General features: G+C 41.0%; 1 non-coding gene and 1 pseudogene across 1 annotated transcript; both read right to left on the bottom strand.

Moving 5' to 3' along the window:
• Window positions 1–29,702: 29,702 nt before the first annotated feature.
• LOC136322331 (protein SET-like) lies at window positions 29,703–40,958 on the bottom strand (annotated as a pseudogene).
• Window positions 40,959–52,107: 11,149 nt separating this feature from the next.
• LOC136327743 (U12 minor spliceosomal RNA) lies at window positions 52,108–52,256 on the bottom strand. The gene has a single exon (XR_010729865.1). It is a non-coding gene; the product is annotated as a U12 minor spliceosomal RNA (small nuclear RNA).
• Window positions 52,257–72,089: the final 19,833 nt, after the last annotated feature.

Below are 72,089 nucleotides of genomic sequence, written 5' to 3'. Positions count from 1 at the left end.
GTGTAATTGTATGTGAAGTCTCTGTTTAATGTCAAATGTGTCTGTCTTCAAAGCTTGAATTAAGTTTTTGCATGCAAAAATTGGAAATGCCGGCTCTAATATTGTAAAACTAAAATATCATCCCTACAAATTTAAAAATTTAATTAGAACAAGTAAAGCACGCTCATTAAAATTTAAATAAAATGAAATGTAGATCCTAAAGACTTCCTAATTTGGCCAAACTGCTCCAAGCTAAATTTGCTGCAGCTGCAAAGCTTGAAGCAGGGTGGATTTGCTTAACAAAGGTGTTAATTTTTTTTTACTCTTTGAATTGCCTGTTGATTGATTGCATAGAAGTGTTTTGATGTGTGTGGGAATGTTGCTTGAAACTGCATTTGCTGTATTTTGTTGGAGGTTGGCATTGAGGTGGGTGGTTCTTGCAGTTTTTGAGGTCAAGGTGTTGTGGAGTGTACTCAACAAATGCTTAAGGGTCAATTGTAAATAATACAAAAAAAGGGGGGGAGTCATGTCCTGGAACTCGTGCAAATCTATTTACTTTGAAGAATTTTTTTTAATGCTGATGTACAGGAGAAAGCAAACCTCTTTCTTTTGCAAACTTCCACCCTCTTTTATTTGATGCAGCTAGTAACGCTGTTTTGTCTTTTTCTAAAGAGTTCCAGATATACAGAAAAAGTTTATATTGGCAGATGTGGACCATCAAAACCCTCAGCAAGATCGTATGAGCATGGCTTTGAAGGTCTGTAATGACCAAGAGGAAAACAAAAGACAGAAAAAACCCAAAAGAGATCAGGAAAAATACCAGCTCTTAGCATACACCCTTAAAGGCTCCAACACCCCAAAGGGGCCTCATAGTAATCATCAGGGCCCTGCTTCAAGAGTGGAAAGGAAATTCATTGAGCTAAAGCCTGCAAGGCTTCTCTGCCCCTACCAGGGACATACATTTGCTGTGGAAAAAAGGGGGCACTAGAAGGTAAGCTGCCCCTCACTCCTCTAAGGGGGGGTTCAGTCTCTTCCAGCCCTGCTCCAGCCACCTCTGACCTAATCTTTCCCAGCCTATTGGGACTTGCCACTGAAGGCTAAAGGTGCCTACGGCTCTTAGCCCCATCTCACATCACCGTGGATGGGCATAGGGTATTTCTTCCAAGTAGCAGGTAAACTGATTTCATTTCTTATGGACATGAGGGCCACTTACTATGCTTTGCCTGAATATTTGTATTTTTTATTCATCCCTCAAAGGTCTCTGTTGTGGGTGTTGATAGTCTTTATTTTCTGCTGCTATTTAATATATAGTGTTTCCTTTATTCCTTCTGCCCTAATGCCCCATGCCAATTTTAGGCTGGAAACTGCTCCTAATTTAGATAAATTTATCTCTGCCACCCGGCATAGTTTATCCCAAGGTGTGCTTCACCACACCATGGCTGCAGAACTCCAGGGAAAGGCACCCTGGGTTCATCTCTCCAGTTTAAAGAAAATGGAAGCTCCATCTCCATACATGCTATAGAGGGCTTTACCAGTCTATCTCAATCATTATCAGCTAGAAGCAGTGGTCATTGGGACTTGCACTGTAGCTGCAAAGTGTGGAAATGTGACCAGAACTCCAGTGCCTTATGGACTTTTCCTGAATGTGTGTGACTCCTGTTCCTTGGGACAGTTCTCAAACTAAAGTGGGTTTGGGTTACATTTAAAAATAATATAAAGCGATGATGGTGTCAACATGGACTTGGTGAAATTACATTATGTTAAGAACATTTAAGACTGTAAGAATTTTATTATAGATCCTGTTGTATTAGTTAAGACTTTGCTTGATAATCTAATCACATAATTGTATTAGGACACTTGTTAACTATAACATATACTATATGGTATCTGTTAGCATTGGCTATTTTAATTTTGTTGTTTATTTTATGGTTTTCCAGTCTGCCTCCAAATCAGAACATGGAAATTCAGATGAGTATGAATCACAGCACACAAATTGAAGTTTTAAAAAAATAGAAATAAAAGGGGGATATGTTGGGGACTGAATAAATAAACAGGGTGTTTTTGCAATCTGGACAGAGGTGCTGGGCCCAAACCCCACCTCATTTGCCTCGTTAACAAAGAGCTACACCTGATTCTCATTTGTCTCACCCATGTTCTCTGGAGGAGGCTGGAAGCTAGTTTCTTATTAGTGTAAAGTATATTTGGATGGTATGGTGGGGGTTGTCTTTGAGTTGCCTTGGAAACTTAATTGAATTGCTGATGGACCACATGTTTTCTATGAATAAAAGTGGATGTGTTTCTGGGAACAGGCGTGTATGGCTAAAAAACAGTAGAGACTGTTTGCCGTGGGGTCCTCCTGAATCCATCTGTGTGTGTGTGTGTGTGTGTATGTGTGTTTGTGTATATATCTTTAAGTCCCTATCATTTATTTCAATTCTATACATTTTCCCACTCGAGGACCCCGTAATAGACTCAATGTGGCTGGACCATGACAACATAGTGATAGAGGGAGCAATCCAACAGGAAGATATTACCATTATAAATATCTATGCACCTAATATAGGAGCACCTAAATACATAAAGCAGATTTTAATGGACATAAAGGATGAGATCAACAGCAATACTATAGTAGTAGGAAATTTTAATACCCTACTAACATCACTGGATAGATCCTCAAGAAAGAAAATTAACAAAGAAAGAGCAGACTTAAAGGACACACTAGGTCAACTGGATTTCATAGATATCTTCAGAACCTTTCACCCTAAAGCAGCAGAATATACATTCTTTTCAAGTGCTTATAGTACATTCTCTAGAATAGACCACATGTTAGGACCCAAAAATTTAAGAAGATTGAAATCATATCAAGCATCTTCTCTGATCACAATGGCATGAAACTAGAAATCAACTACAATAGAATAACTGAAAATCTCTCAAACACTTGGAAACTAAATAGCATGTTATTAAATGATGAATGGGTTAACAATGAGACCAATGAAGATATCAAAATTTTCCTTGAAACAAATGAAAACGAACATACAACAACTCAAAATTTATGGGACACTGCAAAAGCAGTCCTGAGAGGGAAGTTCATAGCATTACAGGCATACCTTAAGAAGCTAGAAAAAGCTTAAATAAACAATTTAACCCTGCATCTAAATGAACTAGAAAAAGAACAGCAAGTAAAACCCAGAGGAAGTAGAAGGAAGGAAATAATAAAGATCAGAGCAGAAATAAATGACATAGAGGCTAAAAAATCAATACAGAGGATTAATGAAACCAAGAGCTGGTTCTTTGAAAAGATAAACAAGATTGATGAACCTTTGACCAGACTCACCAAGAAAAAAAGAGAGTGGACTCAAATAAATAAAATTAGAAATGAAAGTGGAGAAGTAACAACTGACACCACAGAAATACAAAGGATTGTAATAAAATACTATGAAGATCTGTATGACAAAAAACTGAACAACCTAGGCAAAAAGGGTAGATTTCTAGAAACATATAATCTTCCAAAACTTAATCTGGAAGAATCAGAAAACCTAAGCAGACTGATACAACAAATGAAATTGAAACAGTTATCAAAAAACTCCCAGCAAATAAAAATCCTGGGCCAAATGTCTTCACAGGTGAATTTTACCAAATATTCAAAGAAGAATTAACTCCTATCCTTTTCAAGCTATTTCAAAAAATTTAAGAGGAGGGAAGACTTTCAAACTTCTTTTATGAGGCCAGCATAATACTGATTCCAAAACCAGGCAAAGACACTACAAAGAAAGAGAACTATAGAACAATATCCCTGATGAACTGAGATGCTAGAATTCTCAATTAGCAAACTGGATCCAGTCATACATGAAAAAAATCATACATCATGATTAGGTGGGATTTATTCTGGGGATACAAGGCTGGTACAATATTTGCAAATCAATCAATGTAATTTAACACATAAACAAATGAAAGGATAAAAATCTCATGATAATATCAATATATGCAGAAAAAGCATTTGATAAAATCCAGCACCCATTTATGATCAAAACTCTCAGCAAAGTGGGGATCATACCTCAACATGATAAATACCATCTATGATAAATCCAAAGCCAACATTCTAATCAATGGGCAAAAATTAAATGAAATCCCCTTCAGATTAGGAACAAGGCAGGGGTGCCCCTTTCACCACTCTTATTCAACATAGTTCTGGAATTCCTAGCCACAGCAATCAGACAAGAAGAAGAGATAAATGGTATCCAATTTGGAAAAGAAGAAGTAAAATATCATTATTTTCTGGTGATATAATATTGTACATAGAAAATCCTAAAGTCTCAGTCAAAAAACTACTGGACCTGATAAATGAATTCAGCAAGGTGGCAGGATATAAAATCAATATTCAGAAATCAGTAGCGTTTTTATACACCAACAATGAACTGTCTGAAAGAAAGAAATATTAATAAAACAATCCTCTTCTTATTGCCATAAAAAAATAAAATACCTAAGAGAAAATTTAACCAAAGAGGTTAAAGACTTGTACTCAGAAAATTATAAAACATTGATAAGGAAAATCAAGGAAGATACAAACAAGGGGAAGCTTATACTATGTTCATGGATAGAAAGAATAAACATTAAAATGTCTATAATACCCAAAGCAATCTATAAATTCAATGCAATTCCTATTAAAATACCAGTGACATACTTAAAAGATATAGAAAAAAATATTCCAAAAATTCATATGGAACTAGAAAAGAATAGGAATAGCCTCAGCCATCCTGAAAAAGAAGAATGATGTGGGGGGTATCACACTTTCTGATATCAAGTTATAATACAAAGCCATTGCACTCAAAACAGCTTGCTACTGGCATAAGAACAGGCATACAGATCAATGGAACAGAACAGAAAACCCAGAAATAAACCCATACCTATATGGACAATTGACATTTGACAAAGGAGGTAAGAGCATACAATGGAGTAAAAACAGTCTCTTTAACAAATGGTGTTGGAAAAATTGGACAGCTACCTGCAAAAACAATGAAACTGGATCACCAATTTATACCATTCACAAAAATAAACTCAAAATGGATAAAAGACTTAAATGTAAGTTGTGAAACCATAAATATTCTGGAAGAAAACAGGCAGTAAACTCTCCGATACCGCTTGTAGCAATATTTTTGCTGATTTATCTCCATGGGTAAGTGAAATAAAGGATAGATGAACAAATGGGACTGTATGAAACTAAAAAGCTTTTGTACAGCAAAAGACACCATGAACAAAATAAAAAGACAACCCACACAATGGGAGAATATATAATATAAATCTGATAAGGGGTTAATAACCAAAATTTATAAAGAACTTGTAAAACTCAACATCAGGAAAGTCAACAATCCAATCAAAAAATGGGCAAAAGAAATGAATAGACATTGCTCCAAAGAGGACATACAGATGGCCAATAGGCGTATGAGAAAATGTTTAACATCACTAATTATTAGGGTAATGCAAATTAAAACCACAATGAGATACCACCTCACACCAGTCAGAATGGTGCTCACTAACAAATCAACACACAAGTGCTGGTGAGGATGTGGAGAAAAGGAAACCCTCCCACACAGCTAGTGGGAATGCAGACTGCTGCAGCCACTGTGGAGAACAGTATGGAGATTCCTCAGCAAATTAAAAATGGAACTGCCCTTTGACCCAGCTATCCCAGTTTTAGGAATATATTCTAAGAATACCAAATCACTGATTCAAAAGAAGACATGCATTCCCATGTTTATTGCAGCATTGTTTACAATAGCCAAGATCTGGAAACAGCCCTGGTGTCTGTCAGTAGATGAGTGGATTAGAAAGTTGTAGTACATTCACACAATGGAATACTATGCAGCTGTGAGGAAGAAGAAAATCTTAACCTTTTGTGACAATATGGATGGACCTGGAAACTATCATGGTAAGTGAAATAAGCCAGGCAGAGAATAAAAAATATCATATGACCTCACTCATTTGAGGAATCCAATGAACAATGTCAACAATGAGGAATGGAACAGAGGCAGAGGCGGGATCCAATGGATCAGAGGGAAAGTGGTCAGAGGGAAAGTGAAAGAGAAGATGGGATCAGAGAAGGGAAAGAGATTAGCGAAAATATATATACATAACACAGCATTATAGAGAACAGGACAGCTAATCCTGGAGGGAAGGGGGAAGGCATTGGGGGGAGAAGGCAAAGGGGGGCAAGGAGAACATGGGGGTGCGGGGAGACTTATTCAGTGGGACACTTGAATTTATGTAAACAAAATAAATTAAAATCATAAATAAATTTTAAAATGTTAAAAATTGATTAAAATTCTGAATATGAAAGTGTTTGTTGATGTAAAGCATGGAATGAGAAAAGAGGAGACATAGGTACAGGTCTTGGAAAACTTCAGTCTTTAATGGCAAGGGAGGAGGAAGGATAAGACTTAAAGAGACAAGGAAATAACCAGAAAGAAGAAAAGGTAGAATGGCACTACAGAAGCCAAGGAAAGAGAACAAGTCACACCAGCCCTGACCAGCTAGCTCAGCTGATTAATGTATGGTCCCCATACGCCAAGGTTGCAGGTTGGATCCCTGCCTGGTCAGGGCACATACAAGAATTAACCAATGAATGCATAAATGGGTAAAACAACAAATTGATTTCTCTCTCTCTCTCTCTCTCCTTCTATTGCTGTTTCAAATCAATTTTTAAAAAAGATTTTTTAAAAAAAGAACAAGTCAGCCTGACCTGTGGTGGCGCAGTGGATAAAGCGTCGACCTGGAAATGCTGAGGTCGCTGGTTCGAAACCCTGGGCTTGCCTGGTCAAGGCACATATGGGAGTTGATGCTTCCAGCTCCTCCCCCCTATCTCTCTCTGTCTCTCTCTCTCTCCTCTCTAAAATGAATAAAAAAAAAAAAAAAAAAAAAGAACAAGTCACATGAGTAAAATTGTTCAGCCTTCTTTTTACTAAACCTTAAATGCTAGGTTCTTGAGTCTCAATGTGGATAGAAATGAGCACTGAACTCAGTAAAAGGTAAAGCCAGAGGAGGATTTAATGGCAGGTGCACAGGAAAGGCGCCCTGGACCCCAACTTCTGAAGGGCCCTGCAAAATTCCAACATTACACTTTTTTCTAATGACACCAAGTTTGGTTTCATATGTGCAATTTTAACATTAATAGTACATAATATTTTTTATTTATTTAAAAATGTAGTTAACATGTATTTTTATTTTCCCCGTCTCTCTCTTTTTTAAGGGAGGGCAATATTTTCTTCTGCGCCCGGGGCCTCAATCGACCTTAACCTACCTCTGGGTCAAGCAGATAGAGTTTATTGGAAAGAACTTGTGCACAAGGGAGTCAACCAAAAAAGAGAGGTTGAGCTTTCTGAAGGATTCTTGTGAATGGATTATACAGGGGCTTTGGGGTGGGTGTGGGGCTTGGTAATGAAGATAAGGTGGGTTGACCCTGATTGTCATCTGGTGGTGCTTGATCCCAAGGTAGTGACAAGATGTTTTCCATGATCAGTGGACCACCCAAAGGGCCTGTAAAATAATACTTGTGCAAACACTCTGATTACTTTCTAATTAACAAAACTATTTTGCAGAACATGATGTTAAGGAGAGATGTTATCATCATACATTCTTTCCTTTAAGGATGTGGTTAGGTTAATTTTAACTATGGAATTTTACTGAAAACAAGGAGTCATAGGCCTCTAAGATGGAGTTCTTTTGGTCAAGATGGAGTCCAGATGTTACCCCTAAACGGTCTCACTGTTTAAGATGAAATAAGAGTAAAATGGAAAACATCCTTTGGATTTGACAAGAAGGAGCTAATTGGCGACTTGAGCCTGAAAATACAAAGGACCCAAGTAACTGCAGAACCAGGTCAGAATGGTCCCATTCTGTTTAACAAGATACTAAGTTGCTTTTCAGAGACAACAGATCAAAACTGCATGTCATACAGCCAAAGCATGAACAAAGGGGAGAACTTTGACCTCCACCTTCACCCAGAAGCAAAGTCTTGCCCCTCCACCCTTTCCCCATCACAGAACCAAAGGACAAGAACATAACCAGAACTTGAACACCAGAACATTTTCAGAAGTGAAGGGTCCATTGTCCAGGAAGATCCAGTGCTGAAGCCCTTTATCATAAATGGCCAAGTTCCAAGTTCCTCCAATTAAAATTTGTCCAACCAGAACTTTGCATACCAGCCCAACCCCTTAAAAAGCCTTAACCTACTCTAGCAAGCAAGATGAATTTGAGGCACCATCAAGTCTCCTATTTTTCACTTGCTGCCTTCTGGATAAATAAATCTTTTCTTACTTCAAACTCTGACATTTTGAGTTTTGGCCTTTTGAAGCTTTAGGCACAAGAAATTGGGCTTGATAACACCAAGAACAGCAAAAAACAATCCTGAAAAAGAACAGTGGAAGGACTTTCACAACCTGATTTCCATACTTACTATATAACGAAAAAGAAATCTGGAATTGGTTTAAGGATAAACCAGTAATTGTCCCTAATCCATGTGTAATTTAATACTTTTCTCCATGCTAATTTAACCACATACAAATAAATATAAAGGTATTTACCTATTGTATATACTCCCTAGATTCCTGCTTTATTAAACAGGCCATAGCAATCTCTCTGGGTCATGGTAACAACTCTTAGGTCATTTTAAAATTTTTATTTTTATTTTTCTGAAGTGAGAAATGGGGAGGCAGAGAGACAGACTCCTGCATGCACCTGACCAGGATCCACCTGGCATGCCACTAGGGGGCAATGCTCTGCCCATCTGGGGCATTGTTCTGTTGCAACTGGAGCCATTCTAGCACCTGAGGTGTAGGCCATGGAGCCATCCTCAGCGCCCTGGCCAACTTTGCTCTAATGAAGCCTTGGCTGTGGGAAGGGAAGAGAGATAGAGAGAAAGGAGAGATGGAAGGATGGAGAAGCAGATGGGTGCTTCGCCTGTGTGCCCTGACGGGGAATCGAACCTGGAACATCCACACACCAGGCCAATGCTCTACCACTGAGCCAACCAGCCAGGGCCCAGCTCTTAATCATTTTTAATAATTAAAAAAAAATTCATCCTTATCCTTTTGAAATTAATTTTGTTTCCAATTTTAACCACTTGTGAACAATCCGTAAGTATGGAAAGGATTCCCAAGAGGTATATTGCTAAGGTAAATTGTAACTTCAACATAACACATATTGCCAGATTATTTCCTTTCCTTAACACCCAAAAAGTTAATCTTTCTTCATCATTGACAATGGGTTATCAACTTCTTAATCTATGTCATCTCATTTTCCTGTTTTTTATTTTATTTTATTTTATTGATTGATTTTTTTTTTTTTCTTTAGAAAGAGACAACAGGAGACAGAGAAAGAGAGAAACACTGATTCGTTGTTCCACTTCTTTATGCATTCATTGGTTGATTCTTATATCTGCCCTGACTGGGGATTGAACCCCCAACTTTGGCATATTGAGATGATGCTCTCACTATTTGAGTTATCCAGCAGGGCCCTTTATTCTTTTTTGTTGTCTATGGTATGAGCCTCTTGATTTGATTTGTTTTTACCACTCAGAATTCTCACAGATGAACTGGGCTCATAAGACCCAAGATTCTTTCCTGGCCTACTCATTTCTTGTTTGTTTTTGTTTTTGAACATGGGCTCAATCAATACTGTGGAGACAAACAACACGAAACATTAGAAGCTCTGGCAAAATTTAACCCATGATACTTTAGAACTTCAGTGGCCATTCTGGGAAATTTGGAATATAAATGAGATAATGAATTTGCTTCATACCTTAGGCTCAAATGGATGGAAGATACCAAATATTCAATCATCAGCATTTTAAGTGGACCTGAAGAGTCCTCTAAAAAAAAAAATTCTAAAATTATTGCCTAAGAAAAGACTAATAAAAAGTGTGGAGGATTTAAAATCCAATCTTAAAATTTCTTCTTTCTCTTCTGACCCAACTTTAGATTGATTTTTACTCCTGGGCCCCTGTGCTTGACTTCCTCCTTCCTCTTTTTCTGCTCATCCTCTTTCTCCTCTGCCTTTCTTAGGTCTTCTTCCCTTTCCTCCACTGTTCCTTCCTTAACATATCCCTCTCATTGGACAATATCCCTTCGTCATGTCTTACAACATAGGTGATGATGATGACCAAATTTTCTGGCCTTATAGCTTTATGCTTTGGTCAAGATCAAGCTTGTATAATCTAGTTAAAAAAAATTTTAAATCTCCTTAGGAAAAAGAAATTTTCTTGAAGACTTTATTATTTTAGAAATTTATAGTTTGGCCTGGCCTGTGGTGGCGCAGTGGATAAAGTGTCGACCTGGAAATGCTGAGGTCGCCGGTTCGAAACCCTGGGCTTGCCTGGTCAAGGCACATATGGGAGTTGATGCTTCCAGCTCCTCCCCCCCCTTCTCTCTTCTCTCTCACCTCTCTCTTTCTCTCCCTCTCCTCTCTAAAATGAATAAATAAATAAAAAAATTTAAAAAAAGAAATGTTAAAAAAAAAAAAAAAAAAAAAAAAAAAAAAAAGAAATTTATAGTTTGAACTCTCTAATCTCTATCAATTAGTTCATCCCTTTGGGGACCCAGAGATGGGGAAACTCTTATATAATGTGTGGATGTTTTGTCATGCTCTCCAGGTACAAAGACTTAAAGAATAGATTCCTTCCAAGTGATGACAGTATTAGCAAAGGGACATAACTTCTCAAAAGATAAACTCTACTTTTTTTTTTTTTTTTTTTTACAGTGACAAAGAGAGTCAGAGAAAGCAGAGAGAGGGATAGACAGGGACAGACAGACAGGAACGAAGAGATGAGAAGCATCAATCATTAGTTTTTCATTGCGCGTTGCAACACCTTAGTTGTTCATTGATTGCTTTCTCATATGCGCCTTAACTGCGGGCCTTCAGCAGACCGAGTGACCCCTCGCTTGAGCCAGGTACCTTGGGTCCAAGCTGGTGAGATTTTTGCTCAAACCAGATGAGCCCGCGCTCAAGCTGGTGACCTTGGGGTCTCGAACCTGGATCCTTGGCATCCCAGTCCAACGCTCTATTCACTGTGCCACTGCCTGGTCAGGCGATAAACTCTACTTTTATCAGACCAAAGTGCATTATGTTTGGCATGACATCATTATACAAATGGAAATTTCTCTCTTCAGAGATTAGAAGTTCTTGATGTCTTAACCTGGCTAATTACCAAAGCAATATTTAGATGAGTTTTTGAACTCATAGGATATTATAGATATTGGATTCATGATATTCTATACTGGCTGCCCTTTAAATAATCTTAACTAGTTGACACACCTGAGTCCTTGCCCTTAATAGACTCACTACACTTGGACTCCTTAATCGCCATAATCTTTTCTTTCTCTTTGAATATCAGGGCCAACTCTAGGGGTCTTAGCATTATGGACATCAGAGAACCATTGATTATTTCCCCTTATTTGACCCTGTTGGAAGAATACTCCAAAAACTTAAGTTTATCAATTTCAGATTTGGCAGTTAATCCAAAGAACTGACACATAGAATTGTCCAGATTCATTAAAGCTTCATTAACAGGGAGAAACTTATGTACATAGGCAAAGCAGCTGCTGCCAGTGGTTGGGGACCAGGAAGAATCCACATCCCTCCCAGAACAGAGTCCCGTTTTATTTATTTATTTATTTGTTTGTTTATTTATTTAGATTTTTATTTTTTTTAAAGAGCTTTAATTTATTGATTGAGATACGGAGAGAGAAAGAGAGAGAGAGAGAGAGAAGCATTAACTCATAGTTGTTTCACTTTGGTTGTTTATTGATTGCTTCTCATATGTGCCTTGACCAGGCAAGCCTGGGGTTTCAAACTGGCAACCTTAGCATTACAGATCAATGCTCTATTGATTGTGCCACCACAGGCCAGGCTATTTTAATTTTTTTAATGATCGATTTTAGAGAGAGGGAAAGGAGGACAGATTGAGAGAGAAAGAGAAAGAGAAACATCAATTTGTTTTTCCATTTATTTATTCATTCATTGGTTGATTCATGTATGTGCCCTGACGAGTGATCAACCTTGGCGTATCAGGACAACACGCTAACCAACTGAGCTACCTGGCCAGGGGTTCAGATTCCCTTTTAAAAGGGAGTCAATAGCCTGACCAGGCGGTGGCACAGTGGATAGAGCGTCGGACTGGGATGCCAAGGACCCAGGTTCGAGACCTCGAAGTCGCCAGCTTGAGCGCGGGCTCATCTGGTTTGAGCAAAAGCTCACCAGCTTGGACCCAAGGTCGCTGGCTCGAGCAAGGGGTTACTCGGTCTGCTGAAGGCCCGCGGTCAAGGCACATATGAGAAAGCAATCAATGAACAACTAAGGTGTCATGTTGCACAATGAAAAACTAATGATTGATGCTTCTCATCTCTCCGTTCCTGGCTATCTGTCCCTGTCTATCCCTCTCTCTGACTCTCTCTCTGTCTCTGTAAAAAAAATTAAAAAAAATAAAAAATAAAAATAAAAGGGAGTTAATAGCAAAACCATATGGTGGGTAGTCACATAGACCACCAGAAAGAACAATGCATTTCTAAGTTAAAAGATAACAGCAGGCATTTATTACATGATATACATTGCTTAACCTCCCTCCTGGGGCATGATGTTTGTCTTTGGGTGGCATTCTGGCTTTCTGGGAAGTCAGCCAAGTGTGAAGTTGTAGAGAGTCACAAGAATTCAAAAGTCACAGAGGATACAGCATTTCCCAGATGTCTTTGCTTCTGGAGCCGTATTTTATCTCCAAAGTGAGTTCCTCTACAGATCCCATAGCAAAAGCCTATGCATCTTGTTTTGGTGCAGTGTTCTAGTGACTTAACTTTAGGACATACACTTAACCTAATTGTCCCTGATGTTGTTCAGATCTTATTCTTAAGTGGTAATGCTTACTAATATTTTTCTCCCTCTAGATCTGTAAGGGTCAGAATATAGTAAATTAGTACATTTACTTTATATTTTTTCTTGACTTCTCCATGGTCTTCTTTTTGAAATGCCATGGGAAGCTTATCTTTCAGGCAGCCTCGGGGAGGCATCTGGGAGGAACACATAGATTAAAAAAGGAAACAGTATGAATTGCTCAGCCCTTGAGAGGAATGCAGAGATCAAGAAGAAAGCAGATAGTCTATTCTCTATCTCAAGAATGGTACATGCTGATCTGCCTTAGAAGGATAGCCCACCACCCCTTGCCTATGTGACTAACTGCATGGAATTTGCCCTTTGCACCATTACTAACAGCCCCTGAATAATAAAAAAGGAGTCATCAGACCAGAGTGTTAAGGCAGACTTTGGGTCTGAAGACACCTACTTTCTTGGGTTTGCTGGTAATTCAATTAAAGATGCTTCTATTCACTTCAGTCCTCATCTCTGTGTATTGGCTTCATAGCAATGGGCAGCATGAACTCCAGCTTTGTTCTGGTATTAGATTGACTTCCAAAAAAATCATCTCCATTCCCTCTGCACATATTTTATCCATTGCAGGACACTCTAGACCAGTGGTAGTCAACCTGGTTCCTACTGCCCACTAGTGGGCGTTCCAGTTTTCATGGTGGGCGGTAGTGGAGCAGCCAAAGTATAAATAAAAACATAGATTTAACTATAGTAAGTTGTTTTATAAAGATTTATTCTGCCAAACTTAGTGAAAATCTGACATAAAGTACTTGGTAAGTAATTATTATTATATGCTTTAACTTGCTGTAACTCTGCTTTATAAATTTTATAAAGTAAAGTTATTTCCCTATTTTATAAATCACCATTACTGTAGAACCGGTGGGTGGTTAGAAAATTTTACTACTAACAGAGATACAAAAGTGGGCAGTAGGTATAAAAAGGTTCACTACCCCTGCTCTAGACCCTGTCACTGTTCCTCATACAATGGAAGATAGACCTCATAAATATCATGGACTTATGTGGAAGTTATACCTGCCTCACTCTGACTTCTTTGAAACTCCCTTAGATGACCCATATTTAAAGTTGTCTGTGGTTAGGTGCTAGTTTAGGAACAAGAAGGCTATCAAGCTGGACATTCTGTCCAGCCCACTCAGATTTGTTTGGACCCAACCTTCTCTCAGAGGCCAAGTCTACACAAGAGTTTGACAATCCTTTGCCAAATAAATTTCTGTATGATGTGATACATAACTAATTCAAAACAACATGTTTTGGTGTAAACATTTGTTTTGCTTAACTTCAAATTCATCAAATAGAACAGAGAAGGTGCCTAATTGACTTTTTGCTATTAGAAGGTGTTGTGGACCGTTAATGGCAAAAAGCCATTGTAGATTCGAGGCTTAGCAAAAGGCTAAATTCTCCCCCCCTCCATCTCCATATTTGGCTTTGATGCTGAGTATTTGCACCTACTCCACTTGCTTCCTTGGGTTGCTGGAAGCAATATACATGTCCTTCCTCTGACTCTTTGTTTGTTTCAGATGTTTGTAAATTTCACTAATGTATCCTGTTTTTGCCTTGGGAGAGTTCCTGTCTTAGCCTTTGATGTGCAGCTTTGTATCAGGCTCCTTGATTTGCATATGTCTATATAATAAAGTGAACTGGGGCTATGAGGCACTCAGATACTGCCAGGCAGTTTGAAGAGTCCTCTAGGTCCCATCGTTTTTGTTTTGACAAAGTGTGTTTCCTTAATTCCGCACCGTTATTAGGAGCCGCGCTGGTCCACGGCAAGAAGGCTCCAAGCCTGACCAGGTGGTGACAAAGTAGATAAAGCATCGACCTGTGATGCTGAGGACCCAGGTTCAAAATCCCAAGGTTGTTGGCTCATCCAGCTTGAGCTTGGGCTCACCAACTTGAGCACAAGGTTGTTTGCTTAGGCATGGAATCATAGACATGACCCCATGGTCACTGACTTGAACCCAAAGGTTACCGGCTTGAAGCCCAAGGTCACTGGCTTAAGTTCAAAGGTTGCTGGCTTGAGCAAGGGGTCACTGGCTTGGCTGGAGCCTCCCAGTCAAGGCACATAAGAGAAAGCAATCTATAAACAACTAAGGTGCCACAACTACAAGTTGATGCTTCTCATCTCTATCCCGTCCAGCCTGGCTCTGTCACTGTCTCTGTCTTTCTCTGGTGCTAAAAAAAAAAAAAAAAAAAAAGCTCCAAATTTAAAATAAAAGACAGGCTTTGAAAATCTGAATGTTCTAACTTTTTTTTTCTTTAACTTTTCATTTTTAGACTAAAATAGGCAAGATCATAAGCAATTAAAAAAGTCTGAGGGTGCTTGACCTGTGATGATGCAGTGGATAAAGCCTCAACCCAGAATGCTGGAGTTGCTGGTTTGAAACCCTGGGTTTGCCGGGTCAAGTCACATATGAGAAGCAACTACTACAGAGTTGATGCTTTTCGCTCCTCCCCCATCTCCCCTTCTCTCTCTCTCTTCTCTCTAAAATCAATAAATAAAGTTTTCAAAAAAATGCTTTGTTTTTTTTTAAAGTATGTTGGCGTTGTACTTCATCTAACTTTCCCAGAGTTTTTTCCCCTGCATGATTCTGAGTTACAGTGGGCCACAGAAAAAAATATGAGCATGTTTTGGAAGGTCTAAGTGCATCAGATACTATTTTGTTCACACTGAAAATTAGTTTAGGATGCCAGGCATTGTTGTAATGAACACACATTGCCACTGATCTGCTAGCTCATCTTGCGGGGATACAGTGGTATTCAGCCCATAGTTCAAGCACACAATATATCCTTCCTCAGCTTTCCTAGTCCTGGTCTACATGCATGGGTAGTTAGTTCCATGGTGAAGGGCACCAGCTTCTCTTGCAGGTACCCAATATCATGGTTTATCCTTGTGGGTTAGAGTTTATCCTTATGGATTCCAGTTCTTGCACTTCCCTATTTCACATTCAGCTTCCCTGATTGCCAGACTGAATGATTTCAAGTCCTAAACAACACAGAGGTAGTGGCCTTGCATAGACTTTTCAACCAGCTACCATAATCATCTAAGGACTAATGCCTATAATAAGCTCTCTATTCTATTATTCATAGTTTTTCTGCTTCTGTAATCAAACTCTGATAAAAGGAATCAGTACACTTATGAAATAAGTATCTTATAAAGATGGACATAAAATTATTTTGCTACATGCCAGACGTTTTGCTAACTGTGCCTTGTCTCTTGTGCTCCTTACCACAACATTATTTTACAGGTGAAGAGCTCAGAGTGATTAATAAATTTGCTCAAGGGTACACTGCTAGAATATGAAAAGCTGGGCAATTGAGACTTTCTTCTCATAACCATTGTCATTCTGCCTCTCCAAAGAGCATAAACTCTTTATAGCAATGAATTCCCTGCACAGAATGGTGATTTTTATTTTTTTTTACTCCACTATCCCCCAGGAATTTTTGTCTCATTTTGTTTGAAAAGGATCAGAATATGCCAACCCAAAATATACCACTTTGGCATAGGGATTATTTTTACTTAAGGGATTAAGAATTACCATACCACCCTCACTTACTCCCAAATCACCTGGAAGAAAGAGTGTAGTAATAAACTATTTAAACAGTTATAACTAAGTTATAGTTGGGTTCATTAGGTAGTTCACAATGTAAAATGAAAGTAATTAGGAGTCAGTTGAATAGTCAAAGACACTCATAGCAAGCTAAATAATATATATTTATTGCACTCAAGTTAAGACAAGTTGCTGGCTAACTCTAGGTCCTCATTTTGGTTGAGACCCTGAATAAACTTAATTGGAGAGACAGAGTGCTTCACTGCAGTTGCCAAATGATCATGGTGGGTGATGTGGAGTCTGCGTTGGAGTCTCAGGAGACTGCCCTGCTCTTCACCCCAGCTACTTATATATGGTTTGACCACTTGTCACGTCATAGGGTTACATTATCACACTTCAAACATAAGTCACACATGAGCTTGATAAGGTTGACAGATGGAGTCATCAGAAAAGAGAGTAAACCTGTTACTCCTTGGTAATCAGGCCTTACATAGTGGGCTTTTCCATAAAATATAGGTAATCACATTACTTCACACATGTATTGGTATGCAATTAAAACATATGGAGTTATTGCCTGACCTGTAGTGGCACAGTGGATAAAGCGTTGACCTGGAATGCTGAGGTTGCCAGTTCAAAACCCTTCAAAACCCCAGGCTTGCCTGGTCAAGGCACATATGGGAGTTGATGCTTCCTTCTCCTCCCCCTGTTCTATCTCTTTCCTCTCTCTCTTTAAAAATGAATTTTAAAAATCTAAAAAAACAAACAAACATATGGAGTTATGGCATAAACTGGTTACACTTAAATCACTCAGTTTTCTTTTTACAATTTATATTAATTTTATTTTATGTTTATTGTAACAAAGAGTGACTCTTATTATTCAAAAACAGGGAGCCAACACCAAGATAAGATTGCAAATAAAATCTTGCTAAAATAGTCTGTATAATCCATTAGTTTCAGTGCTCCACAGTTAAGTGTCCCTTGAAGCCCAAACCCTCTTTCTTTTGTTAATGGGGTATATAAGCCCTGCTTCTTTGAATTTTTTTTTTCTGTAAACTCCTGTACACATTTAAACAATGATCCTGACCTGTGATGGTGCAGTGGATAAAGCATCAACCTGGAATGCTGAGGTCATCAGTTCGAGTCCCCCAGCTTGCCTGTTCAAGGCACATTCAAGAAACAAACATGAGGCCCTGGCCGGTTGGCTCAGTGGTAGAGCGTCGGCCTGGCATGCGGGGGACCTGGGTTCGATTCCCGGCCAGGGCACATAGGAGAAGCGCCCATTTGCTTCTCCACACCCCCCCCTCCTTCCTCTCTGTCTCTCTCTTACCCTCCCGCAGCCAAGGCTCCATTGGAGCAAAGATGGCCTGGGTGCTGTGGATGGCTCCTTGGCCTCTGCCCCAGGCGCTAGAGTGGCTCTGGTCGCGGCAGAGCGACGCCCCAGAGGGGCAGAGCATCGCCCCCTGGTGGGCAGAGCTCGCCCCTGGTGGGCGTGCCTGGTGGATCCCGGTCGGGCGCATGCGGGAGTCTGTCTGACTGTCTCTCCCCGTTTCCAGCTTCAGAAAAATACAAAAAAAAAAAAAAAAAGAAGAAGCAAACATGAGTTGATGTTTCCTGACCCCCACCCCAATTTTCTCTCTCAGTCTCAACATCAATAAATAAAATCTTTAAAAAAAAATGAAATGTCTTTGCCTGGCTAGGTGATGATGCAATGGATATGAGGAGCCCTGAGGAGCCACTGTGCCACCTCACCCGCAGGTGTTGTAAAGTACCAAAAGCTACAGAATCAATATTCTAAGAGGCTTAAAAAACATTTTATTAATTTGGGTTAAGGTGTGCAGAGAAATTTTGGGAATGATCTCTGTACTGTGTAATTGGCATAAAACCAGGATGACCCTTGGCATTGTATTGTAAATGCAAAAGGAAGGAAAACATGGATTCCCTGACATTCCACCACACTTGTGGGGAAAGGGGTGAATGGCTAGCCAGGTGCAGGAAGAGAAAAGCCAAAATAAACCTTTTCTTATAGTAATAAGCCATTGCGGGCATTTGTCCCCACGGAAACTACCTCTCCTATGTGAATGCATGTGTATGACTCTGGACAGAGAGATGGCGGATAAACATTAGAAAATATAGGAATATCTTTTAATATATATGTAAAGAGACATCTTTCTATCATTGTGTTGACTTGTAGATTTTGTTTTCTCTTGCCTGACCTGTGGTGGCGCAGTGGGTAAAGCGTCATCCTGGAAATGCTGAGGTCGCCGGTTCAAAACCCTGGGCTTGCCTGGTCAAGGCACATATGGGAGTTGATGCTTCCTGCTCCTCTCCCCCTTCTCTCTCTGTCTCTCTCCTCTCTCTCTCTCTCTCTCCCTTGTTAGATTCAGGGAGTACTGACATGCCGGGGCTGCCAAGAGTGTACAAGGTCCCTGTGATGCTGAGAACAAAGAGTTCAGCAACATCCTGCATTGAGTCAGAGACCCTTATCAGAAGTTTATGTTTGAAATTCTCCACTGAGCAATACCCCCCCCCCCCACTGTAACTGCGCACGACCTCCCTAGCCAATGACTAACAGCCACATCAGGTTCTGTATGATGCTTGCTCATCCTAGACAGCCACCCTATAAAAAGGAGCCATTTTAGAAGCTCGTGGCTGCAGTCCCTGCGCAGGTTTGGGGGGCTGCAGTGCTCCAGTCTCTTCAGAGGCGTGGGTTGCCTGCAGTCCCTGCGCAGGTTTGGAGGGCTGCAGTGCTCCAGTCTCTTCGGAGGCGTGGGTTGCCTGCAGTCCCTGCGCAGGTTTGGGGGGCTGCAGTGCTCCAGTCTCTTCGGAGGCGTGGGTTGCCTGCAGTCCCTGCGCAGGTTTGGGGGGCTGCAGTGCTCCCTTGCATGTGTTGCCTGCAGTCTCTGTGCAGGTCTGCAATAAAACTGATAAAATTTACTTTGTGTCTGCTGTGGCCTCTCTCGCTAGGATGTAACATCCCTCTCCCTCTCTCTCCTTTCTAAAATGAATAAATAAATAAATTAATTAATTAAAAAAAAATTTTGTTTTCTCCAAAATGATCTATGGCTTGCAAATTGAACATGGTCCTATCATGTTAAAGGGCATATGACTATAACCAATAGTGGTAAAGGGCACCTAATTGCAATTTTTGCTTCTGTACTTCCCGCTTGCAAAACTATAAAAACTAGGTAGAACAAAGGGCCGGCGCGTTCTCCCTCAAATTCCTGTCAGAGTTGCCACCCCTTGGCCAAGCTAGACAATAAAACTTTGGTGTGGAATCGACGGATTTTGTTCATGTCTTCAATGTTTCGAGTCCCTCCGAATTAGGCTTAACAGATAGACCATCAATTTGGGATGCAGAGAACCCAGGTTTGAAACCCTGAGGTCACTGGCTTGAGCGTGGGCTCATCCAGCTTGAGACCAGCTTAGGCACAGGGTCGCTGGCTGGAGCCCAAGGTTGCTGGCTTAAGCAAGGAGTCACTAGCTCAGGTGGAGCTCCCCACCCCACCAAGGCACATATATGAAAGCAATTAATGAAAAACTAATTGCCACAACAAAGAATTGATGCTTCTCATCTCTCTCCCTTCCTGTCTGTCCCAATCTGTCCCCCTTTCTGCTCTGTCTCTGTCTCTCTCACTAAAAAAAGAGAAATATCTTTTATTAGTTTAATTCACATACCTCAGGCAATAAACCTGAGAGGGTAGAGTTTTTTTTCTCCCCACATGTTTAAGTTGAAAAAGAATATTTTCCAAATAGATACATCACCTGAAGAAGTTACTTTGATGAACAACACAGTACAGAAATGTTAAGTCTTCTTAATCAACTTGCAAGAGACCAGCTCTCTATTAAATTCAATCACAGTTTAAAGTGTGAACTTGCCCTCAGTTTAGAAAGCCAACTACCAAATGTTCACTGTGTGAGGGAAAATTCTCTGGTGTGGAAGGGAATACAAACTACAAGTCTTTGAAAAAGCCACGAGAGGCCAACCTTTTAGATCCTATACTGTCAAAGAAGAGTCAGGGCATTCTGGAACATACTGTGCTTTGCTTGTACCAATCTTTTCCTCAATTGTAAAAATAATATGCACTCACTAGACAATGAGAAAAATACTGAAAAATAAAATATTATTAATAGCTGTATGGCCAGTAGCCATGGCAACCATCACAGTTGTCTGGCCCATGCAGGTTCGCATTTGATTTGGACAGATGGTAATGAAACAATGGAGCCAAGAACTGATGGGTCATTATATTTAATCCTAGCTCACAACTGGTGGGTGAGAAATATACACAGTGGGAAAACACTTCCCTTTCCATTCAGGGCTACCAAAGCCACTGACTCATCCAAGTTTCCTAGAATCAAAGGTTTTTACCTCACCATCCTTATTCACCTTTGTTCCCCATCTCCTTCTCTCTGCACAAACTGGCTTCTCCTTTAGCACTATGGTAGTGTATGTAAAGCCAGAAGCCACGGCCAGGGCCACTATCCCAGCAGCCTCCTGGTCCATACAGGTTCGCATTGGATTCAGACAGTCGGTAAAGAAACAACGGAACCAAGAACTGATGGGCCTTCATCTTTAATCCTAGCTTGCACCTGGCGGGCAAGTAAAAACACACACTGAGCTCCAAAACCCAATCACATTCAGTGCTCACAAAGCCACTGATTTATCCGAGTTTCCTAAAATCAAAGGTTTCTAGCTCACCAGCCTTATTCTCCTCAGTTCCCCATGTCCTTCCTTATCCCAGGTACAAACTCTACACAAACTGGCATCTCACTCAGCACTCCGCCATCTTCGCTGCTTCTCCTGGCCTACTCCACGTGGCCTTTCTCTGCTCTCCTCTGCTCTCTCATGCTAATCTCAGGAACCAAGAGCCCCAACTCCCGTTCTGCCCCCACTTTATATTGTAGCTTCAGAACCTCTAATCCAATATATAATATAGGGAAGTCTCTAATACAGTCACTTCTCTGAGGCATGATTGGATTGTACCGCCCTACATCAAAAAGGGTAGGAAAAGCTTAATCCCAAAACCAAGCCCCAGGCTACAAGGATTCTGCCTGCCTTTAGCCCACCCCAACACACATTAATATCACCTGGGCGACAGCCTCCTTGTGGGCAGCGTAATCTTTAACAAAGTGAGCATAATGCATTTTATCTGCCCAGCAGTGTATCTACACCTATAGAAATTCCTTCTCTAGCTTATCTGCGCCTATAGAAATTCCTTCCTTCTCTTCTATAATGCTAATTTCAGGAATCAAGAGGGAGAGTTCCTGGTCTGTCTCTGATACAAAGTCACTTATCTGAGCCCTGGCCGGTTGGCTCAGCGGTAGAGCGTCGGCCTAGCGTGCGGATGACCTGGGTTCGATTCCCGGCCAGGGCACACAGGAGAAGCGCCCATTTGCTTCTCCACCCCTCCGCCGCGCTTTCCTCTCTGTCTCTCTTTTCCCCTCCCGCAGCCAAGGCTCCATTGGAGCAGAGATGGCCCGGGCGCTGGGCATGGCTCTGTGGCCTCTGCCTCAGGCGCTAGAGTGGCTCTGGTCGCAACATGGCGACGCCCAGGATGGGCAGAGCATCGCCCCCTGGTGGGCAGAGCGTCGCCCTTGGTGGGCGTGCCGGGTGGATCCCGGTCGGGCGCATGCAGGAGTCTGTCTGACTGTCTCTCCCTGTTTCCAGCTTCAGAAAAATGAAAAAAAAAAAAAAAAAATACAAAGTCACTTATCTGAGGCATAATGGGATTCCTCATAAGAGTGCACCACCCCACATCATGCAACAGTCAAGGGCAGGGGTCCCCAGACTTTTTACACAGGGGGCCAGTTCACTATTCTTCAGACCGTTGGAGGGCCAGACTATAAAAAAACTATGAACAAATCCCTATGCACACTGCACATATCTTATTTTAAAGTAAAAAAACAAAATGGGAAAAAATACAATATTTAAAATAAAGAACAAGTAAATATAAATCAACAAACTGACCAGTATTTCAATGGGAACTATGGGCCTGATTTTGGCTAATGAGATGGTTAATGTGCTCCTCTCACTGACCACCAATGAAAGAGGTGCCCCTTCGGGAAGTGTGGGGGGGGAGCGGATAAATGGCCTCAGGGGGCCGCATACGGCCCTGCGGACTTTAGTTTGGGGACCCCTGGTCAAGGGAGTGCATTTTGAAAAGATCTTAGTTTTGAAAAGATCTTAGTATTAAAAGGGTGGGAAAGGCTTAATCTTAAAACTAAACCTTAGGCTATAATGACTTTGCCGGTTTACAGCCTGTCTCCCACACCCAATGCAAACTATAAATCATATTTATAAACTTATTTGACCAACAATAGCCTATTATCAAAAGATAACAATCATTAATATATTGGTCTTTTTTCTCCCACGATTCTTTTTCTATGCAGTTTTCTTATTTTTAACAAAAGTTTTACATGTTATAATATAATATTTATAAATATAATTTTAATGATTAAATATTTTTTCAAGAAAAAGAGGTAACATATTTTGCTGAATCACTTCTTTAGTGTTGAACACAGGGCTCATGGATGATACTGTTTTCTTTGGTTTTACTTAAAGACACTTTTAACCTAAAAATAAAGAAGTCAAGGTGAGGGGCAACAAGGATTACTGAAACCCAAATAGTGTTCCCAGAAGAATAAGAAGGCAAGGGGTATTTAAGAGAAAAGAAAGTTGAACAATTACTAGAATGGAAGGAAGGAATTTCTATGGGCACAGATAAGCTAGGGAAGAAATTTCTATAGGTGTAGAGATACACTACCATAGAGATGTTAATTCTACACTTGATCTTAGCCAAAAGACTGAGAAGTGGTAGTGATGCAAATTCTAAAAAATGTCTTTAATTTCAGTGCTGTAGTGATAAAGTCTGCTTTCCTGCAAACTTTGCAGTAAGACTTACTAGCGTAGTTTCTCTGGGATGGTTGCTCTAGCTCCATTTTGAAGTGGTTCCATATGTGTTTTTTTTTTTTTTAATCACAATTACATTTTTAAAATTAGGACTTTTTTTTTTTTTTACAATACCAAAGTTATGCAGAAATGTTGAAAAATTTAATTTCCAACTTCCAAATCCAGAAATAACTACTGTCCAATTTAATTTTGTGCCTATACTTCTAGAGCCTTGTCTGTGAATGTACAATTATATTAAAAATCACAATTCTTTGCTAAATTTGTTAGTACATGTAAAAGTTTTATTAAATAATGAAAGGAATCAGCATGTAAGAAAAGATTTTATTTGAGAAGCATTTGAAAAAGTTTTACTTATATGATCAGAGGGCAAAGCAATGGCAAATAAGATTGCTAAATTAGTTGAGAGGTTTACTTCTTCAGTACAATATAGGCCTATCACATTTGCAGTTAACATCTGTATCTAGCCTGACCTGTGGTGGCACAGTGGATAAAGCGTTGACCTGGAATACTGAGGTCGCTGGTTCGAAACCCTGGGCTTGCCTGGTCAAGGCATATATGGGAGTTGATGCTTCCTGTTCCCCCTCCCTTCTGTCTCTATATTTCTCTCTCTCTCTCTCTCTAAAAATAAATAAAATCTAAAAACAAAGACAAACAAACAAAGACCATCTCTATCTAGATTGTAGTAACCATCTATAGGTCAAATAAGTTTGTAAATATGATATATATGTTTGCTCGCTTATAGTTTGCATTGGCTATGGAAGATAGGCTGTATGCTGGCAAGGTCCTTACAGCCTAAGGTTTAGTTCTAAGACTAAGCCTTTTCCACCTTTTTAATACTAAGATTGTTTCAACATCCTTCTAATACTAAGATCTTCTCAAAGCTTTTCCCCACACCCTTGACTATTAAGGAATTCCATTTATGCCTCAGATAAGTGGCTTTGTATCAGAGACTTCCTTATTTGTATATTGGCTCAAAGGCTTTAATTTCTACACTGTAAAATGAAGCAGACTGGGGGCTCTCTCTCACTCAGATTCTACCATCAGCATTGCAGCCAATATGGCAAGTGCTGAAGGAGAAGCCAGTTTATGCAGAGTTAGTGCAAAAAGAAGGAGATGGGGAACAGAGGTGAATAAGGCTGGTGGGGCCTTTGATTTTAGGAATACCCAGATGAGTCAGTGGCTTTGGGAGCCCTGAAGGGAAAGGGAAGTGTTTTCCCACTGTGTGTATTTATTCGCCCGCCGGGTGTGAGCTAGGATTAAAGGTAATGGCCCACCACTTCTTGGCTCTGTTGTTTCATTACCATCTGTCCAAATCAAATGCAAACCTGCATGGACCAGGCGGCTCTGTTGGTGTCTGTGGTTACTGGCAATACACCATTCTATCAACTTGCCAAGTTTACAAGTAAACTTCTTATGAAAAGTTGTCTTTCTGTACATTTATCAGATGTTGATTGTTGTCAAATATGTTCTATCATTTTCCAAGAGTGTCATTTTAGGACAAGCAGACAGTAAATGTTCTGGCATGTATAAAAATATCATATAGCCTGACCAGGTGGTGGCACACTGGATAGAGCATCAGTCTAGGATGCTGAGGACCCAGGTTTGCAACCCCAAGGGCACTGAGTTGAGCACAGGCTCACTAGCTTGAGTGTGGGGTTGCTGGCTTGAGCATGGGATCATAAACGTAACCTCATGGTCCCTGGCTTGAGCCCAAAGGTAACTGGCTTGAAGCCTAAGCTCACTTGCTTGAACAAGGACACTGGCTTGGCTGGACCCACACTCCCTCTCAAGGTGCATATGATAAAGCAATCAATAACTAAGGTGCTACAACTCTGAGTTGATGCTTCTAATCTCTCTCCCTTCCTGTCTGTACTCCCTTCCCCTCTCTTAAAAAAAAAAAAAAAAGTCAAGCAATTATCAGTTAGTCTCTTTCTAAGTTTGGGATAAAATTTTTAGATTATATAATTGTTACAGTAAATATAAAATCAAATTAATATAAAATGTAAAAAGGAAACTAAGAGTGATTTAGATGTAACCAGTTTACGCCCTTTTGAGAGAACTCCATATGTTTTGAGTACCAATGCCACGTGAGAAGTAATGTAATTACCTATATTTTATGGAAAAGTCCACTATGTAAGGCCTGATTACCAAGGAGTAACAGGTTTACTCCTTTTTCTGATGACTCCATCTGTCAACCTTATCAAGCCCATGTGTGACTTATGTTTGAAGTGTGATAATGTAACCCTATGACATGAATAGTGGCCAAACCATAAATAAGTAGCTGGAGTGAAGATCCAGTCCCCTGAGACTCCAACGCAGACTCCAAGTTGCCCACCATGATCATTTGGCAACTGCTGTGAAGCACTGACTCTCCAAGCAAGTTTGTTCATGCCCCGCTGAAGCGAAGACCTAGATTTAGCTGGCCACTCGTCTTAACCATGAGTACAAAGAAGTCTTTGTTATTTAGCTTGCTATGCGTCTTTGCCTATTCAACTGATTCCTAATTACTTTCATTTTACATTGTGAACTACCTAACGGACCCAGCTATAACTTAATTATAACTGACTAGTTTATCACAACAATAATGTATGATTAAAGTATATACTTATACACATATAGTCACTTCAATATTACAAAAGGTCTTTCCCTAAAACTTATTTATTTATTTATTTATTTATTTATTTATTTATTTATTTATTTATAGAGTATGTTTATTAAAGCTGGGAACAGTGAAACAAGGAAGGGCTTAGGATGGAAGAAGCAACAGGAGAGAACCTAGGAAGGGCTGCTTTGGCTGTCTAGAGACAGTTGTAGGAAAGAAATAAGCCTCGGCTGGGCTGCCTTGTCAGAGTACAGGGGGCCTCGGTGTGAGATCATAATAGTGATATCCAGAATGTGAACTCTGGTCCACAGCATGGATTTCAGAGAACTCCAGCTCCCATGCTTTCCTGGGAAGCAGCCCCAGATCCTGTGCCTTTTGGGGCTGTACGATTAAGCAACTGACATCATTGTGTTGATGTAATGTTGGCACCATGCCATTCTTGTCCCTGAATACTATAACTACAAGCTCTGGCACTGCTGGGGGAGGGAGGAGTAAAGCACTGCAGCATGTCTCATCTCCCTCCGGCTCCTTGTGTTTTCTTCACTTTGGGGATCTTGCTGCCTAAACTATCCCTTGTGGAGCAGGTGGCCTTCAACAATTAGCATCACAAATAGGGTGTGGTAAGTACCTTTTCATCCCTGAACCCCTGGAAGGCAGTGGTGACATGTGGCCACCGGCCAGGTTCTGGCAGCTGGTAGTGATGGTCCTGTCAACATGGGTGGCTCTGGTGGACTGGGAGACTGTGGAACCTACACGGGAAGCCATGAAGAAGGCTTTAGAGGACTTGAAGCCAACCTTCTAAAAACACCCTGGGAGGCAGCTGGAAGGGTGTCCTGGCTGTTTTTAATGCTGCTACGGAAGCAACATATATGGCTGCTGGAGCAGACAGAACCGGAAGAGGCCTTGGAGGAGAGGATACCAGCCCTAGAGGAGTCCCTCCATGGCCAGAGGTGGAGGGCTCTGCCTCTGTGTTCAGTTCCCCCTCTTGGCCCCAAGTCCCCCTCCAAGCCTATACAGGATGTATTGACTTCCTGCACAGCATCCCCTGCTGACAAAGGAAAAGGGCTGGTGATGGTAACCGAAACAGAAGTTTCAACTGCTGAAGAAGCAGAGGAAACGAGCTCACCCTGTGTGCACACAATGTGCCCATGGTGGAAAAGGGCTGAAGGGGTGGGGGAACTCTAAGCCTTCCCGTCCCAGTTTGAATAGGGGGAAGGCTAAGAGACCTAATAGGAACAGGTGGGGACCAGAGGCCCCACGTGAAATTGGGAATCCACTAGTCCCCTCCTACTGTGGAGTGATAGCTTGGGTGGATACCAACTCTAACTGCTCCCTCCCCTTCAGGAACCCAGAGAGGTTCCCTGGGACCTCCATAGCCTTTGGTGGTTTCAGGGTCAGTCTGTTCAAGTGAAGCCAGTAATTACTCCCTTGGAGATGGAAGGAATGCCTCCTAAGCCATGCAGTGTACTGTGTCCTAACCCTGAAAGTATCATAGGGGTGGATGTCTGGTAAAGGCTGTAGTTGGGAACTATAGCAGGGAGTTCCGCCTTCAGGTTTAGGTTGTGAAGGCGGTGTTGTAGAGGCATGCAGCACATTCCCCCTTGCAACCGTCTGCTCGCCCCCTCCCCTGGAGGGGGAAACGACCACAGACACTGAGCAGTTGGGGAGGACACGTGGGGGTGCCCTCCCAGTTGCAGAGCCAGCAGTGTATTGCCACATAGGGTGCCTAGAAGGCATGAGGAAATTGGACAGACCATTTTGAAACTGGAAGAGGCTGGTACTGTGTGACCAGCTCATACTCCTTACAACTCCCTGGTGTGACTAGTACAAAAACTGGACAAAATGTGGCATATGACGATGGACTATCAGGAGCTAAATAAGGTCATGCCACCACTACATGGAGCCGTACTCTCCACACTAGAATTAATGAACAAGTTGACTGTGACTCTGGGAACTTACCATTATGTGGTAGATTTGGCAAGTGTTTTATTCTCCATAGACACTGCTCTGGAGGGCCAAGAACAGTTAGCCTTCGCTTGGGCAAGTTGCCACTGGACTTTTGTTGTCTTGCTGCAGGGTTATTTGCACAGCCCAAACACTTGTCATGTGGCTTCATGAGCCAAGCCACCTGTGGTGGCCCTCTTTCATCCTATTGATGATATGATGCCAACCTCTGATTGTCTTACAGATCTAGAGACAGCTGCAGAGAGTTTTGAAAGGCGCCCTAGAAACATGGGGCTGGACCATCAATGCCAGTGAAGTGCAGGCACCTGAAATGTCTGTCAAATTCTTGGGAGTCGTCTGGTCAGGTAAGACCAAAGTAATTAATGCTTGAGGCAGTCATTAACAAAATCCAGGCTTATCCTCAGCCCACTATGGTACAAACAGTTACAAGTGTTTCTGGGATTGTTGGGGGTACTGGAGAGTATTCATACCCCACTTGGATCAAATACTGAAACTTCTTTATGGGTTGGTGAAAAAAGGAACACTGTAGGATTGGTCAAATGACCATGAAGTGGCATTTACCCCCACAAAAAGGGCTGTACCCTACTGCGAACCAGCGCAACTCGCAATTGTCCAGGTCCTGAGTGAGAATGGCGTGGAATGAAGAAATAAACTCAGAGAAACAAAATATGGGATCGAGAAGTCTCTGCAAGCTGATGGCAAGCCAGAGCAGAGAAACCCCCAGTTTGCTTTATTGTGTAGTGCAGAGCTGTATGCGAAATAAAGAAGTCTCTGATACAAAGTCACATTTCTGAGGCATAAACAGGAATCTTCCCAAGATATAAACAGGAGTTCTCTTAAGGCATAAACAGGAATCCCCTCCACCATGCATAACTGAAATCAACCAACATCTGAGCAAACAAAGGGTGAGAGGGAGGGCATTTAAATTGCCTCTAGCAATTTAAATAAGCAAGTGAGGTGGGAGGGTGGGATGAGTAGAAACAATCAGCATCACTGCTGGATGGAAGTGTGGGGGAGTTTAGCCTTTGGCTTAACCCTTAAACTGCTAGGACTTTGTCAGCTTGCAGTCTCCCACAGTAGCCCATGCACAGGTCCTTCGGACCCCAGACCCCAGTAAATCGTTCCTCTTGACAGTCTCTGTATATGAGGACAGAGGCAAGCTCAGAGGTCCTGGAAGGTGCCCTAGGTTTTTGGTCTCAACTATAGAAGGAGGTGGAAGACTGCTATTCCTTGATTGAGAAGCAGTTGGCAGCCATTTATGCAGCCTTGCAGGCCTGCGAGGCAATCATGAGGGCCGCACCCACGACCGTCCAGTCCACCTACCTGGTGGTAGGGTGGCTGCATTCTTGGATGAGGGCACACTGGAATGGGGTGTCCCAGATGCCTACATTGACCAAATGGGGGGTGTATCTAGAGCAATGGGACCCATTTAGCTCTAGTCCTTTGGCCCAGCAATTTCAAGAAGTGCTGGGGCCTGTGACTGATCAGGCACAGGTAGCAGAGGCGGAACTGCCTCAGGTGTCTTCGGAAGAAGAGGCACGGAGTCCCAGAAGGGAAAGTGTGCCAGAGGCTTGGTATATAGATGGATTTAGTCAAGGGACAGGGTAGCTGTCCTCCTACCTGGACAGCTGTGGGTATACAACTGGATACAAATGAACTGTGGTTCAAACAGGGCTGGGCCAGAACAGCTAATAGGCAGAACTGTGGGCAGTCTGGCTAGTCCAGATGCATGAGCAAGGTCAAGTGCATGTCTGCGCTAATACTTGGGCAGTCTATCGTGGCCTTACTCTGTGTCTTCCTTGATCTGCTGCCCAACAATAAGCAGTTGGGGGCCGACCACTCTAAGGCGAACCCATGTGGGAAGAGCTCTGGGAAAGAGGACAAAGGGAGAGGGCAGTGATATATACCATGTCCCCGGACATCACCCTTTGCAAACTCCTGAAAATGATGAAGCAGATACCTGAGCTAGAATTGGAAGTCTGGTCCTTCCCAGGGGAGACAAAGCTGTGTGGCTACATAAGAAAACAGACACATGGTGGTTTTACCCCTTAGTGGCATTTCTCCCAGGTGGAAGACCATAGATGTAGAATTACAAGTAGAAGCTTTAGTGAAGCACACCACCCAAGTCTTGAATGTTACCCTGCAGGCCCTGACTCTCTGATTGGATGAAACTACTCAAATGAGGAAAATGGTGTTACAGAATAGAAGAGACCTATATCTTCTAACCGCTCCTCAAGGGGAACATGTGCCTATTGCACATAGAATGTTGCATATTCATTCCTGATCACCAAAAGCAAGTGACAGAAGCCCTAGCAGAAATGGATGGAGAGGTCCAGGCTCTACAGGCTCTACAGAATGAGCCCTTAACCACATGGTGGAACCGTGTAAGGAACACCTGGCGTGGGTCCTGATTGTTATCACCCTGGTTGCTCTTTGCTTGGTGGTGGGTTGTTGTACCCTGTATTGCTGTTGCACTCCTTGAGTCCAACGAGCTGTCCTATGTACCAAAGCCCCCATCCTGTAGGGGTGGAATGTATGACCATAATAGTGATATGCATGATGTGAGCTCTGGTCCATGGCATAAATTTCAGAGAACTCCAGCTCCCATGCTTTCCTAGGCAGCAGCCCCAGCTCCTACCCTTTTTTGAGTTGCCTGACTCAGCTCTGGTTCCTGTGCCTTTCTAGGGCAGCTACCATTTTTCAGGCAGTCATGCTTTATTGGGATGCCTGACTCAGCAACTAACATTATTTTGTTGATGTAACATTGACACCATGCCACTATTGTCCATGAACAGTGGGGGAGGGAGGAATAAAGCACTGCAGCGTGTCTCATCTCCCTCTGACTCCGCATGCTTTCTTCACCTTGGGGATCTCGCTGCCTAAACCATCCCTTGAGGAGCAGGTGGACTCTTTTTTTATTTTTTATTTTTTTATTTTTTTATTTTTCTGAAGCTGGAAACGGGGAGAGACAGTCAGACAGACTCCTGCATGCGCCCGACCGGGATCCACCCGGCACGCTCTGCCCACCAGGGGGCGATGCTCTGCCCCTCCGGGGCGTCGCTCTGCCGTGACCAGAGCCACTCTAGCGCCTGGGGCAAGGCCAAGGAGCCATCCCCAGCGCCCGGGCCATCTTTGCTCCAATGGAGCCTTGGCTGTGGGAGGGGAAGAGAGAGACAGAGAGGAAGGAGGGGGGGGGTGGAGAAACAAATGGGCGCTTCTCCTGTGTGCCCTGGCCAGGAATCGAACCCGGGTCCCCCACACTCCAGGCCAACGCTCTACCGCAGAGCCAACCGGCCAGGGCCAGGTGTACTCTTTGACTCTAGGAGACAAGCCCAGGATGATAGCCCAGGATGAGCTGCTGCTGCCCATTGCACACCACCTGGTTCCGTGACTCATAGGGTCCTTTGGAGTTTAGGAGACATATGACAGTGGTGCAAGAAGGGAGGGAATGGAAAGGCATTCCCCAATTTTTTTTTTTTTTTGGGTAACCTTATATCTTTATCTTTGGATTTATAAATCTCTCTTTTCCCAAAATATTTATTATTTGGTGTAATGTAAGGATCTTTGTTTCATCAAAACAGATAAAACACCACTTATTAAATAACTCACCTTTTCCTGATTTGAAATAAAACAATATACAGATTTGTCATTGATTCTTTTTCTGAACTTGCTTCACTTTCAGTGATCAATTTGTCTAAAACTGTTTAATATAACAATGTTTTAATAGTTTATATTTTTATAGCTGGGAGAGCATGTCCCCTGTTTTTCTCCTATTTAAAATATGCTTATGGTGCTGGCCTGGTGGCTGAGTGGACAAAGCATTGTCCCAGCAAGTCAAGGTCATGGGTTCAACCCTCAGTAAGGGGACATATGAGAAGCAACCAGTCAGGGCACAACTAAATTAACCAACTAAGTGGAACAACGAGTTGATTCTTCTCTCTCCCATTACCCTGTCTCTCAAATCAATGAAAAATTAAATATATATGTTGTTTATGTGAATCTACTCTTCCAGAAGCTTAAAAAAAATCTGTATGTTCCTTTATTGGAGCAAGATTCCTGACCCATATACAGCGATGTATTTACTAAACAGCTGTGCAGAAATTACATACTATCCATCTAGATAGTTTTTTCATACTTTATCTATTGATAGACTAGTTCTACTTATAAAGTTTTATACATCAGAAAGCCTTGAATTTGACCAGGCTGTCCATTAAGTCATCGCTAAAAAAGTTAAGTGGCATTTAAGTTTAGCTACAATATTTGACAACATTAAAAAGCTTAGGCATTGGGTAGCTTCTCAAAATGTGACTCTATGCAAAATGGCACTTAGCAGACAAATCAGAGTCAAGCATCTCGCTCAGATTCACATAGATGGGTCTCATTTGAGAACAACACACTAAATAGCTGGAACTTAGACATGAAAGTACTACTAAGTTTCTTAACCACTATAACAAACTGTTTACTCTGAGAGTCTATTTGGCCACATTTTATAGCACCATAGAGACATGCCAGCAATAGTCCCATGTGTAACTTGGCATTACAGTACCAGATCTGATAGTAGTAGCAGCCACTATTGTTATATTCAAGTAAATAGAGACCAATTTTTAAAATTAATTATATATATATATTTAGTGACAGAGACAGACAGGAAGGGAGTGAGATGAGAAGCACCCATTATTGTTGTGGCACTTTAGGTGTTCATTGATTGCTCCACATACATGCCTTGACCAGGGGTCTCCAGCTGAGCCAGTGACCTCTTGCTCAAGCCAGCAACTTTGGGCTCAAGCCAGTGACCATAGGTCATGTGTATGATCCCACACTCAAGCCATTGACCCCACTCTCAAGCTTGTGAGCCCACACTCAAACTGGTGACATCGAGGACCCAGGTTCAAAACCCCTACAAACTTAATCCTTTATGAGGGATATCATAGCCAGCCTCTTATATCTATGAACCCAGTTCAAGGGGCTTACAGGCTTTTCTGTGGAACTCACACCCTCTGTCTCATTTCCAAAGAAATTACTATGAATCTACAGGGAAAGCACGGTACTATTATCCCTGTGCCATAAATAATAGCACACACCCAGAAAAGGGGGGATATAAGGCCAGATTAATTCAAAAGGTCAAAAGGGGAAGTATCGTTGTGCCTTTCCTTTGCGGTGACTTTGTCAACCCTCAGCCATTGGTCTTCACTGCGGTGACTTTGTCAACCAGCAGCCGTTGGTCTTCTCTGCTGTGACTTTGTCAATCAGCAGTTTTTGATCTTCTTCTGCTGTGACCTTGTCAGCCAGCAGTTGTAGATCGGCTCCCGACAATATTTAAGTCTGAACAATGTTTTATTTTTTAAAAATGACCAGATTCCCTCTGTCACATCCATCTAAGACTCACTCTTGACACTTGTCTTGGTCACGTGATACATTTATCTGTCCTACCCTAAAGGCCGGTCCGTGAACTTAATGTCAGATTAACTTTCTGAATTAATCCGGTCCATGGTCCAAAAAAGGTTGGGGACCATTGGTATAAAGGATAGACACGAGAGAGAGCTCCAAAATAGGGCAACTGAACACAAAAGAGAAAAAAAAAGGAAGAGAGAGAGACTACAACTTGTTCCCAGGGACAGGAAAACAACTTTTCAAAAGGTTGGAATCTATCAATGTTCCATTTGTCAACTTCTCCTTCTTCTTCCTCTCCTTACGCCACGCCATCATCATCTTTATCTTCTTCACCTTCATCCTCATCCTCTTCTTCAATATCTTTCAACCCTTCTTCTTCATCTTCTCCTTCCTAGTCTTCATCATCTATGTCAGAAACCAAGTGGTAATACTGTAAGGATTTGGCCAATATCATTTTTGATGATGACTTCTCCTCACTCATCTGCACCTATATCAGCATGGGCAGTAAGTCAGGTAAAGAAGCCCTCTGGTTCCTCATGCTGCCTCTTCCTGCTGGCTTTACTCTGCATTTGACTTGAGTGTTTCATCAATTTCTTCCCATCTGATTTTAGTGGACTTTGAAGATGAATCATCACTCTCATTCAGATGAAATTCTCTGGACAGAACTTTATTTTCAATATAAGGATTTTCATAAAAATAAAGATTTAGGGCAGCGGAGTAGGCGGATGCACAGACGCCCAGCTCTCACCACCAAACTGGAATACAAATCAATTTAGGAAAAATCAGCATGAGAAACCAACTCTGAACTGCAAGAACGGCTCTCAAAAACCAAGGAGCAAAGAAGAAACCACAGGAGTCCTGGTAGGGAACCCCTGAACCTCCTCTGCTTGCTGGAACGAAGGTGGGGAGGTGGGGCTGAGAGCCTAGAGAGGATCTTGGAGGGAGGGGAGCAGAAACTACTGCTCACAGCCACTTGCCTGGCAACCAGGGAGCGAGGTGCGTTGAAAGGACCAGCTTATCTCCCAGGTGGAGAGGACAGGTAGAGGGACAGACTGTGAGGGGCTAAGGAATGCAAGAGACAAGCTAAAAGGGCTGACTCATCCATGCTGGAGGCAGCCATAGCTGGGGGAGGGACTGAACCTTTCACAAAACAGAGCTGAAGTGCTTCCGGATCAGAGATCTCCGGACATCTCTCCAGCTCCAATCAGCGCAACAAGACACAGCTGAAAACAAGAAGTGGGGAGGAGGGGCAGTAACTCAGGTCTCCATGGAGATCTGAGATACACCTCCTCCTACTGAAGCTGAGAAAACACCCTGCCCCCAGTGAGATTAGTGGGCTAAAGAGGCCTTCAGAGTCTCAGGTTACACCCATTGCATTCCTGAATACAGTTTCAAGGAAGCCCCCTGCTGAGATCAGCAAACAAGACTATCACCTGTTAAGAAAACAAACAAATCAAGACTTCAAAGCTGCCCAAATCCGAAAGTGGATTACAGATAACAGCTGATACCAACCCAAGAAGACCTAGAAATAACACAACTGAAAACTGGAGGCAGACAACACCAAGCCTAGACTCAACCAACCCAAAAAAGAGGATGAGAAGATAAAGGAGTGCAATCCAAATGAAACCACAAGAGACACCTTCGAGAGATGAACTGAGTGATATGGAAATAATCAAACTTCCAGATGCAGAGTTCAAAATAATGATTGTAAGGATGCTTAGGGGTCTTAGAACAACAATGGAGGGTCAGTATGAAAACCTAAATAAAGAAATAGCAAGTATAAAAAAGAATCAGTTGGAGATGACAAATACAATATCAGAAATAAAGACCACAATGGAAGGAATTAAAAACAGGATAGATAGAGCAGAGGATCGAATCAGCGAGTTAGAAGACAACTGGAATGAAGGCATGAAAGCAGAGAAGAAAAGAGAAAAGAGACTCAAAAAATCAGAGGAAACTCTAAGAGAGCTCTGTGACAACATGAAGAGAAATAACATCCGCATCATAGGGGTTCCTGAAGAAGAAGAAAAAGAACAAGGGATAGAGACTTTGTTCAATCATATCATAGCTGAAAACTTCCCTAAATTAATGCAAGAGAAACTCTCACAAATCCAAGAAGCACAGAGGACTCCATTAAAGAGAAACCCAAAGAAACCTACACCAAGACACATCATAATTAAAATACCAAAGCTAAGCGATAAAGAGAAAATATTAATAGCTGCAAGAGAAAAAAAGTTATCACCTACAAAGGAGCCCCCATAAGGATGACATCTGACTTCTCAACAGAAACACTTGAGGCCAGAAGGGAATGGCAAGAAATATTCAAAGTAATGCAGAACAAGAGCCTACAACCAAGACTACTTTATCCAGCAAGGCTATCGTTTAAAATTGAAGGAGAAATAAAAAGCTTCCCAGACAAAAAACAACTCAAAGTATTCATTACAACCAAACCAATGCTGCAGGAAATGTTAAGGGGCCTGTTGTAAACAGATCAAAGTGGGAAAAGAATATAGCAAAAAAAGGAATACACCTTTAAAGAAGAAAATGGCAATGAACAACTACATATCAATAATAACCTTAAATGTAAATGGATTAAATAATCCAATCAAAAGACATACGGTAGCTGCATGGATAAGAAAACAGGACCCATACATATGTGTCTATAAGAGACACACCTTAGAATAAAAGACACACATAGATTGAAGGTAAAAGGATGGAAAAAAACGTTTCATGCAAACGGAAATGAAAAAAAAGCTGGGGTAGCAATACTTATATCAGACAAATTGGACTTTAAAACAAAGGATATAGTAAGAGATAAAGAAGGCCACTACATAATGATAAAGGGAGTAATCCAACAGGAAGATATAAATATTATAAATATCTATGCACCTAATATAGGAGCACCTAAATATATAAAGCAGACTTTGATAGATTTAAAGGGCGAGACCAACAGCAATACTATAATAGTAAGGGATTTCAATACCCCACTAACATCACTAGATAGATCCTCAAGAAAGAAAATTAACAAAGAAACAGCAGACTTATTGGAAACACTAGATCAGGGGTCTCAAACTCAACTCAGCATGTGGGCCACAGAGCAAGATCACAGCCGTTAGGCAGGCCGCACTAGGTCTACAAAAGGCAACTGTTACGCAACACTTTTCTCACTGCAGTTGAAAACAAAAAAAAATCAGTACAACAAGCACAATCGTACATGCAGTTTACTCAGTGTCACAAAACGACCAGAAACTGTAGTTCGCATCACAACTGCTGTTAACTAAGCTAATATCTAGCTAGGATGCTAGAGAAATGAAAAATACAAGTAGGCCCCTAGGCTTACTTAATTTTATCCCAAATATTTTGAACTTCGTGGATTAGTCTGCGGGCCGCACAAAATTGTTCGGCGGGCCGCATGCGGCCCATGGGCCGCGAGTTTGAGACCCCTGCACTAGATCAACTCGATTTAATAGATATCTTCAGAACCTTTCACCCTAAAGCAGCAGAATATACATTCTTTTCAAGTGCTCATGGTACATTCTCTAGGATAGACCACACGTTAGGGCACAAAAGTGCTCTCAACAAATTTAAGAAGACTGAAATTGTATCAAGCACTTTCTCCAATCACAACGGCATGAAACTAGAAATGAATCACAACAGAAAAGCTCAAAAAAACTCAAACACATGGCAACTAAATAGCATGTTGTTAAATAATGAATGGATTAAGAATGAGATCAAAGAAGAAATAAAAAAATTCCTAGAAATGAATGACAACGAGCATAGAACAACTCAAAATTTATGGGACACAGCGAAAGCAGTGCTGAGAGGGAAGTTCATAGCACTACAGGCACATTTTCAGAAGCTAGAAAAAGCTCAAATAAACAACTTAACCCTGCATCTAAAAGAATTAGAAAAAGAACAGCAAGTAAAGCCCAAATGTAGTAGAAGGAAGGAAATAATAAAGATCAGAGAAGAAATAAATGACATAGAGGCTAAAGAAACAATACAGAAGATCAATGAAACCAGGAGCTGGTTCTTTGAAAAGGTAAACAAGATTGATGAACCTTTAACTAGACTCACCCAGAAAAAGAGAGAGAGGACTCAAATAAATAAAATTAGAAATGAGAGAGGAGAAATAACAACTGACACAACAGAAATACAAAATATTGTAAGAAAATACTATGAAGAACTATATGCCAAAAAACTAGACAACCTAGATGAAATGGACAAATTCCTTGAAACATACAATCTTCCAAAAATCAATCTGGAAGAATCAGAAAACCTAAACAGACCAATTACAACAAAGGAGATTGAAACAGTTATCAAAAAACTCCCAACAAAGAAAAGTCCAGGGCCCGATGGCTTCACAACAGAATTCTACCAAATATTCAAAGAAGAACTAACTCCTATCCTTCTCAAACTATTTCAAAAAATTCAAGAGGAAGGAAGACTTCCAAGCTCCTTTCATGAGGCGAGCATAATTCTGATTCCAAAATCAGGCAAAGACAACACAAAGAAAGAAAATTATAGGCTAATATCTCTGATGAATATAGATGCTAAAATCTTCAACAAAATATTAGCAAACCAGATCCAACAATATATGGAAAAAATCATACACCATGATCAAGTGGGATTTATTCTGGGGAGGCAAGGCTGGTACAATATTCGTAAATCAATCAATGTGATTCATCACATAAACAAAAAGAAGGAGAAAAACCATATGATAATTTCAATAGATGCAGAAAAAGCATTTGATAAAATCCAGCACCCATTCAGGATCAAAACTCTCAGCAAAGTGGGAATACAGGGAACATACCTCAACATGATAAAAGCCATCTATGAGAAACCCACAGCCAACATCATACTCAATGGGCAAAAATTAAAAGCAATACTCTTAAGATCAGGAACAAGGCAGGGGTGCCCCCTTTCACCACTCTTATTTAACATGGTCCTGGAAGTCCTAGCCACAGCTATCAGACAAGAAGAAGAAATAAAAGGAATTCAAGTGGGAAAAGAAGAAGTAAAACTATCATTATTTGCAGATGATATGATATTGTATATAGAGTCTAAAGTCTCAGTCAAAAAGCTACTGGACCTGAAAAATGAATTCAGCAAAGTGGCAGGATATAAAATCAATACTCAGAAATCAGAGGCATTTTTATACACCAACAATGAACAGTCAGAAAGAGAAATTAAGGAAACAATCCCCTTCAAAATTACAACCAAAAAAATAAAGTACCTAGGAATAAACTTAACCAAGGAGACTAAAGACTTGTACTCGGAAAATTACAAGGCATTGATAAAAGAAATCAAGGAAGATACAAATAAGTGGAAGCATATACCGTGCTCATGGTTAGGAAGAATAAACATCATTAAAATGTCTATATTACCCAAAGCAATCTATAAATTCAATGCAATACCAATTAAAATACCAATGACATACTTCAAAGATATAGAACACATATTCCAAAAATTTATATGGAACCAAAAGAGAACACGAATAGCCTCAGCAATCTTAAAAAAGAAGCATAAAGTGGGAGGTATCACACTTCCTGATATCAAGTTATACTACAAGGCCATTGTACTCAAAACAGCCTGGTACTGGCATAAGAACAGGCATATAGATCAATGGAACAGAACAGAGAACCCAGAAATAAACCTACAGTTCTATGGACAACTGATATTTGACAAAGGAGGCAAGGAAATACAATGGAGTAAAGACAGCCTCTTTAACAAATGGTGTTGGGAAAACTGGACAGCTACCTGCAAAAAAATGAAACTAGATCACCAGCTTACACCACTCACAAAAATAAACTCAAAATGGATAAAAGACTTAAATGTAGGCTGTGAAACCATAAGCATCTTAGAAGAAAAAATAGGCAGTAAGCTATTCGACATCTCTCGGAGCAATATATTTGCTGATTTATCTCCATGGGGAAGTGAAATAAAAGACAAGATAAACAAATGGGACTATATCAAACTAAAAAGCTTTTGCACAGCTAAAGACAACAAGAACAGAATAAAAAGACAAACTACACAATGGGAGAACATATTTGACAATACGTCTGATAAGGGGTTAATAACCAAAATTTATAAAGAACCTGTAAATCTCAACACCAGGAAGACAAACAATTCAATCCAAAAATGGGCAAAAGAGATGAATAGACACTTCTCCAAAGAGGACTTACAGATGGCCGACAGGCATATGAAAAAATGTTCAACATCACTAATCATTAGAGAAATGCAAATTAAAACCACAATGAGATATCACCTTACACCAGTCAGAATGGCGCTCATCAACAAAACAACACAGAATAAGTGCTGGCGAGGATGTGGAGAAAAGGGAACCCTCCTGCACTGCTGGTGGGAATGCAGACTGGTGCAGCCTCTGTGGAAAACAGTATGGAGATTCCTCAAAAAACTGAAAATCGAACTGCCTTTTGACCCAGCTATCCCACTTTTAGGAATATACCCCAAGGATACCATAGAACGGCTCGAAAAGGAGAAATGCACCCCCATGTTTGTGGCAGCATTGTTCACAATAGCGAAGATCTGGAAACAACCCAAGTGTCCGTCAGAGGACGAGTGGATTAAAAAGCCTTGGTACATATATACTATGGAGTACTACTCAGCCATAAGAAATGATGACATCGGATCCTTTACAATAACATGGATGGACCTTGATAACATTATACAGAGTGAAATAAGTAAATCAGAAAAAAAACTAAGAACTATATGAATCCATACATAGAAGGGACATAAAAACGAGACTCAGAGACATGAACAAGCATGTGATGGCAACAGGGGTGGGGGGGGGAGGGGGGATGGGGTGAAGAAGGAGAGAGGGGTTGGGGGAGGGGAGGGGCACAAAGAAAACCAGATAGAAGGTGACAGAAGACAATTTAACTTTGGGGGAGGGGTATACAGCACAATCAAATGTCAAAATAATTTAGAGATGTTTTCTCTCAACATATGTACCCTGATTTATCAATGTCACTGCATTAAATTTAATAAATAAATAAAAAAAGAAAGTAAAAAAAAAAATTAAAAAAAAAATTTATTCCCTGACCACATAGCTTGGTTGGTTAGAGCATCATCCCAATACACCAAGGTTGTGGGTTTGATCCCCAGTCAGGATATATACAACAATCAGCCAATGAATGATACATAAATAAGAGCAAAAACATATCAGTGTTTCTCTCTGTGTGTCCTTCTCTCTCTCTCTCTAAAAGCAATCAATAAAAATTAAAAAAAAATTATTCTGTAACCTGATTTAGTATCTTCAAAATCTGTCACTTTAACACCTGCTGAATAATGCAGCACCTCTTCATCCTCTTCCCCAAGCAGTGCAGACACTTGTAGATGGTTGACACATGTTGTTACCCAAAAGTTTGGGATTTGAGTGATCAATTCTGACCTCATCTGAAACAATGGTTGGTGGAGTTTGTTATATATCTATTCTACTTTCAAAATCTCCTCACTAGCTTGTTCATTAAGTCTATTTCATTTTGTACTTCATCAATATGGTCAGTTGCTTCTTGCTGCTCTTTTTCTCCCTTCAGCAAAGCCTGAGAGGCTGACTTCTCTGGCTCGAAGGCAGTCTCAGATTCTTTGTTTGAGGTGGGAGTGAAGATTGGTGTCCGGGGGCCATGCTGTAAGGAAAATCAGAGAATCAGACTGAAGGGAAGTTGCATGGCTAGAAGCAGCTCTGAGAATTACCAGATGCTGTGTGGTTTTTTTTTTTAATTAATAAATTATACTCCTTTTGAATTGATCGATGTAGAATTTTGGAATAAGTTCAAAGTCAAACTGCTTCTCAAAAAAGTTGTACCACCTTACACTCCCCAGAGCAGGGCATGAAGCCTCCTATTGCTCACTTCTCATCAAACGGGTTTTTATCAACCTTCTGAACCCCAGTCATTCTTGTGGTTATAAAGAAATATCTTATTGTGGTTAAACTGATGATAATGTGGGTAACACCTTTAGCTGTCTGTCTGTCATTTGGAATCCCGGTTTGATATAATGACTATTTAAGTGCATTTGGGGAGGGGAGGTATATTTTTTCTTTGTTTTTATTATGATTTTAATTTTACATCTTGATCTGATCCATCTGGAATTAATCTTTGTGTAAGGTAAGTTGTAGAAGTTCAACTAGCACTTTCCAGGTGGCTAGTCATTTATGACAATACTATTTCAATACTCCACTCCAGATCATGGGTAATAATAGAAGCAATTTTCGTACACAGGTATGCCTGTCTGTTTATCTACATAAATTCTATTAAGACTTCCTTTGTACTGCATAGAATTAATAGATAAATTAGAGATCTTCCTTTTTGTTTTTTGTTTTTTACATTGAGTCCTTCAGCCAGGAACATGGTACATCTCCCATTTATTCAGGTACTCTATTCTGCCTTTTTGCACAGCTTTGTTCTTTATTTTTTTATCTTTAAGAGTAAGTTTATTAAAGCTGAGGAAAGTAAGACAAGGAAGGGCCTAGACTAGAAGAGGCTGCCCTGGCTGGGTCGCTCGGTTGGTTAGAGCATCTTCCCAACACGCAGAGGTTGCCGGTTCAATCCCCAGTCAGGGCCAATACAGGAACAGATTCATTTTTCTGTCTGTCTCTCTTTCTCTTTCTCTCTCTTCCCCTCTCTCTGAAATCAATAAATAAAGATATTTTTTTAAAAAAGAAGACGAGCCTGACCTGTGGTGGCGCAGTGGATAAAGCGTCGACCTGGAAATGCTGAGGTCGCCGGTTCGAAATCCTGGGTTTGCCTGGTCAAGGCACATATGGGAGCTGATGCCTCCAGCTCTTCCCCCCTGTCTCTCTCTCCTCTCTCTCTCTCTCCTCTCTAAAATGAATAAATAAAATAAAATAAAATAAAAAAAAGAAGATGCAACAGGAAAGCCTCTGTGGGGCTGCTTTGGCTCACTGGGAAATCAGAGAGAAGGGAGCCTTGAGACAGGATCAAGGGTTTAGTCTAGGAGAGCTGCCACTGCCCAAGGATCCCTGGTTGCGTGTCTCATGAGGACCTTAGAGTGCAGGAGAGACACACCTCTGCAGGGAAGAAGAGAGGAAAGGGGAAAGGAAGGGTGCAGGCATGCTCTTGGGAGGAAGAATGCTAGTTTTATTCTTTCAAAAATTTTATTTATTGATTGATTTTTTTGAGAAAGAGAAACATTGATTTGTTTTTTCACTTATTTATGCATTCATCAGTTGGTTTAAAATTTTCTTTTCCATTGATTTGAGAGACAGAAGCTTCAACTAGTTGTTTCACTTAGTTGTTCCATTTAATTATGTACTCATTGAGTACTTCTTGTATGTGTCCTAACTGGGGGTCAAACCTATGACCTCTGGTGTGCTGTGTAGTCCCTTTATCCACTGAGCCACCTGGTCAGGGACATCGGTTGATTGTTGTATGTTTCCTGATAAGGAATTAAACCCTTAACCTTGGCATATTGGGATGACACTAACCAACTGAGATATGTGGCAAGGACCATATAATTTTATAATTTTCTTCCCAGTTAATCTAGTTTCTCTTGCTGTTATAAAGATTTTTCCATTATGTGTTCTAATTTCTTTTTTCTATTGACATTTAAAAATTATAGTAAAATATGTATAACATATCACTTAATATAAACATATAACTAATTTTAAATATACAATTCAGTGGCATTAAGTACATTCAGTGTTGTACAACCATAACCACTATCCTCTGATTTATCCTTATATTTATTTTATTCTGGGCTACATTATTGAAGTAGCTCTTGGTAGACAGCCTCAACTACAAAAACATTAACAACTAAAAGTTGGAAATGATTTCTAATAAAAATTATATTTTCCATAAATTAATTTTGTAAACGAGAGTTTCCATCAAGCCTAGGGCAATACAATGCAAAATTTAGTTACCTGGGGGACTTAGATTGCTCAAGAAATGATAAAGCCCAGCCAGATAGCTCAGTTGGACAGAGTGTTATCCTGAGGTACAGAGGTTGTCGGTTTAATCCTTGGTCAGGGCACATGCAGGAGCAGCTTGATGTTTCTGTTTGTCTCTCTCTCCCTCTTCTTCTCTACTGAAATCAATCAATAAATTTTTTTTAATTATTTAAAAAAAAACCAAAGAAATAATAAAAGCCCTGGCTAGCTTGCTCAGTTGGTATAGGGTCTATGCTAGAGATGGCCCTTCCACCTCCCCAGTCCCTGACGCCATGATCATGGATCCTGGCCGTGAGCTGTGGAAGAGAGGTAATAAAGCTGCAATTGAGGTTTTACTAAGGACAAAGAAACTTAGTCACTAGATATCAAGGAGAAACAGCACAGAATGGAAAGTTTGCTTCCCCCCATCCACTGCTTGCCTGCTCACCTGCTTGCTTACCCATAGACAAAGAGTTTAGCTTGAGCAATTGCCCAAGGCTTAGCTATGAAAACCATGGCCTCCTTCAATAGAATATGGAGCTGTGGTCGACCTACTGCCATTGGTGCTGCCCTATGTGTAAACAATAAAGGCTACATATGCTCCATCCGGTTCTCCTTGTGATTACTTTGGGATCCCACAACAACACCAGATTGATATTCTGGGTCTAGACCACCTACATTATATATAGTTGGTTAGAGTGTCATTCCAATATCCCAAGGTTGCAGGTTCCATTGCTGGCGAGGGCATACACAGGAATCAACCAATGAATACATAAATAAGTGGGACAATAAATCAATGTTTCTCTCTTTCTCTCAAATTAATATAAAAAAATTTAAAAAGATATAAAGACTGATTCAAAAATTGTTGTTTGGGAAATGTCTAACCACCCACCAAACCGTGAACCCAAAGAGGCCCACACCAGGACACATCATAGTTAAAATACCAAAGGTTAAAGACAAAGAATCTTAAAAGTTGTAAGAGAAGAGCAGTCAGTTACTTACAAAGGAGCACCAATAAGAGTGTCAGCTGATTTCTCAACAGAAACTTTATAGGCCAAAAGGGATTGCATAAAATATTCAAACTGATGAAATGCAAGGCTAACAACCAAGATTATTCTATGTAGCAAAGCTATTATTTAGAATTGAAGGACAGACAAGGAACTTCCCAGATAAGAAAGAGCTAAAGGAGTTTATCACCACTAAATGGGCATTATCAGAAATATAAAGAAATATTCTTCTTTAGGGAAAAAAAGATAAAAATTATAAATAATAAAATAGCAATAAATACATAGCAATAAAAATTACTTTAAATGCAAATGGATTAAATACTCCAATCAAAAGACATATAGGTTGAATGAATGAATAAGAAAACATGACAATGTCAATAATCTTTTATATCTGATTTCTTGCATTTACTACTGGTTTTATTACAGATTTTTAAAAAAGATTTTATTTATTTATTTTAGAGAGAAGAGGAAGGGAGAAAGAAGGAGAGAGAAATAGAGAAAGGGGAACGAGCAGGAAGCATCCACTCCCACATGTGCCTTGACCAGGCAAGCCTAGGGTTTCAAACCAGCGACCTCAGCATGCCAGGTTGACATTCTATCCACTGTACCACCACCGGTCAGGCACACTTATTACTGTTTTTGAGATTCACTCACGTAGCAGTATTATTACTTTGTTCTTTTATATTTCATTATATGGATATACCATATTTTTTTTAATAGTAACTGCAAACTGTTATTCTGAGAGGCATTTTTCTCATTCTGTTGAGATCTTCTAGCTGTATTCTCTGTTTGGCTCAAATAAACTCTAACAACTAAAAATTTTTATACTGGTTTGGCCATGGCCAGGTAGCTCAGTTGGTTAGAACAGCCTCCCAATATGCCAACGTTGTGGGTTCAATCCCCAGTTAGGGCACATACAAGAAGCAACCAACGAATGCACAACCAAGTGGAATAACAAATTGATGTTTCTCTTTCTCTCTTTTCCTCTTCTTCTCTCCTTTTTAAAATCAATAGATTGCCTGACCTGTGGTGGCGCAGTGGATAAAGCATTGACCTGGAAGTGCTGAGGTTGCTGATTCGAAACCCGGGGCTTGCCTGGTCAAGGCACATATGGGAGTTGATGCTTCCAGCTCCTCCCCCCCTTCTCTCTCTCTGTCTCCCTCTCCTCTCTCTCTTTCCACTCTAAAATGAATAAATAAATAAAAAAATTAAAATCAATAGATTATCATTTAAAAAAATTTTCCCACAGATTTGGACTTTCTGCCAACAAGAACAAGTTGCTCCAGAATGTGCCACATTTTAGCTGAAGACAATCAAGACCCAAAAGAATCAGGAATGATTTTTACTTCCTCTTTAACTGCCTAAAAGAATTTAGATAGAGGGCCTGGTTCATGGAGAAAACTAATATTGGAGAGATCTATAGAGTAAGGGTTTAGTTGTGCTGGACTGGGGGAGTTAGGCAGGATCTATTTGTTTAAAGTCCTCTCTGTACCACTGTTTTCTCTGCACAACAAGGCAAACATTTGTTCTTTCCATCTACCTGTAAATTGTCTTTCTTCCCTTTGAAGCCCCAGACCTCTACCTCTTAGTTTAGGATGGTATATAAGCCTCAATTGCCTGACTATCTGAGGGCCTTTTTTGTCTTTCTGGGGCTCCCAAACATACAAACCTAAATTTGTTGTTTGCCTGTTAATCTGTCTTATGTCGATTTAATTATTAGACCAGTCAAAATAAACTAAAAGAGTAGAATAAAATTTTCTTCCCCTACAATCATCATGAGGAAATTGATTATCTCACATAATGAGAAATCCAGATGTAGGCTATTCTGCCTTTTAAACGTGATATGGCATGCACAAATTTTTTTTTTAAATCTTTCGGAGCAAGAAGCACACCTTGTGGTTTTGATTACCCTTAGGATGTCCTGGTAGGGCTTAGGGATTTATGCATGGTTAGGGACCACCCAAGAGTAAGCACACTAATTATGGTTACTTTTGTCCGCTAAGTTCAGAAGTAGCCATTTAAATAAAGCTACCACCTGAGCCTCTGTCTTCTAGTTCTCCCTGGGGCTTTATTACTTTCCGTTGGGGCTCTTTTTATATGACCAGCCTCATGCTTAAACATCTCACATTACTAAGATTGCATGAGAGGACTCCACTATTTCCAACCCACTAAACTGATGCCAAATAAATGACAGAACTATTGGGGGGAAAAATACGATAGAAATTTGTGTTGCCCAAGAGAATTAGTTTTGTCAACAAGTTCTATCAAACTTGGATCCTCAGTTAGCCTCTTCTTGAAACTTTTCCCACATCCAACTTGTCCTTGGTTTGCATCAACTTTTATCCCACTAGATAGTCTATTATCTCTCAGTCTTAATTGTTCCTGTTCCAATCCAGGCTTCACATTGACACCTCCCATACCTCACATACACCATCCTGTGTGCTGTGGGAGAAAAAAAATGATATAAAATCTGACCTCACAGAGGTTGGAATTTTAAAGGAAGCAAGAAATATAGACATTTTAAAAGATAATATTAATAGAGGCACTTCAAAATGGAGTTGGAGCTGACATCCGAGAGGAACTGCCTTGCATTTATTACTCCTCCAACCTTTGAAATGTTAAAACTGGGCAAAATAACATTTGGATTGGACTACAGCAGCATTGTGTTACAAACTACTATTTGTAAAGATAATAGGAAAGCAGACAGTATGAACTACTGGATTCCAAATTAAAGACATTCTTTGGAATTAGTATCACTATGTTAGAGTATTTGTACCTATAGAAATTTTTTCGTTAACTTACTAACACCCATAGTAATTCATTCCTTCTATTTGTGTAATTATCCTCCTTCCTTGTCTCATAAATCACCTCCTAATGAGAATATTACCTGCATTTCTGCCTGAATTAACGTTTCCCAAATAGCTATTCTTTTGGATCTCAAATAAATAGTTGCTGTATTTCACTTCTTGCTTTTTATTTTTCTGCCTTTTATTTTTAGGTTAACATCATTAAGCTATTGCAATCATGCAGAAACCTTATTTTCTTCTGTCTGACCTTTTCCTTTTTCTTTTTTATTTGACTCAAACTGTCCTTACCCAGCACCCTGACTCACTCACCTCCCTCTTCCTTGCATGTCCACTCTCTTGCTTAATCATTAAGCCCTCATAACAATGAGATCACTATCCAAGTCATTTATTTTTTTTAAATTTATTAATTTGAGAATGAGAGAAATGTTAAGTTGTTTCACTTATTTATGCATAGACTAGTTGACTCTTGTATATGACCTGGTCAGGGATTGATCCCACACCTTGGTGTGCTGGGATGACACTCAAACCAACTGAGCAATCCAGCCAGGGCTAGCTAGCATCCAAGTCTTAAAAGCAAGGTTTTGGTGCCCTGCCTGGTTGGATAAGTGGTAGAGGATCAGCCTGGTATATGAAAGTCCTGGGTTCAATTCTCAGTCAGGGTACACAGGAGAAGCAACCATCTTCTCCATCCTTCTCCCTTCTCCCCCCCCTTCTGCCCCAGCAGCCATGGATCAATTGATTCAAGAGATGCACTTTCCACCTCCCATGCTGAGAATGACTCCTGTGCCCTCTGCCTCAGGTGATAAAAGTAGCTTTGTTGCTGAGCAACAGAACAATGCCCCATAGGAGGCTTGCCAGGTGGGTCCCAGTTGGGGTGCATGTGAACTCTGTCTCTCTGCCTCCCCTGCACTCACTTAATAAAAAAAAAAAATCTTGGGCCTGACCTTTGGAGGCACAGTGAATAAAGCATAGATCTGGAATGCTGAAGTCATCTGTTTAAAACGCTGGGCTTGCCTAGGCAAGACACATAAGAGAAGCTATTAGTTGATGTTTCCTGCTTTATGCCCTGTTCCCACTCCATTTCTCTCTCTCTCCTCTTTCAAGAAAAGGAAGGAAGGAAGGAAGGAAGGAAGGAAGGAAGGAAGGAAGGAAGGAAGGAAAGAAAAGAAAGTTCTTGGGTCTGTTGACCACAGAAACAGATTTCAGTCTAACTAAAGAAAACAGCCTGACCAGGCGGTGGCGCAGTGGATAGAGCACCGGACTGGGATGCGGAAGTACCCAGGTTCGAGACTCCGAGGTCCCGCGCGGGCTCATCTGGCTTGAGCAAAGAGCTCGCCAGCTTGGACCCAAGGTCGCTGGCTCCAGCAAGGGGTTACTCGGTCTGCTGAAGGCCCACGGTCAAGGCACATGTGAGAAAGCAATCAATGAACAACTAAGAAGTCGCAACGCACAACGAGAAACTAATGATTGATGCTTCTCATCTCTCTCTGTTCCTGTCTGTCTGTCCCTGTCTATCTCTGCCTCTGTAAAAAAAAAAAAAAAAAAAAAAAAAAAGAAAACATCTGGGCCTCAGTTGTATTTAGCTCCAGACTGAGAAAAGCAGAACAATCTCACTGAACAAATCCTTGCAAAATCAGATAGAATGAAGCCATTGTTGACATCAGGACCAGATGCAATAATCAATTAGCCCCTATCTTAGCATCAACCAATCATTAGAAATCACAACCTTAACTCCTTTAGTCACCATGATTAGTGATTTTTTTCCCTATAAAAACCCCCCCTTGTAAGTCATTAGGAAGCCAGGTCTTTGAGTATATAGCTCAACTGTGACTCTGTGGTGGTGCTATCTCTAAAGTGAATAAACCCTTATTTCTTGGCTGCAAATTCCTGTTTGTCTCTTTATTTTATTTATTTATTTTTAATTTTTTTTTCTCACAGTTTTGAAATTTATTCTTTTTTTTTAAAGATTTTATTTATTCATTATAGAGAGGAGAGAGAGAGAGAGAGAGAGAGAGAGAGAGAAGGGGAGAGGAGCAGGAAGCATCAACTCCCATATGTGCCTTGACCAGGCAAGCCCAGGGTTTTGAACCGGCAACCTCAGCGTTTCCAGGTTGACGCTTTTTCCACTGCGCCACCACAGGTCAGGCTGTTTGTCTCTTTTTGAGCTTTGATTCATGCAGGCAAATGAGCCCCTTCCGTCCAGTAATACAATTATGAATCAATGTGAAGAATTACTTTGAAAATGAGAGTTAATGATACAAAGTGGAAAGTTGCCTGACCAGTGGTGGCGCAATGGATAAAATGTCAACCTGGAACACTGAGGTCACTGGTTCAAAATCCTGGGCTTGCCTGGTCAAGGCACATGTGGGAGTTGATGCTTCCTGCTCCTCTCCCATTCTCTCTCTCTCTCTCTGTCTCTCTCAAATGAATAAATAGAAAGTTTCCCATTATATGCCATGAGTAGTAAAAGATTTTACAGTGAAAAAGTAGGAAGCATACAGAAGACAAGCAAATTTGAGAAATTATAGGTTTTTACATTTGAAGAATCTCCAAATTAAAAGACAACCTGAAAACAAAAATTTGAGCAACATGACAAAAGTTTAATATCCTTAATATACAGCTGAGTATTACGAAGTCCTTATGTTCTTCAGAGAAAGATTGACAGTCCTATAGCCATGGTAACAAGTAACCCTCTCAAATCAATTTACTTTTGCGAAAATGCCTTTGAAAACTAACTGTGGGGTCCAGAATAAGTCACCCCAAGATATGCCTTTGTGGTATGCAGATTGATTTGTGCTAAAGACATCTTCAGCTTCAGACTCAAGAGCAACTTCTTCCCCTCCTTTAACTTCCTAGTAGAACTTGAATGAGGGGCCTTGCCCATAAGAGCTTATCGACAATAAGGTTTTTGACCCACCTCTATCACAGGAAAAATTAGTATTTACAAAACATCTGCTCTACTTATTATCCTGCAATGACCCTTTGAAGCCTCGAGGTATCTCATCCCTAGCTCAAAATGTCTTATACTGTATACCCAATTCCCCCTTTCACCTCTGAACCTCTCCTACATGTGGGTCTCTGACTCTCTCATGTATGTGGGGATCCCATATATACTGCTCACAAAAATGAGAGGATATTTAAAAATGAATAAGAAATATTTTAAAAAGAAGCATTTGATTTTTTTATTAAACTAGAACATCAGAAAAGCAAAAAACAAGTCAAAGAAAGTTGTCCAATTATGCAAATGAGATGCAAAACCAACTTTTATTTCATTGATGAAAATGCACTGTACAAAAGGCTGAAAGTAGTGGAGTATCTGCACATTCACTGATTCCCTAATTTTTGTGAGCAGTGTATATATATATATCACATTTGGTTATTTCTCTTGCTAATCTGTCTAATGTATATTTTATTATTAGACCAGCTAGATGATCCTTAGGAGTAGAGGAAATTTTGTTCCTTTTCTGCACAACCAATCAGAAACAGTCCAATATTTCTGAAAGCCAGCTAGTCAACAAGTCTTGTTAGAATAACCTACTTTCATCTCTGTAATTAGCATAAAGCACATTTCTAAGGTGATATAAGCACACTCTTGCCTCTATAATCAATACAACCACTAGACAAATGCTTCCCAAAGACCTCATAAGACCAGCCATTTGCTTTCCTCAAGGGAAAAGTCCTCCCTTATTTAAGTTATAAATTCACCTTTTTAGTTATAGATATTGAGTTGTAGCCACTTCTTTTGACCATTCCAGCTATAAATTTGTAAAGATGCTATGAGATAAATGTGCAAAGGATGTAAGACAATAAATTATACAGCAGAAAATCTAAATGAAAAAAGAAAGAAAAGAGGAAATATTCAACCTTACAAGAAATCACAGAAAAGGGAATTAAAACATTGAGATACTTGCCCCTCAAAAAAGATTAATGGTGGTAAGGTTCTACTGAAATAAATTTAAAGCCCTGAGAAAAATACTTATTTTACTGTAACTTGGGAGATTTATTTTTATCCCTCTCCCAACAACCCCTACCCCAGAGAGGTAGGGGGAGAGAAGGGGATGGTAGCTTCAGGTGTACAACCCAGTGATTAGACATTTACATAACCTACGAAGGGATCACCCTGATAAATCTCACACCCATATGACACTACACATAGTTATTAGAATATTACTCATTATATTTTCTATGCTGTACTTGACATTCTTATGACCATTTTGTAACTATCATTTTGTACTTAATTCTTCTCTTCCTTACCCATTCTTCCAATTCCCCTCCCATCTGGAAACTGTCAAAATGTTCTCTGTATTTGAGTCTGTTTCTAGTCTTTTTGTTTGTTTGTTTGTTTTTCATTCCGCGTGTAAGTGAAACCATCTGGTATTTGTCTTTGTCTGATTTATTTCACTCAGCACAATACCCCCTAGCCTATTCATGTTGTTGCAGATGATAAGATTTCATTCTTTTTTCATGGCTGAATCATATTCCATTGTATATATGTACTATTTATTCTTCATGCATTCATCTATTGGTGGACACCTAGGTTGCTTCCATATCTTTTTTTTTTTTTTTGTATTTTTCTGAAGCTGGAAATGGGGAGAGACAGTCAGACAGACTTCTGCATGCGCCTGACCGGGATCCATCCGGCACGCCCACCAGGGGGCGATGCTCTGCCCTTCCGGGGCGTCGCTCTGCCAAGATCAGAGCCACTCTAGCGCCTGGGGCAGAGGCCAAGGAGCCATCCCCAGCACCCAGGCCATCTTTGCTCCAATGGAGCCTTGGCTGCGGGAGGGGAAGAGAGAGACAGAGAGGAAGGGGGGGTGGAGAAGCAGATGGGCGCTTCTCCTATGTGCCCTGGCCGGGAATCGAACCTGGGTCCCCCACACGCCAGGCCAACGCTCTACCGCTGAGCCAACCGGCCAGGGCCTGCTTCCTATTGTATTGATCGGGGATTAAACCCACAGCCTTGGTGTATCAAGATGATGCTCTGAGTGATTGAATCAAGGCAGAGGCCACTTTTTTTTTTAAATCCTTTATTCTTAACCTTCAGGCAAATCTACTTTTTAGAGATAAAAGGGACAGGCAGATCACGACTCCCAGGCATCCCTCAAAGTAAGCGGGTCACCTTAGGGGCAACTTTACCCGCTCAAAAATTCGTCTCACATTAGCAGTGAGGATTCGGGCATCACCCCGAATCGTTATTTTCCTTACTCATAAGTTTAAGGCATAGCAGAGGCCATTGTTTTTTTTGCTGAGTCCTCCCCACAATGATCTGGCTAGCGGGTGCCATATCTGAGTCCTCATCAACCTGACTATCACTGTTCACTTGCCCTGGTGATTCCCTAAGACCTACCCCACCCAACTTGCAGGCCCACCCAAGCCATTTCCAGTGGCTTAGCTAACAATGTAGACTTTCCAAAAATCTCTCAAAGAAGCAGTATCTGGCCCTGGTGTGCCTCATACCTCTGCTAAGTAGCCCCAAACCTGGCATTAGTGGCAGCTGGCCTTGGTTCACAGCTTGGCCTCTCCCAAGCACCTCTAAGCCCAGCACAAGTAGCAGCTATCTGCATATTGCTTTGTAGTTCATGCCAGGTGACCTCGGGGAAGAGTAGAGGAACTTAGTGAGGACTTCAACAAAGAGATCAAAAACATGAAAATAGAAAACATAAAAAAGAAATGTTAGATTCAAGGAGTACTGACATGCTGGGGCTGTCAAGAGTGTACAAGGTCCCTGTGACGCTGAGAACAAAGAGTTCAGCAACATCCTGCATTGAGTCAGAGACCCTTATCAGAAGTTTATGTTTGAAATTCTCCACTGAGTAATACCCCCCCTGTAACTGCGCACGACCTCCCTAGCCAATGACTAACAGCCACATCAGCTTCTGTATGATGCTTGCTCATCCTAGATAGCCACCCTATAAAAAGGAGCCATTTTAGAAGCTCGTGGCTGCAGTGCTCCAATCTCTTCGGAGGCGTGGGTTGCCTGCAGTCCCTGCGCAGGTTTGGGGGGCTACAGTGTTCCCCTGTGTGGGTTACCTGCATCCCTGTGCAGGTTTGGAGGGCTGCAGTGCTCCCTTGCATGGGTTGCCTGCAGTCCCTGTGCAGGTCTGCAATAAAACTTATAAAATTCACTTTGGGTCTGCTGTGGCCTATCTCGCTGGGATGTAACAGAAACATCTAAAAATGAAGAATAGGCCTGACCTGTGGTGGTGCAGTGGATAAAGCGTCGATCTGGAAATGCTGAGGTTGCCGGTTCGAAACCCTGGGCTTGCCTGGTCAAGGCACATATGGGAGTTGATGCTTCCTGCTCCTCCCCCTTCTCTTTCTCTGTCTCTCTCTCTTTTCTCTCTCTCTCTCTCTCCTTTCTAAAATGAATAAAAAAATAAAAAATAAATAAAAAAAAATGAAGAACACAATAACTGAAATGAGGAAAATATTATATGGAATCAGCAGTAGAGTAGATGAAGTAGAGATAAAATCGGTGTTTTTGAATATAAGGAAGCAGAAAACACCCAATCAGAAGCAAAAAGGAACCCCAGCCCCCCCAAATGAGGATAGTTTAAGGAGCCACTGGGACAACTTCAAGTGTACCAACATCATAAGGGTGCCAAAAGGAGAAGAGAGAGCAAGGGATTGAAAACCTATTTGTAAAAATAATGATGGAAAACTTCCTTAATGTGGTAAAGGCAATAGACATACAAGTCCAGGAAGCACAGAGAATCCCAAACAAGATGAACCCAAAAGTCCCACACCAAGACTCATCATAATTAGAGTGGCAAAGGTTAAAGACAAAGAGAAAGTCTTAAAAGCAGCAAGACAAAAAGGTCACCTACAAGGGAGTTTCCATAAAGCTGTTAGCATAAAATATTCAAAGTGATGAAAAGCAAGGACCTACAGCCAAGATTAGTTTACCCAGAAAAAATATCATTTAGAATTAAAAGACAGCTAAAGAGCTTCCCAGAAAAAAAGCTAAAGGAGTTCATTATCAGCAAACCAGTATTTCAGGAAATGTTAAAAAGTTGTCCTTAAGAAGAAGAAGGGAAAAAAAATATGAATAATAAAATGACAATAACTACATATCTATCGACAATTACTTTAAACAAAATTGGATTAAAAGCTTCAATCAAAAGACACATGATGGCTGAATGGATAATAAAACAAGACTGTAATATATGCTGTCTACAAAAGACTGAATTCGCATCAAAAGATACACACAGGCTGCGGGGTTCCATATAAATTTTTTGAAATATGTGTTCTAGTTCTTTGAAATACACCATTGGTTTCTTAATAGGAATTGCACTGAATCTATAGATTGCTTTGGGTAGCATGAGCATTTAATAATGCTAATTCTTCTTGTCCATGAACACGGCATATGCTTCCACATATTTGTATCTTCTTCAATTTCTTTCTTCAGTGTCTTATAATTTTCAGAGGACAGGTCTTTTATATCCTTGGTTAAATTTATGCCTAAGCAGTTTATTCTTTATGATAAATTGTAAAAAGAGTTGTTTTCTTAGTTTCCCTTTCTGGTAGTTCATTATAGGTGAATAAAGATGCAACTGATTTCTGGATATTTATTTTGTATCCTGTTACTTTACCAAATTCATTTATCAATTATAGTAGTTTTTTGGTGGAATCTTTAGGATTCTCTCTCTATAGCAGTGGTCCCCAACCCCTGGGCCGCAGACCGGTACCGGTCCGGGGGCCATTTGGTACAAGTCCGCAGAGAAAGAATAAATAACTTACATTATTTCCATTTTATTTATATTTAAGTCTGAACAGTGTTTTATTTTTTAAAAATGACCAGATTCCCTCTGTTATATCTGTCTAAGACTTACTCTTGATGCTTGTCTCGTAAGTTCGACAATTATATTTAAAAATACCACAGTTTTTACGCCGGTCGCATAATTTTATTTTGTCCATTTATCCGTCCCACCCTAAAGGCTGGTCTGTGAAAATATTTTCTGACATTAAACCAGTCCGTGGCCCAAAAAAGGTTGGGGATCATTGTTCTATAGGACCATGTCATCTGCAAATAGTGATAGTTTTACTTCCTTCTTTCCAATTTGCATGCCTTACAGTTCTTCTTCTTGTCTGATTGCTGAGTTTAGGACTTCCAGTACTGTACTATGTTGAATAAGAGTGGTGAAAGCAGTCTGACCTGTAGTGGCGCAGTGGATAAAACGACAACCTGGAAACACTGAGGTTGCTGGTTCAAAACCCTGGCTTGCCTGGTCAAGGCACATATGGGAGTTGATGCTTCCAGCTCCTCCCCCTTCTCTCTCCCCCTCTCTAAAATGAATAAATAAATAAATAAAATTTTAAAAACCACTGAATTAAAAAAAAAAAGAGTGGTGAAAGCAGACATTCCTTTCTTGTTCCCAATCTTGAAGGAAACAATTGTAGTTTTTGCCCATTGAGTATGATGTTGGCTGTGAGTTTGTCATATATTGCCTTTATTACATTGAGGTATGCTCCCCCTGTTCTCACGTTTCTGAGAGGTTTTTTTTTTTTTATCATAAATAGGTGTTAGATGCATTTATCAAATGCATGTTCTGCATCTATTGATATGATTATGTAGTTTTTAGCTTTTGTTTTGTTTATGTGGTATATCACATTTATTAATTTGCAGATATTGTACCAACCTCATATCCCTGGAATAAATCCCACTTGATCATGGTATATGATCTTTTTAAATTATTGCTGGATCTGGTTTGCTAATATTTTGTTGAGGATTTTAGCATCTGTGGTCATCAGGAATATTGGCCTATAATTTTCTTTCTTTGCAGTGTCTTCATCCGGTTTTGGAATTAGGATAATGCTAGCTTCATAATATGAGTTTGGAAGTTTTCTCTCCTCTTGAATATTTTGGAATCGTTTGAGAAGAATAGGTGTTAGTCCTGAGCCACTTTCAAATGGAGCCAGAGCTGCCATCCCAGAGGAACTGCTAGCACATCTTATGTCTCAAATCAGTGCAAAACAAACTTTGTTCTGGGCCTAAAGCAACACTGGTTTCAAAGAACTGTTTGAGAAGATAACAAACAAGCAGGTATATGTCTGATAACTACTAAACTGAAAACTAAACAAATTGTTTAGAATTAGAGGTACCAGGTTAGCTTATCTACACCAATGAAGATGCCCTTCTTGTATTGAGGTAATTGTGCCCCTTCTCTTTCTCGGAAATCCCCCTTGCCTTGGTCTCCTGCTGAGAACACTATTTACATCTCTGCCTGTATCAGTGTTTTCCAGAATTGCAATTCTCTTTGCTTCTCAAACACTTGTTTTTCACCTTGCCTTTTTTATTTTTAGGTTAACAAAACCAAGGTGGTGGGTTTTGACCAGAACTTTAAAAAGAAAAAAAAAAAAAAAGAAGTGGAATCAAGTGGATTAGACTATAACAGACATGAATAGAATATGAAATACCAGAATGCATTGCAAGATTATCTTAGAATTATTTCATGAAAGTTGTTTCAGTGATATATGCATTTATATTTATACTGGATGGTGATATAAAATGAACTTAAACTTTGGGTTTCAATCTAAGTTTGAAAATTATGGACTAAAACACAAATAAGACAAACCCCTCGCTGACTTAAGGGTTAATGTGGAAAAGGGTCCTGACAACACACATCTCCTGTGGACATGATCTGCAGGCGTGGGCAAAAGTAGGTTTACAACAAAACACAGAGTTTATTCTTTTATTATTATTCACTAATTGTTGTATTATTTTCTATGTGAACAACTATAAGCCTACTTTTGCCAACCCATATTGAGGAAGGAACCCCCCCTTGAGATAATGTTATAAAGTACCGCAATCCGCGGGTTACATAGAGACACCAGGCAGGTTATAGAAGAAATTTGAGGAGTTTTATTACTTAGCTGGTGTCGGTCAAATAAGTTTGTAAATATGATATATATGTTTGCTCCCTTATAGTTTGCATTGGGTGTGGGGGACAGGCTGTAAGCCAGCAAAGTCATTATAGCCTAAGGCTTAGTTTTTGTTTTTGTTTAAATTTTATTTATTTATTTTTTTTATAGAGACAGAGAGTGAGTCAGAGAAGGATAGACAGGAACAGAGAGAGATGAGAAGCATCAATCATTAGTTTTTCATTGCGCGTTGCAACACCTTAGTTGTTCATTGATTGCTTTCTCATACGTGCCTTGACTGTGGGCCTTCAGCAGACTGAGTAACCCCTTGCTGGAGCCAGTGACCTTGGGTTCAAGCTGGTGGGCTCTTGCTCAAACCAGATGAGCCCGCGCTCAAGCTGGCAACCTCAGGGTCACGAACCTGGGTCCTCTGCATCCCAGTCCAAGGCTCTATCCACTGCACCACTGCCTGGTCAGGCCTAAGGCTTAGTTTTAAGACTAAGCCTTTCCCACCCTTTTAATACTAAGATCCTTTCAAAACTAAGCTTTTCCCCACACACTTGACTGTTGCATGATGTGGGGTGGGCACTCATATAAGTGACTTTGTATCAGAGACTTCTTTATTTGTATATTGGATTAAAGGTTTTGATTTCTACACTATAAAATGAGACAGTCTAGTGTCTTTCTCGCTCAGTTCCTAAAATTAACATTGCAGCAGAGAGGCAGCCAAGATGGCGGAGTGTTGAAGAAGAAGACTGTTTGTGCAGAGAGAAGGAGATGGGGAACAGAGGTGAATAAGGCCGGTGAAGTAGAAACCTTTGATTCTAGGAAACTCAGATAAATCAATGGCTTTGGGAGCCCTAAATGGAAAGGGAAGTGTTTTCCCACTGTGTGTATTTTTTGCCTGCTGGGTGCAAGCTAGGATTAAAGGTAATGGCCCAACAGTTCTTGGCTCCATTGTTTCATTACCATCTGTCCGAATCAAATGTGAACCTGCATGGGCCAGGCAGCTGTGATGGTGGCCATGGCTACTGGCCTTACAGCCAGCAACTACACGGGGTACAATCCCAAATCATGTAGGCCCTCTTACTGTTCTAGACCTTCTTTTATACAAAATCAAGTACTGGTTAGGGTGGGTAAGGAGGGAGCATGGTACAATAGTCAATTTTATCTATTTATTCATTTTTAGAGGAGAGAGAGAAAGATTAAGAGAGAGAGAGAAAGAGAGAGAGAGGGGCAGGAAGCTTCAACTCCCATATGTGCCTTGACCAGGCAAGCCCAGGGTTTTGAACTGGCAACTTCAGTGTTTCCAGGTTGACGCTTTATCCACTGTGCCACCACAGGTCAGGCGGTACAATAGTCAATTACTAACACACTTATAACATCTGTCTATAGGATCTATTAAAAGGAAAAAAAAGCATTCCTACACAAGATAACACCGTTGTGACAATTGGTTTACATACCAGGCAAAGGCATTCCCAAATCTTCTAGTGTCTACCCCCCATCCCTGTGGCCACAGCGAAATGGTTAGCTTAGGATAAGGAGAGAGATCAAATGTAAATACCTTTGCTAAAAGTGCTGGGACTAGTTTACTAGGAAACCTAATAAACTAATCCCCGCTTGTTTAGTTTACAAGTTTTTACACATATAAAGAATTTCAAAAGGGATGATTATTAGAAAGCATATAAAATGTTACAGAATGCAGGTTTTTCAAACAAGGGGAGTGGGCTCGTGATCTCTAGAGGTATACTTCACCCTCAGGACTTCAGGAAAGGAGGAATAGTTAGAATCAGTGTAGGAATTTTTAATTATGATATGTAAACATTGTCTCCTAAGATCTTAAGGAAGAGGAAGAGGGAGTTTCCAGATAAGTTTTATCTTCCTTGTTGTCTAGCAAGTAGTGGCCTCAGTCCTTCTAGAGAACTATAGTTAAACTATGACTAGATGACCCATTTGTCCTTGTAAGCCAGGAAGCTCCTGCATTCTTCTCCCTCCATTCTCCACAGAAAGGAGGGAACAAGAAGCCTGACCTTTCCTCTTCAAAAGGGCGTTGCCAATACTATGTTTTACAGTTCTTTGGCACCTTATCACAATAAGAGGCTTCAGAATATTTTATAATTTAGGCCAAGTGTTCAGAGAGAATTTGTAAAATGATTTTTATACTTGTATGTCATTTACAACAGCTCAAGATGGCTGACCATATTCCTGCTTAGGAAGGGCTGTTATCATGTAAATGAAGAGTTTTTCATACTTAGAAGGTTTTGAATAGAAGGAGGAAAGAGACTTGGACCCCCTCCCTTCTCCACACCTGGGTGAAAGAAGGTAAAACAACCAGGAATGTAGGAGGGGCAAGGAGGGAAAGGAGCCCTTTACTCTCCCCTTTCTATCTCCTTAATGGCCGATTTACAAATGATTATCCTCTGGCATCCTGTAAGGCCCCTCCCATCCTGAAGCCGTGTGACTGACAAATATACCTCAAGACAAAGGAATCACGAGACTCATGAATGTGAATTTATGTTCTGTAAAAGGTATATAAGATGTAAGAAATCTAATTTCGGGGAGCACGTCTTGCGTGCTTTGCTGGTTTTTATTAATAAATTCTTTTTCTTCATATAGCTTTCTGAGTGTCAATCCTCCGATCTGAGGTTTTGCTCTCCTACAACAATATAGATATACTTCACAAATGAAACTATAATGGAAGGTAATGTCATGTAGACAATAAGAAGATAGGTTAGGATGAAACATTTTGCCCAAGTAAGAATGTCCAAATCTGTAGAGAATTATTATGAATTTATTTGGGCCAAACAGAAGATATGCCTGGAAGCAAGATTTCAACAGAGACTGAGAAAAAAATGACTCAGAATTAAAGTCTGCAGTTACTTTTATGCATTTGGAATTAAGGAGGAAACATAAGGAAGATTACAGGAAGGTAGAAAAAAACAAGGCAGAGATTGGATTACAGGAGAATTAATAAAATTGCATGCTTTCTTGGGGGGTGGTTATGTTTATTTCAAAGGTGTGTTAGCCTTGATGCTCAAGAACAATGGGCAGGGCCACTTAAGGCAAAAATAAACCTTTTACTAAAATAGGTTATATGGCTGGGGCTTGGCTACCCACCTTGACCTGCCCAATTAGAAATTTATGATCAGAATACCCTGTGAGGTTATTTTCCATAGAACCCCTTTTTCATCCACAATTTGTTAAAAAACAAAATTCAAGCAAGTAAATTTCAAAATCTAATTGATTTTTAACTATTCATGAATTGAGCAGCATACCATCTTGCAAGTAGAGGTACGTTCCAGGAGTTATACAAATGGAAGGTTTTTGTAGGCTAAAAGAGGGTGGGGCTAAAATTTAGGGAGTGGATTAAGGTGGTACTAAGAGGTTAAAAGAGTGGATTATTTCAGACAAGGGCACTTTCCCTTAGGCCCTAAGGTTTAGGGGAAGGAAGGGCATTTTATTAGGCAGATTACCACATTAGTGTGGATCAGGAAATTCCAGATTGATTAAGATTTTGTTTCTGAGAGAGATTGAAACTGTAATTAGACCAGGTATTAAGTCTTTTGTTGTTGTTGTTGTTGTTATCATGGGTTTTCAACACAAGTGGCATCATTTTGGGCTTGTGATTTTCTGTTTAACACACTAAACTGTAAATCATTCATTGTTTTTGGTGTGCTATGCAGGAGTTGCCTAAATAGTAGGGGGACTATAAATAATCATCCCAACCACGTGACCATTGGGAGTGAAAGCAGGGGTCAAAAGACAGGTGGGTCTGTGCCAAGTAACCGAGGACATAGTTAAAACATGGACTCATCAATTCGAAGTTATTTTCCTGAAACATTTTGCAGAAGTTACTTTGAAGAATAAGCAAGTATTAAAATTGATCATCTAATTATAATGTTTTATCATCACCACTGAATAATTAATGGGTTCTTGGGTACCTGCCTGTTGAGCAGATAAAATATATTATGTTCACTTTGTTAAAGATGGCGCTGCCCACGAGGAGACCGTCGCCCAGGTGATATTAATGTGTGTTGAGAATCCTTGTAGCCTGGGGCTTGGTTTTGGGATTAAGCCTTTCCCACCCATTTTGATGTGGGGTGGTACAATCCAATCATGCCTCAGAGAAGTGACTTTGTATTAGAGACTTCCCTGTTATGTATATTGGATTAAGAGTTTGGATTTCTACACTATAAAATGGGGATGGAGTGGGAGCTTGCGCTCTTGGTTCCTGAGATTATCATTAGAGGAGAGAGCAGAGCAGAGAGCAGAAGGAGGCCACGTGGAGGAGGCCAGGAAAAGCAGCCAAGATGGCGGAGTGCTGAGTGAGATGCCAGTTTGTGTAGAGTTTGTATCTGGGATAAGGAAGGAGATGGGGAACTGAAGTGAATAAGTCTGGTGAGCTAGAAACCTTTGATTCTAGGAAACTCGGATAAGTCAGTGGCTTTGTGAGCACTGAATGTGAGTGGGTTTTGGAGCCCAGTGTGTATTTTTACTTGCCCGCCGGGTGCAAGCTAGAATTAAAGACTATGGCCCACCAGTTTGTGGCTCCGTTGTTTCTTTACCGACTGTCTGAATCCAATGCGAACCTGCATAGGCCAGAAGGCTGCTGTGATAGTGATAGCCATGGATTCTGGCTTTACACTGCCCTTCATCATTATAGGCCCTCCTTGACTCCATCTGCCTCCACTGTGTCCTTTTCACAGTGAAGGTGATTCACCTAGTTTAAATTTTAATCACAAATCTAATTGTATCAGTGTGATACTGAGATTTATAATAAAAAATATATATTTGGTCTTTACACTGTTCCTGGCAATATCCTTACTATTTCCAATGGAAGTGCTATATAAGCATCTTTTGTTATAATATTTATTTGTGTTTTTTCCTGAAAGAGCACCAGGATAATGAAAGTCAATGCGTATCTTTTGTGTTCATGTAACAAGTTCCTTTTTTTTTTTCTTAAATAAATTTTTATTAATGTTAATGGGATGACATTAATAAATCAGTGTACATATATTCAAAGAAAACATGTCTAGGTTATCTTGTCATTAAATTATGTTGCATACCCCTCACCCAGAGTCAGATTGTCCTCCGTCACCCTCTATCTAGTTTTCTCTGTGCCCCTCCCCCTCCCCCTAACTCTCTCCCTCCCTCCCTCCTGCATCCTCCCTCCCCCCACCCCTAGTAACCACCACACTCTTGTCCATGTCTCTTAGCCTCCTTTTTATGTTCCACCAATGTATGGAATCATGTAGTTCTTGTTTTTTTCTGATTTACTTATTTCACTCCGTATAATGTTATCAAGATCCCACCATTTTGCTGTAAATGATCTGATGTCATCATTTCTTATGGCTGAGTAGTATTCCATAGTGTATATGTGCCACATCTTCTTTATCCAGTCTTCTATTGAAGGGCTTTTTGGTTGTTTCCATGTCTTGGCCACTGTGAACAGTGCTGCAATGAACATGGGGCTACATGTGTCTTTATGTATCAATGTTTCTGAGGTTTTGGGAAAGTTCCTTTCAATCTAGCCTGAGTTTATGTTAAAGAGGCAACTCTTGGAAGCTCCAAGGGTGGGGCCCACTGGAGAAAGTGATTAGAGGGTTGGATCTTTCCAACCCTAGTCGACCCACCCCCATCTCTGGGGAAAGAGAGGGGCTAAAGATTGAATCAATCACCAATAGCTAATGATTTAATCAGTCATGCTTACTTAATAAAGCCTGAATTTCAGGGTTCGAAGAGCTTCTCAGTTGGACACATGGGGGTGCCGGGAGAGGGCATAGAGCCCTGCACATTTACCCACCTTTCCCCTATATCTTGTGCTGTGTATCTCTTCATCTGTCTGTTCCTCCATATCCTTTAGTATCCTTAGTTATAAATTGTTCACCTAGAAGTAACCATTTGCCTGTGTTCTGTGTCAATCTAGTAAACTAATCAAATCCAAGAAGGAGGTGGTGCGAACCTCCAATGTACTGCCATTTAAAGATTTTTTTAAAAATTCATTTTAGAGAGGAGAGAGAGAGAGAAAGAAGAGGGAGGAGCAGGAAGCATCAACTCCCATATGTGCCTTAACCAGGCAAGCCTAGGGTTTCGAACCAGCGACCTCAGTGTTCCAGGTCGACGCTTTATTCACTGTGCCACCACAGGTCAGGCGTGTACTGCCATTTAAATTGTGAAAATTTACACATGGAAAGGTCACGAGGAAAAGAGTACAAAATAAAATGGAGTCACTATTGTCAAGCTGCTAAATCCTGAGGCATGAAGAAACGATTTTATTCTCGCTTTAAATAGCCTGGGAACTTAAACTTATGAACTTTCAGTTGTGCATCAGTGCATGGTGGTACCTAAATACCAGATATAAACCTCCCAAAGACTTAAGAAAGCATTTCATGTGCTAGGAATGTTTATATGTATCATAGATATTATACCTAAGAAAGAATATTTCATTATCCAGACCACCTGGCACCCATCATCCAGACCACCAGACATCTAGAATATTACTGTCCTGAACCAACCCATGAGCTAAGAATGCTCACTGCCTATCTACCAGGTACAAATCACTGCATTAGTCTCTGGAGTTCAAAATATGAATAAAACGATCTCTGCTTTCAAGGAGCTCACAACACTCTAAGTAATAAATGCAAAGGTATAGAAAGTTATAAACAGAACTTACTCCAAGTACATACAAAAAGCATTTTAACACAATCAGTGGAGAGCTCAGAGAGGAAGTAATATGAGGGCTGTGCTTTAAGGAATGAATAGCAAATCCTAAGAAGAGAAGGACCTTCCTATGAGTAGAGAAAGTGAAGAAGTGAATAAGGCATAGACTCAAAAAAACACTATTATTTGTGGAGGAAACTAAATGCAATTTGGTGGAACTGAAGGAGATAAGCATGATCCAGACTGAAAAAGTTTTATCTTCAACATTTTTAGGATAGTGTTGAGGAGTTATTGAAACTATCACCAACATACATTTCTTGAGCAGGATATTAAATATTTTACACTCTTTAAGCCATTTAATGTGCTCCATGACACAGTGCATACATACTGTTATTATCCCCATTTATCAGATGCAAAAACTAAGGCTCAGAGTCTTTAGGTAATTGTTCCAAGATCAGGCAGAAATTAAATGGCAGAACAAGGGTTTGAACAAAAGTTTTTTTTTCCCAGAGGCCATGTGCAATACAAGTACTGTAGAATAATGCCACACCATACATTCCTTTTTTTTTTTTTTTTAAAGTAAGGGGAAGTTTCTTTAGAATAGTGGTAGTCAACCTGGTCCCTACCGCCCACTAGTGGGCGTTCCAGCTTTCATGGTGGGCGTTAGTGGAGAAACCAAAGTATAAATAAAAACATAGATTTAACTATAGTAAGTTGTTTTATAAAGATTTATTCTGCCAAACAGCGAAAATCCGACATAAAGTACTTGGTAAGTGTAAGGCCAGGAACCGCCAACGTGGCCATTCACATGCAGGTTCGCATTGGATTCAGACAGTCGGTAAAGAAACAACAGAGCCACAAACTGGTGGGCCATAGTCTTTAATTCTAGCTTGCACCCGGCAGGCAAGTAAAAATATACACTCTGGGCTCCAAAACCCACTCACATTCAGTGCTCACAAAGCCACTGACTTATCCGAGTTTCCTAGAATCAAAGGTTTCTAGCTCACCAGACTTATTCACTTCAGTTCCCCATCTCCTTCCTTATCCCAGATACAAACTCTACACAAACTGGCATCTCACTCAGCACTCCGCCATCTTGGCTGCTTTTCCTGGCCTCCTCCACGTGGCCTCCTTCTGCTCTCTGCTCTGCTCTCTCCTCTAATGATAATCTCAGGAACCAAGAGCGCAAGCTCCCACTCCATCCCCATTTTATAGTGTAGAAATCCAAACTCTTAATCCAATATACATAACAGGGAAGTCTCTAATACAAAGTCACTTCTCTGAGGCATGAGTGGATTGTACTGCCCCACATCAAAAAGGGTGGGAAAGGCTTAATCCCAAAACCAGGCCCAGGCTACAAGGATTCTGCTTGCCCACCGCCTGCCCCCAACACACATTAATATCACCTGGGTGATGGCCTCCACGTGGGCGGCGTCATCTTTAACAAAGTGAGCATAATACATTTTATCTGCCCAACAGTAAGTAATTATTATTATATGCTTTAACTTGCTGTAACTCTGCTTTATAGATTTTATAAAGTAAAGTTACTTCCCTACTTTATAAATCACCATTACTGTGGAACCGGTGGGCAGTTAGAAAATTTTACTACTAACAGAGATACAAAAGTGGGTGGTAGGTATAAAAAGGTTAACTACCCCTGCTTTAGAATGTGACAGAGGTAGTAGAAGGGCCCTTGGAGCTTAGAAGAGAGAGAGAGAGAGATACATGCCTTGAGGTATGAAAGAGGAAGGAGAGGCAGGGGCCTGCTCTGGAAAAAAAAGAGTAGGCCCTGGGAAAAGAAGGGGTTGGGAAAGCCACAGGCTGCTTCAGAGACAGAGGCACCCCACACTCTTACATTTGGAAGGAAAGTCATCCAAACAACTGCCACTCAGTCTTCCTGCTTTTTTTTTTTTTCTTCTGTATTTTTCTGAAGCCAGAAACGGGGTGAGACAGTCAGACAGACTCCCGCATGCGCCCGACCGGGATCCACCCGGCACGCGCACCAGGGGGCGACGCTCTGCCCACCAGGGGGCGACGCTCTGCCCACCAGGGGGCAATGCTCTTCCCCTCCGGGGCGTCGCTCTGTTGCAACCAGAGCCACTCTAGTGCCTGGGGCAGAGGCTGAGGAGCCATCTTTGGGCCATCTTTGCTCCCGTGGAGCCTCGGCTGTGGGAGGGGAAGAGAGAGACAGAGAGGAAGGAGAGGGGGAGGGGTGGAGAAGCAGATGAGCGCTTCTCCTGTGTGCCCTGGCCGGGAATCGAACCCGGGACTTCTGCACGCCAGGCCGACGCTCTACCACTGAGCCAACCGGCCAGGGCCTTACTGCTTTGATTTTTAAGTTAGACTTTGAAAGTCATCCTAGCTGTCTGAATTCCTTACACAAAGCCCTTTTCATAGAATGTGGATTTACTTGAAGAGACATATATGGGAATAATACAAATGCCAAATACAGGCAAATGATGTTTTACAAAATTTGTTTCCATTTTGTCCTTTCCTCAAAAATAACTTCAAACTTGGTAAATGTCCCATTTAGCTTTTGCTTTTCACTTACTCTTTCATCAAGCCCTAATCTAAAGGGTTCCACTCTTAAATGCAGTCAAGATTTGAAGACCTCAAAACAGGAAGGAAATAGAACTATAAGGTCTGAGGTGGCTATTAAGTGATCAATTTTCATCTTAAAGGACTGAGTTTACTCACTCATAAAGTTTTGTTTTAGGTCTTGTCTGGGAGAGTAGTTATTTAAAGTATAGTAGACACTTGAAATTTTGGAGTTAACATTCCTGGTTTGAAAAAATTAATCCGAAATGTCCTTTTAGCAATTTATAATCTTCTTGAGTCGCAAGTTGAAATTTTAAGACAGCAGGCAGGTCTCCAAGTTCACAGTCAAGTCTTATATCAAAGGTTACATTTCAGGATATTAATGGTCATAGTTTTTCCTAGTATTAAATCATGATTAAAAAATGGAGGACTCTTGAGTTTAACACATCGTAATGGGCATTCAAAAGCTGGATTATCTGTGGTAGACCACCAAATGGCAAGAATGTGGGCCCCCAAACGAAAGCAAAAAGTTTTTTTCAATGATTCTTACTGCTCTTTAACTTATATTAAAATCTCTCATCTCACCTGACCAGGCAGTGGTGCAGTGGATACAGTGTTGGACTGGGATGTGAAGGACCCAGCTTCTAGACCAGGAGTCCCCAAACTATGGCCCGCGGGCCGCATGAGGCCCCCTGAGGCCATTTATCCGGCCCCCGCCGCACTTGGGAAGGGGCACCTCTTTTATTGGTGGTCAGCGAGAGGAGCATAGTTCCCATTGAAATACTGGTCAGTTTGTTGATTTAAATTTACTTGTTCTTTATTTTAAATATTGTATTTGTTCCCATTTTGTTTTTTTACTTTAAAATAAGATATGTGCAGTGTGCATAGGGATTTGTTCATAGTTTTTTTTATAGTCTGGCCCTCCAACGGTCTGAGGGACAGTGAACTGGCCCCCTGTGAAAAAAGTTTGGGGACCCCTGTTCTAGACCCTGAGGTTGCCAGCTTGAGCGCGGGCTCATCTGGTTTGAGCAAGGCTCACCAGCTTGAGCCCAAGGTCGCTGGCTCAAGCAAGGGATCACTTGGTCTGCTGTAACTCCCCGGTCAAGACGCATATGAGAAATCAATCAATGAACAACTAAGGAGCCGCAATGAAGAATTGATGTTTCTCATCTCTCTTCCTTCCTGTCTGTCTGTCCCTCTCTCTGACTTTCTGTCTCTGGCACACACACAAAAAAAATTTCTTACCACCTTTATATAACAGAACTGCAGGACCCACCAAAGCACTCATTTGTCTGGTTAAAATAAAAACTAAGGAATGATTCTCCAGGACTAGCTTAAATTGTATGTTTCATGCTAAACTTGAACCTGACTAACCCTTAAGTCATCTACCTTGGATAACTATATAAAACAGAACATTGCCTTGCCTCACAGATTACATTTTTGTTTTCTTGTTCTTCTTTTTTTTTCTTCTTTTCCAAGTGAGACGAGGGGAGATAGACAGACTCCTGCATGCTCACTGAATGGGATCCACCCTAACTGGAATCTACTCAGCAACCCTGTCTAGGGCCAATGCTCTGCCCATCTGGGGCCATGCTTGCAACTGAGCTATTTTTATTTATTTATTTATTAATTTATTTATTTATTTTGTATTTTTCTGAAGCTGGAAACAGGGAGGCAGTCAGACAGACTCCCGCATGAGCCCGACCGGGATCCACCCGGCATGTCCACCAGGGGGCGATGCTCTGCCCATCCGGGGCGTCGCTCTGTCATGACCAGAGCCACTCTAGCGCCTGAGGCAGAGGCCAAGGAGCCATCCCCAGCGCCCGGGCCATCTTTGCTCCAGTGGAGCCTCAGCTGCGGGAGGGGAAGAGAGAGACAGAGAGGAAGGAGAGGGGGAGGGGTGGAGAAGCAGATGGGCGCCTCTCCTGTTTGCCCTGGCCGGGAATCGAACCCGGGACTTCCGCACGCCAGGCCAACGTTCTACCACTGAGCCAACCGGCCAGGGCCAACTGAGCTATTTTTAGTGCCTGAAGTGCAGGCTTCACAGAACCATTTTCAGTGCCATAGGCCAATGTGCTAGAACCAATCGAGCCATGGTTGCAGGAGAGAGGGAGAGAGAGAGAGAGAGAGGGAGAGAGGGAGAGGGGGAGGGGTGGAGAAGCAAATAGTCGCTTCTCCTGTGTGCCCTGATTGGGAATTGAAACTGGGACATTCATATGCCAGGACGATGCTGAAACACTGAGCCAAGCAGGGCCTGTTTTCTTGTTCTTTTATCAAAAGAGAGAGAAGAAAAAAAGAGAGAGAGAGAGAGAGAGAGAGAAGGAGGAGAGGGAGGAGTAGAAAAGCAGATGGTCACTTCTCCTGTGTGTGCCCTGACAGGGAATCAAACCCAGGACGTCCATATGCTGGGCTAGTGGTTGGCAAACTCATTAGTCAACAGAGCCAAATATCAATAGTACAACAATTGAAATTTCTTTTGAGAGCCAAATTTTTTAAACTTAAACTATATAGATAGGTACATTGTTATTAACTTAATTAGGGTACTCCTAAGCTGGCCACATTCAAGGGGCCAAAGAGCCGCATGTGGCTCATGAGCTGCGGTTTGCCAACCACTGCGCTGGGCCATGCGCTCTACCCACTGAGCCAGCTGGCCCAGGACTACTTTTCCTTTTTAGATGCTAATAATATTCTCTCAAAGTGTTGTCTTCCTTCCTTCCTTCCTTCCTTCCTTCCTTCCTTCCTTCCTTCCTTCCTTCCTTCCTTCCTTCCTTCCTTCCTTCCTTCCTTCCTTCCTTCCCTCCCTCCCTCCCTCCCTCCCTCCCTCCCTCCCTCCCTCCCTCCCTCCCTCCCTCCCTCCCTCCTTCCTTCCTTCCTTCCTTCCTTCCTTCCTTCCTTCCTTCCTTCCTTCCTTTCTTCCTTTCTTTTTCTGAAGCCGGAAACGGGGAGAGACAGTCAGACAGACTCCCGCATGCGCCCAACCGGGATCCACCCGGCACGCCCACCAGGGGGCGACGCTCTGCCCACTAGGGGGCGATGCTCTGCCTCTCTGGGGCGTCGCTCTGTTGCGACCAGAGCCCCTCTAGCGCCTGGGGCAGAAGCCAAGGAGCCATCCCCAGCGCCCGGGCCATCTTTGCTCCAGTGGAGCCTCGGCTGCGGGAAGGGAAGAGAGAGACAGAGAGGAAGGAGAGGGGGAGGGGTGGAGAAGCAGATGGGCGCTTCTCCTGTGTGCCCTGGCCGGGAATCGAACCCTGGACTTCCTCACGCCAGTCCGATGCTCTACCACTGAGCCAACCGGCCAGGGCAAAGTGCTGCTTTTCTTATTGTAGTTAGTCTTATTGTAGTTAGTTTTTTGTTGGTCTTCTAGGAAGTAGATGGACAACAATTACAAGTTAAGGAGGAAAGTCCTGATTTTACCAAGGTAATATGCCTGCATCTTACTCCCTCCCTCCCTCCCAAAGGAACCATTCTGCTGGTTGTTTTCTCCAGATTTTTATAGTCATCATTTCCTTGCTTTGCTTTATAATGTTTACAACTTGCCTCTATATCTCTAACCCAGTGGTTCTCAAACTTTTTGAAGTCGGGGAGCATTTAAAATCCTACAAATAATTTTAGGCACACTACATACAAATTTCTGAGAAACATATTATAATAATTAAGTCAGATATTAAAGAAAAAATATATAAAGTCCAAATGTGCTTTTATGGTAATTAAACAAAATAAATATGACAAAATTAAATTTATTCTGACATTAAAATACATTTTTATGTTACATTTTTGAGTTATACATTTTAGAATTCATAGAAAAGAGGGGTTAAAAAATGACAAAAAAGTTATCTTTATATATATATATATATAGATACATTCTTAATAAGATTTAGTAAATTCAGCAGTTGCCGGCATGAACGTGTTAAGTTTTTTCATTTTTGTGTTTATTTTTTTAAAATTTTTATTTATTCATTTTAGAGAGATGGCAGAAGAGAGAGAGAGACAGAGAGAGAGAGAGAGAGAAGGGGGGAGGAGCAAGAACCATCAACTCCCATATATGCCTTGACCGGGCAAGCTCAGGGTTTCGAACCTGCAACTTCAGCATTCCAGGTTAACGCTTTATCCACTGTGCCACCACAGGCCAGGCCTCATTCTTGTGTTTATGAGAAACATGAGCCTGATGTGTCCTAGCGATTTCTTCAATGTTTGGGCATATATTTGAAAGGCAAACTCTCATTTCCTCATCAATACATTGAAGAATTCCTCTTTTTACTCTTAATTGTGTTGAGTGCAGAAAACCCCCACCATACATATCTTAACTTGACACCAAACAAAGGATAGAAGAAACTTGCCTCCAGTCTTTCTGGGGAACATGGGGGGTAGTATAAACAATCCAGCACCACAGCTTAACAGCCTTTTGCAACCTAATTAGGCAAGTGAGGTGGGGGGTTGGGCAGAATGTCAGCTTACAGCCAATTCCTCACACCTCTGTCCCTAAAAAATCTAAACTCCAAAAACCCTGTTGGTTTTTTGGTACCCAACAGTACATATTTCTCTGAAATACCAAAGGGCGCACCTGGAAATCTCTAGGGTGCACCAGTGTGCCCTGGCGCACACTTTGAGAACTGCTGCTCTAATCAATATAAGGAAAAAACTTTTGCTTTTTTTTTTTTTTTTTTTTTTTACAGAGAGAGGGATAGATAGGGACAGATAGACAGGAATGAAGAAAGATGAGAAGCATCAATTATCAGTTTTTCGTTGTTCATTGATTGCTTTCTCATATGTGCCTTGACCTTGGCCTTCAGACTGAGTAACTCCTTGCTCTAGCCAGTGACCTTGGGTCCAAGCTGGTGAGCTTTTGCCTAAACCAGATGAGCCCATGCTCAGGCTGGCAACTTTGGGGTCTCGAACCTGGGTCCTCGGCATCCCAGTCAGATGCTCTACCCACTGCGCCACCACCTGGTCAGGCAAGGAAAAAACTTTTAATGAGAATTATGATATAAAGTAGTTGGCGATTAGTTCCCTGGTCCCCAGAATGCCTAGCAAGCTCTCTGTCCAGATTCACCCAGTCATTTCATTATTCTGGCAATAACAAGACCACTCTTATACAATTCAGTTTTTTTTTGTGTGTCATTTGTCATACATTAAGAAAAAGTTTACTGTATGTTTTGGTTGTGAAACACTGAGAAGCAAGAGGAAAGCTATCTGGATAAGAAAAACACAACATTGCCACTGTTGGAAACATCCCAGGCAAACCGAGTGTCTCCTGAGAATACATAAGAGCCTCATCTGGGGAAGCTGGAGGACAAGGTCATGAGTCCTGAAGAACATACACAGGGTTATAGTAGGTCCAGGAGTGGAACTCCAGCAGGAAGAGGGTCAGAAAGCGTGGAATGGTCTGTGTTTTTTATTTCTAGCCAACTGTGGCCTACATCTAGGTCTCAGGAGTCAATCAAAGCAGAACTCTTCTGTGAGGTAAAATGAAGATTCTCAGATGATCCAGTTGGCCGGAGAAATGAGGCAGGCAATAGGAACAAGACAAATGCAGACGAGATTCTGACATCAGGTTAGATATGGGGATGACATTCTCAACATGTCTGTCTCCTGAGTTATAATCCTCGTGGTCTGAATGGGGCCACCTGCACTTGGAAGCTGCTTCCATCCTGCGATATTTCTCTCACTACCATCCTGGGCATTCCTTCGCCTCTTTTTTGTTTCCTATATTTCATACCTTCTCCTCTCTCACTTTTCTCATTTTGGTGGCACAGATCCTCCAGTCATGTCAGGAAGGGGATATGGAGAGTAGGTTTTCACTCTTTGCAAGTCTGTATAAACACTAGGACTTGTTTGATAATTTGGCGGAATAGCAAGTTTTCAATTAAAATAAATTTTCCTTTGGAATTTTTGAAGCATTGTTGTACTGTCTTCTAGCTTACTAACGGGGTTCAGAACATGCTATCTTAAATACAACATCTTCGCATATTGAATATCTTAAACTGAAGGAATTTGAA

The sequence above is a fragment of the Saccopteryx bilineata genome, chromosome 2, assembly GCF_036850765.1.
Source record: "Saccopteryx bilineata isolate mSacBil1 chromosome 2, mSacBil1_pri_phased_curated, whole genome shotgun sequence".
NCBI classification, from domain to species: Eukaryota; Metazoa; Chordata; class Mammalia; order Chiroptera; family Emballonuridae; genus Saccopteryx; species Saccopteryx bilineata.
The sequence above is the reverse complement of the archived record's forward strand: the minus strand, read 5'-3'. Positions and strand labels throughout refer to the sequence as shown.